At 40.2% G+C, this 71183-nt stretch overlaps 5 protein-coding genes across 7 annotated transcripts; 2 read left to right on the top strand and 3 right to left on the bottom strand.

The window, feature by feature from the left end:
- Positions 1-30191: 30191 nt before the first annotated feature.
- LOC128856624 (FAM172 family protein homolog CG10038) lies at positions 30192-32751 on the bottom strand. Of its 2 annotated transcripts, none has more exons than XM_054091937.1 (6): positions 32648-32751; positions 32251-32356; positions 32071-32186; positions 31825-32012; positions 31491-31749; positions 30192-31423 (listed from the first exon to the last, which is right to left on the bottom strand). In XM_054091937.1, the coding sequence occupies exons 1-6, from the start codon at positions 32705-32707 to the stop codon at positions 31109-31111; spliced, it is 1044 nt and encodes a 347-aa protein (XP_053947912.1). In that variant the 5' UTR covers positions 32708-32751; the 3' UTR covers positions 30192-31108. The 2 variants fall into 2 exon arrangements, with proteins under 2 accessions (XP_053947912.1, XP_053947920.1); XM_054091945.1 differs by having other exon boundaries at positions 32579-32666.
- A 4510-nt stretch (positions 32752-37261) lies between these two features.
- On the bottom strand, positions 37262-43937 carry LOC128856616 (uncharacterized). Its single transcript, XM_054091927.1, has 2 exons — positions 43733-43937; positions 37262-38290 (listed from the first exon to the last, which is right to left on the bottom strand). Exons 1-2 carry the CDS (start codon positions 43787-43789, stop codon positions 37511-37513), a joined length of 837 nt encoding a protein of 278 aa, XP_053947902.1. The 5' UTR covers positions 43790-43937; the 3' UTR covers positions 37262-37510.
- Positions 43938-44424: 487 nt separating this feature from the next.
- LOC128864302 (uncharacterized) lies at positions 44425-50233 on the top strand. Of its 2 annotated transcripts, XM_054103904.1 has the most exons (7): positions 44438-44564; positions 44653-44788; positions 44861-48628; positions 48713-48979; positions 49044-49165; positions 49245-49903; positions 49972-50233. In XM_054103904.1, exons 1-7 carry the CDS (start codon positions 44529-44531, stop codon positions 50168-50170), a joined length of 5187 nt encoding a protein of 1728 aa, XP_053959879.1. In that variant the 5' UTR covers positions 44438-44528; the 3' UTR covers positions 50171-50233. The 2 variants fall into 2 exon arrangements, with proteins under 2 accessions (XP_053959887.1, XP_053959879.1); XM_054103912.1 differs by lacking the exons at positions 49245-49903; positions 49972-50233 and having other exon boundaries at positions 44425-44564; positions 49028-49159.
- A 1941-nt stretch (positions 50234-52174) lies between these two features.
- On the top strand, positions 52175-56595 carry LOC128864292 (uncharacterized). Its single transcript, XM_054103892.1, has 6 exons — positions 52175-52364; positions 52428-52569; positions 52630-53008; positions 53073-53264; positions 53329-53500; positions 55873-56595. Exons 1-6 carry the CDS (start codon positions 52299-52301, stop codon positions 56566-56568), a joined length of 1647 nt encoding a protein of 548 aa, XP_053959867.1. The 5' UTR covers positions 52175-52298; the 3' UTR covers positions 56569-56595.
- Positions 56596-59434: 2839 nt separating this feature from the next.
- LOC128858450 (uncharacterized) lies at positions 59435-67727 on the bottom strand. Its single transcript, XM_054095147.1, has 4 exons — positions 66550-67727; positions 66286-66483; positions 60915-62033; positions 59435-60827 (listed from the first exon to the last, which is right to left on the bottom strand). The coding sequence occupies exons 1-4, from the start codon at positions 67622-67624 to the stop codon at positions 60628-60630; spliced, it is 2592 nt and encodes an 863-aa protein (XP_053951122.1). The 5' UTR covers positions 67625-67727; the 3' UTR covers positions 59435-60627.
- Positions 67728-71183: the final 3456 nt, after the last annotated feature.

Below are 71183 nucleotides of genomic sequence, written 5' to 3'. Positions count from 1 at the left end.
TGGGGACATTCGCCACGAGTGAGTGAGTGGCAGCTCATTGATATTCAGGTCGCATTATTGGATGGCAAAGGGCCGCCGATTGACTTTGGCTTTATTAGGCATAGAATTTTCATTCGCTATCAAGCGAATGCAGTCAATCTGCTCTTGGAGACTTTTGTCCAAACAGGGCCAACAAAGTGTAATAGAATTCTTCAATTGTCAAAATATTAAATCCACTTGCGGGGGAATTCAAAAATGCTTCCAACTTCAAGGCAAACCATATTTGCTTTGCTATCAGGACGTTAATAAATTATTTGCGAATTATTTTCCGATTACAGAGTCCGGCACTCGAAGTGCCACGGACTGCAGCTGTCTGTTTAATTGGCTACCTGACAGTCCAGAGTATTGTTTACAAGCGCACGGAAGCTTTTTGTCGAGAGTAAACGCGAAAAAAGAAAATCAGTAATGGAGTTCAAATTTAATAGTGGGATTGCATCATATTTGGCTGAAAAATCACAACCAGCGATTGTTCGTGAGCTCGAGCACCTCAAAGTACATGAAGTTTTTGTTTATCACACCATTACTCGTTACAATGACGCTGGTAGCATCGCGAAACGTCATGTAGGTGGTGATCAAAACACTGCAACGTCTCGTGAAATGTTTGAAAAAGTGAAGAAGCGACTTGAGCGGAATCCCCGACGAACGTAACATCCGCCGCATACTGGAAAATGATCTCAAAGTGAAGCCTTACAAGATCCAAAAGGCGCATGATCGCACACCAAGGCAGCAAGAAGAAGAAGTCAGACTTGAGAGAGCGAAAGAGTTGCTTCGGTGGGCCGAAAGCGGTCAATTTCCGAACATTGCGTTTTCTGCCGAGACAATTTTTCAAATTGAGCAATTCCTAAGCTCCCAAAACGGTAGAGTTTATTTGACCGACCTTTCATACGAGAATTTGGGCCACCGCTTGGCCAGCACACGCCACAGGCAATGGTTTGGGCCGCTGTAACCGGAGATGTGCGGCCTCCAAACGTTTTCATCGAGCCTGGCGTCAAGACAAATATAATATTGTCAGGAAAGTTTTCTGGAGGTTACTTCGAAGCCGTGGGCAGACAAACATTTTGTTGGCAGACCATGGACGTTTCAACAGAACTCGGCACCGACTCACAAAGCTCGAGTGAACCAAAAATAACTAAAAAACAACGTTCCGAACTTCATAACGTTCACACAATCTCTCTCAAATTCACCAGACGTGAATCCTTTTGGGCCATTTTGGAGAGCAAAGTTCGAACTAAAAGATTCACCAGCCTCGCGGAACTGAAAAAAGCCATTGTTCATTGTTAAAAAACACCAGACGCCAGTTGGAAACACCAAGGGCGATCAGATCTTCGTCGACTTAACCTTTCCAACGTCCAATGAGGACGTCCTTTTTTGCGAGTTCTACGAGCACATTTCGAAAAGAGCACCTTCTTTTCTGGAGCACAGCCGCTAAATTTTAATGCGCTTCACTACGTCGATGGCATACGGCGTACAGCTCGTGGCTCTACCTTATTCGGTATGAATCATACACGCAAATTGGACCACAGATTTTGCGAAGAATTTTTCTCTCAAAAGCTCCTACAATAAGACCGGCAAGGGAAGGGGTCCATTGCAGCAGCCTCTGTTTGGCGATGTTGTCGTCACTCTTTCTCAGGATGTGGTCGATCCATTGCCATTTCCTTCTGCGGATATCAGTCGCCGCATCGGACTAATTGGCTCTCCTCGTTAATTCGGTGTTAGATATAATTCGAAGCCAGAAAATTCTCATTCTACGGCACAAGCAGCGATTAATGATCGTTTGGAGACGACTTGTAAACATTGCGGTGGCCTTCCACGTTGAACAGCCGTATAGCAGGACGGACTTGATGCGTTGAATATTCGCAGTTTAGATGAATGTCGGCAAAATAGAAGAAAGTATACTTTGTGAACTCCTGTTATCAAATTTATGAAGGGACTGAAATTGGAAACGTTCGAGCAAAGGAGCATCAACAGATTTGGTGGCTCCTAAAATACTCAGACTAAAACGCCCATTGCCTTTAGAGCTCTGGAAAGAGGGTAGATAGTCAAGGAGGGAAGGAGAAAAGTATCAGAGAAAGAGATAGGAAAGAAAAGAGAAACAGAGTTAGAGATAGTTAGTCCTGTGAGAACTTTCCTTTGGTAAATTTGTAAATATCCTTCAGTTTTGGAGAACGAATATTACTCATTCTCACGACATCGGAACGCAGAACTCCTGGTCTTGCTCTAGCAAAGGCAGGACACTCACAGAGAAAGTGCTCAGTACTATCCGCCTCCTCCAAGCAAGGCAGGCACATTGGTTCCTCAATGATTCCAATTGTGGTCATATGCTGACCCCGTGGGTTGTGTTCTGTAATGATACTGACCATCAACCGAACGTCTTTTCTACCAAGTTTTAGAAGAAAGTTCGGCGGTTCTATGTTCGGACTTGTCACAAAACACTTTGTAGTTCTGCAGCGTTCTAGACCGGACCTTCGCTCTTTATGTGAATTGCATAGATAATCGCTGATCCAATTCATGATTCCTGCGGAACTAATTCCGATTATTGGCTCTGACCCGTGTGAGAGAACCGCTGACCCACGATTGGCCAATTCATCGGCAATGAAAGGACTAGTAAACATTTTACTCATTTTATAACCTGGATTATGAATCAGTTGGAATTAAAGAACATTAGGGGTAATATGCGGCTCTGAAAAGCCCAAAAAAAAGTGACTCCTCCATTTTTTATACCCAGTTGAGCCGGTCAACACCAAATTTTTGTATCTTTTTATTGCTTTCTACTCGCATAAGATGCAATCCAAAATCGGGCAGAACAAATGAGGAAGCATATTTGCAAATTATTAATAAAATTAGATTAGGTTGAAGCGGTTGTCCACTGTGGGACACACTCAGGCTCATGGCCCATTGTGATGCCGCGTGGGGAATTAGCCCTTATCCCTTCTAAAACCAATGTACTTTTCATAAATTTTGTATGATCCTTAACTTCGACAGAGCCGATATCTTCCAATTCATTAAAGGGTTGTCCACCCAAAATGGCGAGTCTACCTCTAGATAGAGCTGGACAGTGACACAGAAGGTGGGGGTCGTCCCTTCCTCGTCTAAACAACTTCTGCGAAGTCATGTGTTTGCACACCCACATTCTCTAGGTGTGCCTACCGATTAGGCAGCGCCCCGTTATAACTGAAATCAGACTGTGCTTATCTCTTCTTAGTAGAAGTTCTGTGCGTTTAGCATTGAGAGTCGGTCACAGCTGTCGGACGATTTTGCAAGTGGCTTCGTTACGCCATCTTTCATTCGCTATTCTTATAATTTCTTCATGAATAAGAAGTTTACATATTTGCAAGGGTGTACCTATATCATTATCTATGTACTCATCAGTCAACTTAGTACCGATTTTCGCTAGTTCATCGGCTCTGCAGTTCCCCTCAATGTCGCAATGGCTGGGAACTCATGCTATCATTAGGTGAAATGACACAGCCATCTCGTTAGGAGATACGCGATATTTCATGGCTACCTTGGAGGTTGGATAAATTATTAATTAATTTAATTTAAAAAAATTGTTATCGCTCTTTATTAGCTCTAGTGTTTTGCATAGTGAGTGTCATGATTATCCTGCAGTTTGTATTAAAATTCGTTTATCAAGTAGCCATAATTTTAATGCCTGAAGAAACCCACATTATTATAGTGAAATGCTCGTACAATTGCCCAATTTTCCAACTCCGTACAACATAAAACACGTCGAAGTAAGTACACGAAATAATTGCTTTCTGCACTTAAGATAATGGACCGAGTGACGACGCCCAGCTGTGCCAGGCAACACACGAGAATTGACACATTGTATGCGGCTTTGCGTTGCAACTTTTTGGCAATTAACTTTGTACAGCAGCGGTTGGAGCTGGTTGATGCGCAGCAGCTGATCATCGGTCTGGTGGAGCGTAACGCAAGGCAAGAAGTCGCCTCAAAACAGGTAATTAATATTTTTGAACTTTCGGAATTAAAAAAAGTGCTTGCATTATTCCAAACAGAAATACATGCATGCAAGGCATATGAAATGAGTAGTTACTAGTACACACACACACACACGCACATGTATATATGTATGTACGTTTGGCTCATTCATTGCTGCTGCTTTGAATTGCATTCCTACGCTTATTTAATCATTGTTTATGGCTCGGTAATGGCTTATCTAGGAATTTGATAGGAGTGGCCATTCTCGCATTCCCTACAGATTTGAGTGCAATATTATCACGCTTAAGATGTATGCACGCCTTAGTAAAAACGAAGCTAAACGATAGAGATTTATGCACTCCGGCGGGCGTTCACCAGCGTAAACCCACCAATTCGGCGTAAACCCACGAGATGGCCCATAAAAAATAAGAACTTATCGAAAAGTACTGTTATAAATCTGATATCCATGCGTTTGGCTATTAATGTATACATTTTTTATTAAGTGTTTAATGCCAGCGATACAAATGCCACGAGAAAAAATATGAACGCACACACACACAAATATGCACTGACTTACCACATCGAGTACAACGCAACGGAAGTAAAAAAAATCGCCCTCAATAAGTAAAAATCACTATAAAACAATGTGTATATAAATATATGTATTGTACATGTGTGTGTGTGTGTGTGTACGTGCATGTGTGCTTAAAAAATAGCCAAACAAATATTTCCTACTACAACTAGTGTTTCCGGTGCAGAGGGGTTGATGTTGATGTGTTTGTGGTTGTAGGTGTTCGGTGTTCGGTGGTGTGTTGCTTCCACCCGCAGGACATCGCATATCTTCCTCGCCTGTCTCGAGGACACAAGTAAATAATTTGCGGTAATAAATCATTTTCAGTACGCACAAGCATGAAATATGCGCTATTGATCCTTAGCGGTAAGATGGAGACTTCAGAAATATTTCCTTCTTGCACTGCATGCGAGCAAAGCTTCGTTTTAATTACTTTAATAATTTTATAAGCTTTAAAGGCACATAAGGCGCATAAATTCATCAAAAGAAAGCAAGCGTTGCCTTAGATTTATAAAACTACACTTTGTGGCAAGCACATGTGCTGTGGCAAAGTAATAAATTAGCCAATTTGTTGGAAGGGATTAAAATTTTCAAAATGCTTCGGTACAATTGTGCTTTTATATGTCCGCGTGTACAATTGTATGAATGTAATGAATATGTAAATATGTACCCTATGATCAGAAAGTACCCGGAATGTTTAAATAAAACAAAGCAGAGTTAAATTTCAGGCAAATTTAGTTTATCTCCTTCAAAATATGATCCGTCGAAAGCAAAACACACATGAGCCAGTCCTCCATGCACTCCTGGTAGGCCGGCGAAGTGATGGCCTTCAGCTCCTTCGTTGCATTCTTGTGATCTACTCTACCGACGGAAATCTCTCTCCACGAAGTGATAACTTCAACTTAGGAAACAAAAAGAAGTCACATGGAGCCATATCAGGTGAATACGGTGCTTGCACGATGGTATTTAAAACTTGGTGTTTGGTCAAATAATCCAGCACAATTTAAGCTCGGTGCGATGGCGCGTTATCATCATGCAAAATCCAAGATTTATTTGCCCACATTTCCGGCCGTTTGCGAAGTACAGCATCTCTCAAACGCTTCAAAAGGGATAAATAATATTCTTTGTTGACTGTCTGGGCCGATGGAAGGTACTCATGGTGCACTACGCCTTGGCAATCGAAGAAAACAGTCAACATCACCTTCCCGGTACTTTTTGATCATAGGGTATACCTGACTTGCCATGCGTGTTTGTGACACTTCAAAGCGGTTCCTAGGCCCAGGCAACCATGTCTTTTCAGAGTTCCCAAAAAAAAATTATGCTGTGGATGAGTTGGCGAGTTGGCACGTACTTTCACTTACGGAAATCCACACCTTTGCGTTTATAAATAATTTTTGCTTTAGAAAGAATATTTGTGGGCACATTTTTGGTGCTATGCAGGGTGCGCCATCTTTTATGTCGGTATGTAAACGCTGAATAACTTTGTCATTCACTCATTCACCAACCGATCGACTTCAACATCCATCTTTTCGATACGTCAATTCAGTACAAGTTCAACTATGGATCGCTTTACACCGAAGCAACGCGCTGAAATAGTGACGCTATACATCGAAAATAGTCGTTCTATTGTTCTAACTCAACGCGCATATCGCAAAAAGTATCGCCGCAAGCAGGCACCGTCTGACAATACTATTCGCCGTTGGGTGTCAAATTTTTTCGAGCACGGGACTGTAGGAGATCGTCAACATGCCGTTCATCAACGACCAAGACATTCCAATGAACTTGAAGCAGTTGTTGAAGCAGTGAGGGGGAGCGTTGCCCAGGAGCCAACAGTGTCGCATTGTCGTCGCGCTCAGCATTTTGGCGTCAGTCAAACAACAATGCGGCGCATTTTAAAGGATGATTTAAATTTGTTTCCGTATAAAGTGCAATTGACACAAAGAATATTGCCGACAGACCCTTCGCGTCGCTTGGAATACGGCCAAACAGTCGCTCGAATGGGTGACACTGAACTTAATTTTGGAAGCAAATTTTAATGACTGAAGAGGCACATTTTAACTTCTCTGGCAACGTGAATAAAAAAAAATTGCCGCCTTTGGGGAACTGAGAATCCACACGAGGTCCATGAAACGCCATTGCATGACCGGAAAGTAACTGTTTGGGCCGGTATTTGCACCAAAACCATTATTGGGTCACAATTTTATAGAGAAAACGAAGCGGTTGATGGAAACCGATATCGATGGATGTTGGCTCATTATGTCTGCCCGCAAATGCGCGAGAAAGGCTTAGACTGTTACTGGTTTCAACAAGACGGTGCGCCATGCCACACTGCAAATGTAACAATTGAACAACGAAAATTCCCGAGACGTCAAAAAAGAGGCGACATCGACTGGAACCCCAAATTACCTGACTTAGCCCCCCGGACGTATTTTTGTGGGATTATCTGAAAAGTAAGGTTCCCGCCAACAAGCCGCAGACTATTGATCAGCTTAAGGCAAACATTCGTGCTGAAACATTCGGTCGACGCTATAAAACCCGAAATGCTTGAGATGGTGATGACAAACGCAGAAAAAAGATCGCAGTTCGCGATTGCTAATAAAGGTGGCCATTTAATTGATATTGTATTCAAAAAATTGTTTTAATAAATTGTAAATAACCAAACCAAATAGAAATACCTCACTAATACAAATCAGTTGTGTTTTTTTTTTCAAAGTTATGCAATGTTTTCATACCGACATAAAAGATGGCGCATCCTTTATAGGGATAGAAATACCAGCTTTTTGCAGTAAGAGTCGCTTCACGGCGCACAATTGAAAACTCCGATTTTATTTCTACTTTTCTTAAAACAGCGTCCGTCATACGAACGCAGCACGCGTTTATACGAGAAGCGCCGCCTAGGCCTGCCAAAGTTGCTAGAACTTGTTTTTATTTAACCGTAGATAGATGAAATGGTTGAAGTACCACTCTGATACTCCCCAAGTAGCACTAAAGCGCCGTTTTGATACCATTTTGAGACATCCAACGGGCAGATATCTACAGCCCGCCAGAGCTGTTGATATAATGCATAAGACTGATGGGATTTAGGTTGACGCCTCAGGCTATCGACTAAAAGAGTACTCAGTGACTTAATCGTCTAGCTGCTTAACCTGGACATTTACAGAGAAAATGCTCAACAGTCTCCTTTTCTGAACGGTCCCGCTTCTGCAATGGGGGCTAAATGGTAAAGCTAGTTTTTCTGCTTTTCGTCCAATAACCAAAAAAGAGAGTTTGAATATCGAATGGCGTGGAGTCCTGCGTCTTTTGAACTGGGACCAAAGGATATTCGAAATAGCACATGGAGAAATTGAGCTCCATCTCTTCTGCGCTTTGCTCAGAAATAATTTGTGCAATGTTCCTTTAACACAGTCAGATCGATGCCGATGAATACCCGCCATCCCACACAAGATTCGTCCAGGATATGTGCTCGACCATCACTAAATGGAACGCCGCAAAAACGTTCGCGGCTACAGTCGTGACGAGGCTCAACCGCATTGACTGGGAAAGGAAAACCCTGAAGCGTTTGTGAGTATCGGACTATTGCATATTCTCCGTTGTTTCATTCCACCCACAACCGCTTTCGAAGACAGTGGGAGGAGTGAATACTATCGATAGCGTAAAATCTCCATACGCCCACAGGAGTGGAACCTGGACGCAGGAACCTGTTGTGTCAATAAACATAAATGCGGCTCCACCTTGAAGAAATGCTAACGCGGTTCCAGGGTGGAAATCAGCCGAGGAGGCGGAATGTTATAGTGTTAGTGGGAGCATGCCTCACATACCATTGGTGTGACGGCACCTGTGATGCTGTTTCAGACATTCAGACATTGATTTACACCTCCTGACTAAAAAAAAAACAAAAAAAGGGGTACTTTGAAGCACCTACCTTGCCACTGCCCTGCTCTTTGTAGGACTCGACAACTATTTATGTTTATGATCAACAAAGGATGAAAACCTTGACGGATATGGCTGACAAAAAGTTGAGCGGCTTGTTAAAACTTGCGAAGACGTGCGTAATGAATTATATAATAAAATATCTGCGACTCCAAATACATAGCACTGGTAGCGGAATAGACCCTAGAGGTGTGTGTGAGATCTTTTCACAGATCAGGCAGCATTACCTAACTTAACCGTAGTCACAAAACCTATTCCTACGCACTTTTCCGACGCTCTTAATTTCTCTTTAGAAACTTCGCCGGCATACAAAAGAAATAATAATTCGAATCAAGAAGATGTTGGTGGTCAGCAAAATAGCTAAAACTTGTATCTTTTGGGATTTTTTTCTAACTCATATTGAGACTTCCGCCCTTGAGGTTCTAAAAGACTTACGTCATCTGTGGCCATTCTTTATTTCAGCAACAAAGACAAGTTCAATCAAAGCTGCGACCCAAAAGCAAGAAATTACCAGCAGCTCCTTCCGCCTTTTCGACCGCATTTGTGATTATGAAAATGCACAAAAGTCAAGTTGACAACAGTATGCTCATCAAGGACAACAAAAGCAGCCAAACAGGAGCACGGCGTGGGGAAATGAAATCGTACGGAAATCGTACGCCGAACAGCAGCCGTGGCAACAACAATGCGGTGGCCATATTTACTTTCGCATTTGAATATGACATTTAGTTGACAGCTGTGGTCGTCGTAGACATTAACTCTGTCGACCGCTTGTTATTGTAGTTGTTATGTATACTTGTACTGGTGTGGGTGGTGTTCTGCATGTGTGCGCGTGCCATTGTTATGCCATTTGACGTTTGGTTTATTAATCAGTTTGGCCTGCGGGAGCATCGCCACCCACCCACCGTCTAAAACGGCCAACCTCAAAACGAATTGTGATTTTCAGCAAGCGATTTTTCTGCACTGCGCTGCAAGTGTATGTGTGTCGATAGTTGGGCGTGCGGAAGTGCACATGAAATGGTGTCCTTTGACGACTTTTTCCACCACTTCTTATTTTTAATTTTTAATTTTGGCCTTTTGCGCCCTTTCGCACACTCCGCCGGCAGCCGGTGGCAACCAGATGGGCACAACTCTGCTTACTCGCTGTTACATGCGGACTTTTTTACAATTCGCGTTTTGAGTTGATGCAACAAACAAAAAAGTCAACCAAATGTCAGTCGCGTGTTAATCAAGTGTGAATAAATGGCGCAAAGATTAGAGCTGCCGACAACGATGAAAAAATAAAAAACAAATGAGGATGCTCGTGAAAAACGAAAAGTGAAACGTGCAAACGTCCATTAAAAAAGCGAAAGTAAGAACAAACTGAAATCAAAAAACAAGAACGCGAAGAGCGCGAACTTCACGGCTCGGTGAAGGGTAAATGTTTTGGTGGCAGGATAACAGGTTGAATGTGCGTTAAAATGGAAAAAAGGACTTTTCTCACTGAAAATGCAAATGAAAAACGCATAATGGGCATTTAAGCGATTTTTAAAAGCGTTTCTTAAGCGTTGACGCTACAAACTAGTGCGTATTGCCCACTTTTATGTGTGTGAAAGTGCTTTATTTCAAAATATTCCAGGGAATATAATACGTTTTTAGTAAAACCTTTTATATTTAAAGTCTCCTTCAAGCTCCAAACCTCGCTCCCTTCACTACCGCACATTCTACAAAAGTTTGGCCGTAACATCCAGGCAAATTAAACAAAATTATGTTATCACGATGCTGATGTTGTTATTCGACTGATCCTTCCCCCACCCCCACCCATCACACTTAATGTTATTGTTTTGACTCAGCTGCGACCGCAACGACACCAGCCTAGGAACGCCTTCAAGTGTTGTACATAACTTTAAAATGTCTTAAGCTGCGCAGGTGGGGGTGCAAAGAAATCGAAAACAAAACATTGTCCTTTTGTAGCAAATCTCAATTCAACAATCTGTAAACAGCAAAGCCTTAGGGTGGCCACACCACTCGCCATTGGCATTGATGATGCGCTATTATCTTGTGCCATCATCACGCAGTGTTTGTTGTTTTTTAGCACTGCGTGTATTCCACAACAATAGTCATCGGCAACGGCAGTCAAGGCACAAGCTGTCAACGACTTCGGCTAACCCAAAAAAATTGCCAATTTTCAAAAATTTACACCGAGTTGTCGAAACGCCTGTGGGCAGTGTCAGTGGGTGGAAACGTTTTATTGGCTTCAAGGCCCGCACACGCATTCGCCATTCGAAGGAGTATAAAAGCAGCAACGCAAAATGCGCAAGTTTTGATAGATATGGAAATCAAATGGAAAATGAGAAAAACCTTAAAGAATCACGCGTTAAATAATCCTCTTGCAAAGAACCACTAGGGGTGGCGAGTGGACAGGTATGCGGGATTGCACAGTGTGACAAAAAGGACTCGTGATTTGAAAACAGCAAATTATGTACGTATCTATGTGTGTATGTATATAATGATCTGCTTAATATAAGAATTTTAACAATCATTCTTGGCCCGGAGCCCGTGCTGCCACTCCCTTCTACAGCCATCAAAGCCAAGGTCAGCAAACGGGTTACTCTAACCCACAAGCGAGCTTGGCAGGCTAAGAGAGGCTGCAGATGGACAAAACTGACGTTACCTGTCATGTCCGTCTAGTCGGAGATCCTCCTGTCACTAAGCATAAGGAACTGCAGACAGCTGGTTGGACTGATGACGGGCCACTTTCTGTGGGCAAAGTACATAGAAAAGGTAAGCATCTCAGATAATGTACTCAGCCCAGCTTGTGAAGAGGAGGATGAGACGGTGGACCACTTTCTGTGTGTTTGCCCCGCCTTCGCTGGAATCAGGCTTGAGGTCTTTGACACTGATGTGTTATGAAGCGACCACCTTGGCTCCTTGGCACCACAAGATCTACTCAGATTTCTTCGGAGGTCGGGTAGGTTTAAAGAAGATTAAAAAGAGAATCCATTTAATTATGTCTGAGTGCTGTACTTGCTAGTCTGTCCCGACAAAAAAAAAATTATACGAAATGCCATAAAACTAAAGCTGAAGGATAATCCTTATTTACCTAATGAAGAAGTCAAACTGAAAACCCCTAATTATTATGTCAATGCTCTGTCCTCTGAAAGAACTGCAATTTCCTAAGACTTAAAACAGTTCATCAATCCCATGTGGAAAATAAATTGAAGGCGAACTAGTCCTGGTTCTAGGTACATAGGTAGAAGTGAAGTCGGTCTCTAAACCAACTCACTAGACCGTTGTCGATCCATTGTAGTACCACAGTAGCTGTTTATCTGCTACTCCTCGCCAAACCATTTTATTTTAAGAGCAAACCCATTGATCCCTAAGGTCATCGGTATCATTCAAGAACGACGAGCTAAAATATCAAAACCTAGTGGCATGCGGCTTCGTTGACTGGATCGTGCCGTCCGCATGGAAACTCTGATGCGGTACCAGCTTGTGATAGCAGAGGAAAAGGATGACCTCCTCTGCGTTGGAAAAATCCGGTGGAGAAGTACTTGCCTTCACTTGATGTTTCCAACTGGCGCCGGTTAGCACGAGAAAGAAACGACGGACGCACTTTTTTAAACTCGGTCAAAATCGCTTAAGCGGTTATAGCGCCAATCAAAGAAAAGTGGCATGCCACGCGGGACAGTGCTAGAGAAGATGTCTGACAGACTCTTCCTCCTTACTACTCTTGCTGCTTTTGCAGTAGTTGAAATGTGGTACGCTCTCTTTGAGCATGTCGACCTTGGAGGCAGTGGCCTGTGACCAAAACAACTAAGACAGAGAAATTTTTCCTTGACCGATTAAGTAGCGCCTTTGAACAAAATCCTTTTGTAGCATTACACGTTAAACTATCAACCCATCTTCGTATCTTACTTTTGGCTTCTTACAGTAGACGCCAAAGCCAACTTTATCATCAAGCTTTGAGTCATCAGTAAAGCAGAGTCAGCAGAATTTCCGAACAGGTATATTGACAAGCCACTCATGGTTATAATTTCGCCGTAAATCCAACAAATCTGTAACAATGCAGACAGGACTGTAGGGCAGATCAAATAAAAGTAATCACTAAGAAACCGCGTCTGCTTGGGGAATGTATAATTTTTACTTAGCTTGTGTACTGGGTTTGTACCAAAGAACGTATGAAATTTGTTGAAATAACTTTTTTTTATTTTATGTTTTCTAGCCTATCTGTAAAATGCCCACCACAACTCCACTAGCGACACAGGAAGTGCATAACAAAACTTTCTATGAATTTTTAGCTTACTTCGGGTTCTAATATATATAATTTATAACGCATTTCATTTCGTTCTTTAGCTCTGGAATCATTTCAGGCTTATGGGCTTAGACCATATTTTTCTCTTAGCCGCAGAGAAAGAAGTCCAACGGTGTATGTTCGAAAGATCTCGGCGGTAATTTGACATCGTGGTTTCATAACAAAATGCGCCCTAGAAGCTTCGCTAAGAATAGCGCCATAATTTCAGACGATGTGTAGTAAGTTGCACCATCCGATTGAAACCATATATTTTACAGTCTATGTTATCTAGCTCAGGTCTTGAAAGTTTGTAACCGTGACTTGGTAGCCTTCACCGTAAGAGCATTACCGGCATCATCTTCGAATAAGTATAGTCCGATGGCTTCCCCAGCCCAAAAACTACACCACTCGCCGTGGGTGCATAGCTTTTTGTTGAATGTAAATTTTTAGTAGCACCAGTTTTGATGGTTGTTGACACTTCTTGCAGAACGACAATTTTTAGATCACTTTTTCATGTAGTTCAACGACTATTTTTAGATCACTTTCAGCGCCGAGTATCGCTCCATGACTAAGTTTGCCAAAGCCAGTAGCACCAATTGTCTGCAAAAATTAACAAAACGAAAGTAGTAAAAATAAGTGCTCCCAAAGGTCTGTATCCTACTTAAATCGCCCTATATGAAGTCCTGAAGCTGTAGCCTCGAAAGTTGCATCACACAAAAAAAAAAACATTTTAAACAATGAGAATCAATTTTGAACCAATTATAGATATCTGGTCTAAAGTAAAAACTTTCTAAATTGGCTTAAGAAAGAATTCCAAAGAGCACCAAGAGATTTGTTGGTTCTAAAACAATCAGGCTAAAAAGTCCATTGTATTTAGAGCTCTGGAAAGAGGGTAGATAGTCAAGGAGGAAAGGAGAAAAGTATCAGAGAAAGAGATAGAGATAGTTAGTCATGTAAGAATTTTCTAGATTTTTTGGCAAATCTGAAAATATCCTACAGTTTGAGAGAAGGAATATTACTCGATCTCATGACATCGGAAACCAAAATTCGTAGCCTTGCTCTAGCAAAAACAGGACACTCACAGAGCAAATTCTCAGTGTTCTCCGACAGTTTGACAGTTCCCTGTTCGGGCTTGCCACAAAACACTTTGCAGTTCTGCAATCTTCGAGGTTTGCTTCGCGCTTTCCAGGGCCTTCAGTGCAGGCGGACTGTCACTGAAAGCTCCAATCTGTTTCCCGCTCCATCTCCTCTCGTTTTTCCATTCGGCTACTTTCAGGATGGTAAAAATTTCCGTTTGGAAAACAATTGTCATTCCCCCATAGCATAGTGATACTTATTATTATCGTATCGCATTCTGGATTGCTCAGTTGCTCACGCAATGGAAATCTGGCATCAAATGTCCTTCCAAATGAAACTGTGGGTATCAGGTCGTCTTTAGGTGCTAAAAACAGTGGATACCGCTCAGATAGCAACTTAAAGATTTCCTCCTTAGGGATTTATCCGATGCAGATATCGTCCGCATATGCTTGGACATGAAAACCTAGTTCCTGCATCTCCGCTAGTAGAGAGTCTACCACCAAGCACCACAGCAGCGGAGAAAGAACACCCCGTTGTGGACATTCTTGCTTGGCACTGACAGTGATTAGTTCGTCACCGTTCTCACCAGCGGTTAACAGCCTCTCAGAGAGCATGGAATATAGCCATTTTACAATGGTTTGATTAACTCCGTGTCGTTCGGCAGAAGAACATATCGAGCCGAAAGTGGCATTATCAAAAGCCCCCTCAATGTCCACGAACACGACCATCGTGTATTCGTCAGCTTCCAGCCCGGCTTCAATCCTGCTAACAAGATCGTGTAAGGCTGATTCACTTGATTTTCCACTCTGGTAAGCGTGTTGATTTCTACTAAGTGGACTTCTCGGCAATACCTCTTGCATCGCTTACCTTCAGGAAGAATAGCTCGTGTATGAAGTTTTCAGAAAATAAGTTTGAATACTTTTACAGATTTCATAGGTAATGTAATTTGGTCCAAGTTCTCTAATTTTAATGAAAACTTTCTTCGAAACTTTGCTTAATGCTTGAGCCTTAAAGAAGTTCTCTTACTCACAGAGACTTTCCAAAGCCCACTTTTAGACAATTTCCACCCAGTATTGCATAATTATTAAGAAAATCTGAACACAACTACGTGCAAGTATCACTCCGACCGGCTAAGCTCATTTTAGTATAACATTTTTGTCCTACTGTCCATCGTTTAATGCTATTTAAAAGGGTGAAAATGGTGCTACTTCTCAGTAGCGCCTGAAGTTTTCCATTTCACGCGATGTTTTTGTACGTTTTTTTTTCTTGACGTAGAAGGGCGTGGAATGGCGGAGTTCTTATCTAATCTCATTAGGTATTATTTTTACGTTAAACTTGCATTTCAGCACTTTTTCCGGCATTGTCAGTAATGGGAGGCATCTTATTTATTGTTGCTGGTTTTCAACTTGGTGAAACCAATAAAAACCGAATGGATAGAAAGTGGACAAAATGTGATGCTAATTTGATGTTGTTTATGCAACGGAAATTGCGGCGGAACAGTGATTTTGGCTGATTCAATTCGGAAAATTATTTTTACATACAAATCTACAAATTTAAAATGTCGAAAATTATGTTATAAATAATAATTGTGCGGCAATTTCGTGTGGTCAACGTCGAGAGGGTCAATCGTTTTTCAAATATAAAAATTCGTCACGCTCTTATTTTATTGGGATACTCAAAAAATGTTTAATGGTTTTCGCGATGACCTCGTTAATGTTGGACACCCCCAAAAGACTTCTGACTGGCCACCAGAGTGGGAACAGTATCAACACGGTTCTTTTTTCTTATTTCCAAAGAGCGCAGTTGCGCGTGTTGTGGTGGATGGGTGTGCGCTGCTTGATGGCTATGAATTTCGGTGATTGTGCGTCCGTCCATACGTGAACGTTTATTGGCAAACATTATTATTTATGACTATTGCACGGCGCCACCACTTGAACTCGAGCGCAGAATTCACGCAGTCGACACACAACTTACGACAGGCCGACAATGTGAAAGGACATTTTAAAATTGCCATATTTCAAGCATTGGATGTGGTGTAGCATTTGCGGAGAGAATTTTGATTTATGCTATTTTGCAAAATTAAATAAATTCCTTCATAGTTTCAAAGTGAAAGTTTGCTTGTTGTTGAAAATTCACCGAACTCGCAAAAATACACAGAACTTGCGTTGTTTAGAATGATAAGCATGGAATATACAATAACATTTGTGCGTACGTACAGGGTGTCCGGTGGCAGAAGGAGGAATTAAAAGCTAAATTACAAACTGATGATGAAAGCTTATTGCAATATATACTACAAAATTTATTTTATTTATTAGAATTTATTTTTTTTGTTTTAATTTTTTCCCCTCTAAATGTTGGCCGTTACTTCGGAAACACTCTTGGGATCTGACTTTCGTACTCCTAGCCACTCGCTGGTGAACTGATATCGGTACGCCATTAACCTCGCGAAAGATATTTGCTTTAGAGCTGAGTTGGCCGCTGGGTTTGTTTTATAGACTTTACTTTTGAGGTTCACCCACAAAAAAAGTTCATAGGGATAAGATCGGTTGAACTGGGTAGCCAGAATACCGCCACCGAAACGGCTTATCAGTTTGTTAAGGGAGACTCACGCAGTATCGTTATGGTATCTCTGGCCATGTGCGGGGTGGCGCCATCTTGTGAAGCGCTTGCACGAATTTTTCTAAAAATTTTGAGAAGGTGAAGTCCCAGGCAGCCGCTAACTTTCGCACGGACTAACGCGGACTATCGTGCAAACTTCCAGCGACGAGTTCAATAACGAAGCGAACGCGGTGAGGAGGGGGCGTCATACGCTCAGCGATTAGAGAGAAACTTTAAATCGAAAACCTAATTCCACCAGCGAAAACCCTGTACATGTGTACAAGGAAATTTATACTAACAAATTACTGCACTTCCCACATGGAACAATAAAAGGATTCCTTATGCATGAGCAAAATTTATATTTAATCTAATTTAGTTTATCACAAATACGGCACCAGAAATATGTGTTTAAGGTGTATGGAAACCTTAGAGTAAACCGCACTATCACTCAAGTAGTGTGCAAACTAGTTTCTTTTGGCACGGTATTAGTCCTTGAACTACTCTCACTAAATATTAAAAATATTGAAGTTGTGTGTGGCAGTTTTGCTTATGGTTGTTTTTTCGCTATTTGCACTCTCCAGATCAGACGCTGCGAAACCAGGGTGAGTCCAAGGGCAGAGTGTGTCCGCCGCACTTAATAATTGCAGCAATATTGCGACCCTGCGAAATTTCCTATGGCTCGTTGCTGATGCTCAGCTGATTAGCTGCCGCAATATAGCGGAAGCTATTTCGCGGCAATCTACAGAAATGTATGAAAATTTAAGACGCAAGACGGAGAAACTACATAGGAAAAAAAGAGAGTTTTTAATAAGGAAAAGATTGAAAAACTGGAAACAAACTTCAACTGCCATAATTCACGAAGATTTTTTAAAAATGTGAACGAACAAAGACGCGAGTTTAACCCAAGGACATAGTGCTGTAAAAATGAAGATGGTTCACTCTCAACGGAAAAAGCCAAATCCTCGAAGGTGGGCAACATATATTGATAAACTTCTTAACAGAAACATTACAGGTAATTATTTAACCCGAACATCCACAGTTAAAATCTTCAAGAATGGTGGAAGAACTTACCTTCGAGGAGTCCATGTTGGTTATTAAAGCCCAAAAAACCAACAAATCCTTTAGGTTTGACGAGATCCCAGCAGAGCTCTTTAAACACATGAGTAATGAAAACCTCCTTACAATATATCAGTTGGTTTGCAAAATCTGGAATGATGAACGCATGCCAAAGATTTGGGAAATTGGAATAATTTGCCCTCTACATAAAAAAGGAGACCTGTTGATCTGTGAAAATTACCGGCCCATAACTCTTTTGTACAGCATCTACAAAATATTTTCAAATATTCTAAATGCTATACTTAAACCGCATGCTAAACGCATCATTGATAGCTACCAAGCTGGTTTTCAGAATGTAAAAAACGTAGTAAGAGTTCAGAACAATCCGTCGCGAGAGGCTCTCATGTCTTCTCTTTAATATTGGTCTTGAAAAGGTTATCAAGGACTCTGCCGTAAACACAAAGAGAACTATTTTGTTTAAATCGGTTCAATTGCTGGCTTACGCGGACGACACCGACATAATCGGCTCGAAAGAAACCTTCGCAAATATTGAAAGATCAGCAAAATGAATGGGTTTAGAAATAAACGAAGCCAAAACTAAAGCGCTAGTTTCAATTACATCGGACTTTATCAGACTCAATGTGGGTCAAATACTAAAAATCGGTGACTGTGGTTTCAAAGAAGAGAAGGAATTTAAATACCTTGGAGTAATCATTAAACATGACAACAAAATTTCTACAGAAATGGGCTACTGAATCCTTATGGCCAACCGCTGCTATTTTTCACTGTGTCAATACCTAAAGAGTCGCCTTCTAGGCAGAAAAACAAAGATTTCACTGTATTTCTGTATTATTATTTCCATCTTGCTATACGATAGTGAAACGTGGACACTCAGAGATGCGGATAAACAGAAGCTGCTGATTTTCAAGAAGAGAGTTCTGCGAAAATTTTTTGCCGCGATATGTCAAAACGGCGAGTGACGGAAACGCTACAATCATGAACTCGAAAAACTGTATGCGCACCCATCTGTGATAAGCACAATCATGATCAACAGATTGAGATGGGCAGGTCACATATTGCGGGCTAACACGGATTACCCGGAATACTCTTCGGTGAATGCCACAGACAGAGACAGCCGCTTGGATGGATTGACGGTGTAGAAGAAGACGCAGGTTTATTAGGATTGCGGACATGGAGGACACAGGTATGAAACCGAGACTATTGGAGGCATATGCTACAGCAGGCGAAGACCCTACCAGGGTTGCCCAGCTATCAATGATGATGATGACATCTCATAAAAAGTAACACCGCCGCAACTATTACAGGTCAAACACTCGAAGCTTCATCAGAGAATGTCTTTTTTCATATTGGCGCGAGTTTAATACCTAATCCTAAGAATATTGACAGAGAAAAATAAGGAATGCAATCCAGTCGTGAAATAGTCCTGCTGCATTGGAACGGTAAATAAGGTTTAATTAGCTGTTATACTATTAAGAGTTTTGTTCTATATAAAGAACATTTACGGAATATATGTACATTTGTAAGCATGGAAGAAAATTATCGGCATCATAGGTAAAAAAAATTGTCAAAAACCAACGAGTATTTTGGGCTACTTGGACACTTGGGCACTTTGTTGGACTAAAATTTAATGGGCTACAAAACTGCATAACCAGAATTGTTCTTAAGACTCTTAATAAAATGTTGGAAATTTTGATATATATAATACATACATACACATATACAGTGCCGGACAAAAGTATAGGCACAATAAGCTTTCCTCATTCATTTAAGGAATTACAACGATTGTGTAATGTTCTCCGTTTTCGTTTAAATTTCATGTTATTCATCCTTTAATTCAATTTTTAAACCTAGTTTTATATTTATTATATTTTTGTTACGAGAAAGGTGATAGAGTCTAAAATGTAAAAAATGTGAGTTTTCAGGGGGACGAAAGTATAGTATTCGTGTGCAAGAGTGAAAATTAGTGCGTTGTGGTGACCACTATATCTCTGAACTGGATCCTCTGAAATTAAAAAACCAAACAGATTTCGTTAAAGTAATATTAAATTTAGTAATGGTTAAATCTAAATTGATCACCTTTTATTAAATTTTGGATTTCTCCGTAGACGAAACTAATATCTCTATATAAACTATCACTATTTGTTTATTGTTTGCCGCTAAGCGGTCAACTGAAATTTAAAACAAATTCTTTTCCTGAGCGGCAACGTTCTGTCTCACACTCAAAAGTCGCGCATTGTCTGACCCCCTTCCAATTTGGTAAATGTCTCTTGATGAAGTCCAGAGGTATGCCATTGCTTTTTGAGTTGTGACCCACCAAATGCTAGCTTCGCTAAAGACTCATTAGCTGCTACTTAGAATAAATATTTGAGCGGCTTTGTTGGAAACTTTAGTTTTTGGATGGTATATGAAGAAACATTCAAATTATTAGAACTGGTGAAATTATTTCGCCCTGTTGGTAAACTGTTTGCGGCAGAAGTAAGAATCGAGCCACTGTTTGCAAACAAAAACCCAAAAACATAAATTTAGTATTTTATTTATATATTTCGCCCTAGCCACGTATTTTAATAAACCTTTCGTTTCATTTTGTCCGATATCCATCCGTTTTGAACCAGACAGCAACAGCTACAAAGTGGCAAAAATGGAACTACTCATTTTATGAAACTCTTCCCAATTTTACTGCAAAGTATTAATGCACACATGAAGACATTCACGAATACCATCACAACTGTATGTATGTAAGGATACCAAGATTTTATCGAATTTCAACAAGAAAAAGGATTATTTCAAGTAATTGCCGCCCATTGTTGATCTGGTGCAAACATTGCAAATACATTCGCTGCATATTTGACGCTCTTAGTGCTTGAACAAACAGAGAAGGAGTGCTTGAGCCATTAAAGATTTTCGGGAAAACATCTTAACGCGTCTTTAAGACGTCAAAAATAGTTTGAGGTTTAAAAGGCAAAGTAAGCCCGGAAAGCAGAAGAAATTTAATACTTTTGATTTGGGTACAAGCAGCGGTGGAACAACTAACAGGTATTTAATTTTGGTAGTAGCAAAGAAATGTGTATTTTATGTTGGCTGGTGAAGCAAAACCATTTCTCTTTCGACGGTGTGAGCACATCGGTTTACGTCATAATTGTGAGGTGAAGTACAGTACACTAGACAGGGCTAGTGTACTAGAGCGGCAAAAACCCTTGGTCGGGGAAAACCCGAATCATTCCGTAGAATCGACTGCCATAATTGTCGCACTCCAAGCTGATGTAAAATTCTGTGTGAAAAACCTAAATTCCGTGTTATACCTAAATTTACATACATTTACAGTTTTTTAGAAGTACAAGGTGAAGTACAAAATAAACAAGACTGAGCTAAAATTGAAACGGCAGGTGCTTTGTTCTGATAACGTGTTCTGAAAGAGTGCTTCAGGTCATTGACCTGATTATCCTTCAGGATGTCGGTACAAGCGTCTTGAATGGCCTCTGCGGACGCAAAATGTTTTCCTTTTATAAAATAAAATAAATAAATAATTGGCGCGTACACTTCTGTTAGGTGTTTGGCCGAGCTCCTCCTCCTATTTGTGGTGTGCGTCTTCATGTTGTTCCACAAATGGAGGGACCTACAGTTTCAAGCCTACTCCGAACGGCAGATATTTTTATCCTCTCATAACCAAATGCAATTTTCCGAATAGGTAGAAGTCACAGGAAGCTATACGAGTATCAGACGAATACAGTGAGTGATTGATGGTTAAAATGCGATTTCTAGTTAAAAAATCAGTCACAGGAGTGGATCGATGAGATGGTGCATTCTCATGCAATAAGCGGCAGCTTCCTACTTCGCGGTTTTCAGGGCGAATTCAACGAATACGATGCAACAAGCGCTTCAAAATGCTAAGATATAAAAGTGATTTTAAGGGTTGGACCCGTTGGCACGAACTCTTTGTGGACGATTCCCTTGAAATCGTAAAAACAAATGAGCGTCGACTTGACTTTTAACTTCTTCAAACGCGATTTTTTGGGTGGTGGCTCGTCTGGGGCCTCCATTCGACACTATGACACTTAGTTTCAGGTTCATGTTAGAAACACCACGTTTCGTCACCAATTACAATGTTGCAAAGGAAGTTCTCGTCTTTTTAATGAGGTTAATGAGGTCTTTCGAATGTTGAATTCTGAGCAATTTTTGGTCCTCAGTTAACTCGTGCGGAATGAAACGTGCACAGACCTTTCGTAAGCCCAAATGATCAGTTAAAATGCGATAAATCGCTGTTTTGGAGATATTCAACTCCGATTCCATGAATTTCAACTATATGATTTCGGTTCACTTTTGATAAATTTACGAACAATTTCGATGGAGTTTTCGGTGATTACTGATTTACAAACTGACACTTTAGACGCAACAACTTCACTTCCACTGAACCGAATATCGCCAAGCTTTCACTGGAAGTCAGCTAGGGATGTAACCAAGGTGGATTTAACAAGCTGGACTGTTCGTCTCGTGTCATATAAAACCGTATTAATAATTGTTGCGGTGGAGGGCTGTGCCGCAAAATACTCTGCAAGTTGGGCTGTCAGGCTCTGAAATTAGCACAGCACAATAAATTTTGCAATGTGTTGCACAATTTGTGTGTTATCGTAGAACCAGCTCATCAATAAATGATTATCCATACATTGAATATACAGAACCGTCGAACATGACTCGAAGTTTGCTGACAAAAATCACGCAATAGTTGCTCAGTATAAGATTTTACAGGTGGTCGAAGAGAAAACTACACGGTCGATAAGCGAATGCAATTGAATTTGAAGTGCGCTTCGCAACAACTTTCTTTATCTTCGACCTCGGTATCCTTCGGAATGAAATACATAAATAAATGAAAGTAACAAAAAATAAGCAATAATTCTTCTATGTAGTTTGATCTAAGCTGTGGGCATACAATATCTTAAGAGCGAAGTGCAAATCTCCTTTTCATTCATCTGCTACCAATGCCAATCGGATGTGAGGAAGTGTCTCTATTTTCGGGTATAACTGTTTTTTTATTTTTCAGAATAGCGAGTGATTTTTGAGTTTTTTCTCACATTTATGATATTGTGTCATTGATACTATGACAATCAACGGGCTATATAGAGAAAATAAAGAAAATCTACCCATAAAACCAACCTCCTAAAGCGAAGACACCTAAAACTGAAGTACCGGTTTGTGTGAGGTAGAGAGGAGAGAAAGGGATGGACTGCAAAGAAACATGCGATATTAGACCGCTCGCTTTCCATGATTCGAAACTTACTTATAAAGTTATAAACATGGCGCTCGCGCCTTGGCAGGCAACAACAAACCTTCGAGTACATTTATAAGCCGAGTACAGGAAAAAGCCATGGTCCGTTAATTTTTTGCACTTTGACAGCTAAAATAACATCGAGGACGTATCAGTAACTAAGTTTATGGTTAGACATTTACAGAATGCTTCGTTTTATGCTTGAAGAAAATTGAGAAACATTAAAAACGAAAATCAAGTAATCAGCCGAAATAAATGTGTCAGGCGGATGTGTGTAATAAATTCGCCTTGAATGTAACTTCCAACGCGCAATAACTCATTAAAAACGTTTTTATGATGGTATTCTTTTTTATTTTGGACTTCACCTTGTAAAGGGCGTCAGTTCTTCAGTACTTACCATTTAATTGAGAAATATTTTTCGTGTACTAAAAATGGCCACTTTGAGACTTCTGCTTTTTTGAATTGTTTCGCTTCATTTGTTGCTATTTAACGTAGGCGTAGGCTCCTTGATTTTGAAACATGCATCTTTTTCTTTGCCACAGTTTGAGCCAAATGAAAGACATGACATTTACCCACATACACACACACAAAGACGAATTATTCTACGAGACTTCCGCGTGATTTAACATTTATCACACCGTTGCATATCCTTGTTTTGCGTGCCGATGTAGCATACGAAGTAGAGAAAAAAATTATTTCGACTAGCAAAAAATGACGAGACAAGCGGCATATCGTGCAAAGTGCCAAAGGAATGTCATTCTGTTGACATTTCTTATTTTGATTTTACTCTTGGGAAATACAACCCCAACCGCAATCTGTCCAACCGCAAACCATGACGTGATGGCAGTTTTGGCTTTTTTCTGCTCGGAGCTGTTGATTTGACATTTCTTAAGTAAAAAAAAAACAAATCAGTTGCTTATAATGTACGCACTAGCCTAACGGCATTTCGGTTTCCTTGTACATTTCACACATAGAAAGGGGAAGCAACTCATAGAGAGTGGAATTCTCAGCAGCTTAAAGAGACTTGAAACTGAGGAAGCGAATTTTAAAAAGTACAAGCAAATACAATACGGGCACTTGGGTATATAGAACCTCGATGTTCTATATTTTGTTTATTTAACACTAAACCTACCGACAATTCTTGTATTCCTACCGCTAATTCGATTTCTTTTGCATGACCACTGCGTGCACGTTTTACGAAGTCCAATCGTTGAACCCAATTTTCGACCACTCTTTTGCATAAATCGGCCGAAATTCCAGCAATTTCGCGTTCAATATTGGCTCTGAGCTCACAAATCGTCGCCGGCTTGTTACTGTAGACCAATGACTTCACATAACCCCAAAACGGGACGGCTTGTTAAATGGACCGTAAAATGGCCGTAATGCTCTTAAAGTAACAGCAACAGAACGATTATTTTCATAAAAAATTTGCACGATTTGCAATCGTTGCTCAAGTGTGTAGCGTTCCATGATGAAATGTATACTAATGAAGTTTACAAATGACAAGCGAAAAATAAAAAATATTGCGTCGTTCGCCCTCCCTATCGGAAAAAAGTTGAAGCGCACTTATTGAACAACCCTATAATTTCTAAAAATCTTTATAAAAAATCAAACAAAAATTTAAGTTTTATACAGAATGTTATGCATACATAATATACAGGGTGAGCCATATAGCGTTTGCTTTTTGAACCACCTATTTTTTTGAGAATGGTAACACAAATGACATGTCAAATATATTCATAATTTACTTAAAGGTTTGACATTTACGAAATGGGACGCTATACGCTTGAACAAAGTTGGGAAATATTGAAAACCTATTTCCAAAGTGGTGAGTCTTCTTCTTCTTTTCTGATTTTCACATCGGTGGCTACGTCAATAAGCAAAATTGTCGGATTTTGGGCTCAGAAAATCCACACGTTGCTATAGAGAAGCAAATGCATCCACAACGAGTCACTGTTTGGTGCGGTTTTTGGTCTGGCGGCATCATCGGACCATTTTTTTTCGAAAATGAGCGAGGAGCTGCGGTTACACTAAATGGCGAGCGCTACCGTGACATGCTCAACGAGTTGTTTCCAAGAATTGAAGAGGATGACATGGACGACATTTGGTTTCAACAGGACGGTGCAACTTATCACACTGCCAAAGTTACATTCGAACTTTTGGCTACCGTTTTTGAAAACCGAATAATCAGCCGAAATTCCGATATGAATTGGCTGCCTAGGAGCTGTGATTTATGCCCGTTGGACTATTTTTTGTGGGGAGCCGTTAAGGACAAATGCTATGCGAACCATCCAGAGACGATTGATGCTTTAAAACACGAAATCGAAGTTGCCATTCATGAAATTGGAGCCCAAACAATCGAAAATGTGCTTAAAAACTGGGCCAACTGTAAAGCCAGTCATGGCAGTCATTTGAACGATATTCTTTTTCATTCATAAATGACAATGTTCAATCTTCAAAATAAAAAAAAAAGTTTGAAAAAATATTGTTTAGGTTTTTTTTTTTTATAACCGATTCAAAACGCAAATTTTACATAGCCCACCCTATACTTTATTCGGCTTCCTCACATTGCTTATAAATTATTTTAGTCTGAAATGTGCATTTTCCGCAAACATATTTTTCGCACTTCGCACAGATTTTTGTTGTTTTATAACCTTTACAAAATTTAATCCGAGTACGACAAGTTTTTCGTACGCTCAAATCGGAACTTGTGGACGGTGTTGGTAAAATCTTTTGTTCTTGAAATATTGTATATGCATCGTCAAGTTCTGAAGCTAACTGGAACAAAAATTCCTGCCTGGAAATATTTTCACCTGTCGTGTTTCTTTATACAAAATCCAGGCATCTATTCCAGCTAGGTCCGAAATGTTGAAAAATACCTGAAGTGGCCACCTACAACTTTTCGACTTCGCGCTGTATTTCCTTGCCATCTGGTCTGCCACATCTACACCAAATTTTGTACTATTATAAAATCTAATAGTTTCCGGTATACATTTGCTGTTTTTTTCTATTTCTATTGAGCTATGTTTGGAACTTAGGACAAGCACTTTTTTTCGGCTTACTTTTATATACTGTAAGAGTAATGTAATTTGATTTATACAATTTGCTTGAAAATCTATCCATTTTATCTTTTCTTTCTTTGGCGAAATTTGGCAACTCTCTTTTGTTTCCACGAATTGTTCCAACAATTGTAGTTTTTTTTTGCAAGTAATTTCTTGGCTAATGAAACACTCGTGAAAAAATCATCTGTTGTTACATGCCTTCCGCATCCTGTAAAAGGATCCATCAGCTTTAGAACTACGAACTCCCCAAGTGGAATTGAACAATCTCTACTTTCATCCTTTCCCAAATAGGGAAACAAATTTATTATATACTTACGATTGAAGTCACACGCCAACCAGAACTTTATTCCAAATTTGTCTGGTTTGTTTGGCATATATTGTGTAAACCCACACCTAGCCTTCTACGGAAACAATTGCTCATCAACAGTAATATATGCACCAGGTTTATAACAATTTTGTGAACTTTCAATAAATCGATCCCATATTGTAGGTATCATAGAAAGAAAAAGCTGGCTTCTTTCGCTCTTCTTATCAAATCGTATGTACCTCATAATTTCAGTAAAGTCGTTTCGGCTAATTGTTTTCGAAAAAAAGCGGGTCCCCAATTTCTATTCCACAAGTATGAGATATCCACATTTTTTGCCTCTTATGCGCCGCGAGCATATAGCAAAGAAATAAATGCGTCTATTTTTTTTTCATTTAGCTCCCACTTAGTCCCCAACACCCTAAATGCTTCCTCTTCTGTACATTTTATAATATGATGCATTATGCTTTGATCAATGATAAGAGTAAATGCCGTCTTCATTTGTCCTTTCATTATATGTCGTTTAGTGTGTCCTGTTGGTCCTGACATATCCTTAAAAATATTATGCAATGGTAACCTGCCAAGTTTGGGTCTTCCGTTTATTTCTTCCCAGACTGTTCCATCAGCAGCAGTTTCGATGCGTTGAACCTCTAAATCTGTCTCACTTTCGGATGTCAATGAAACCCTCTTTCTTTTCTGCTTTAAACGCTTATTTATAATATTCTCCTCTTCACTATCGTTTTCTGATTCCAATTCACTTGTGAATAGCTCTTGATCTATTTCTATGTTTTTTTTTCAATTCCAGAGGTTTCTTATTCGTCATATTCTGAAAATTCTTCTTCCATGTCCATTATATTTCTTAGGTAACTTGTAATTTTCAAATGTTTTGACATTTTTAGGGTAATTATTATTACACTATTGTAAGGAATAAAAAATGTACATCCATGTTTTGATACTTTACCTTCTCTCCTTCAAATAAACTATTGTAAAAAAAAATCATGTGCAGCATCGTACACATGGTAGAAGTGAAACTTCTGTGTGTGAATGAGTGTGAATAAGAGAGAGAGAGAGAGAGAGAGAGAGAGAGAAAGAGCGAGAGAGGAAGGGAAAGAGACAGGGATAATTTCAAAAGAAATACAACAGTATAAAATTTGTGTAACCAAAATTCGATTTTATTTACTATATATGCATTATGCTATCATCTGTTGGTGGTTCAATTGGTAATACTGATATAATTGGTTTGTGATAGCTGAAATATGAAATATATGTACGTGATTCAATATTTTCTAGATAACGTGTGAAAATTGCATCTAGTGTAGTTCCGGATTTTGTTGTTGATTCTTTAGGGTTATTGTTTATCTGCAAACCGAATGTTTCTCGAAGAAATTGAATCAACGGCAAAGAATCATTGGATCCGAAATTTACGTTGAAATCTCCCCCGAGAATCAATGGAATTTTCTCTTCGCCTCTTCCAAGTGCATTTGCACCTGCTTGGCTATAAACCAGTAGTGAGCGGTGAATGAAATATATTATGTCATCAAGATTTTGGTTCGGTGAGATATAGATGGCGGCTATGACAATAGTTTTTCCATTCAGCGTTTGACATTCTGCAATGCAAACATCGCCAACTGGTGTGACTGTTGATGAATATGACTGAGACTGCCTTGCAGTCATTTCCATGTTTGGTGTGATGATATTTATGCTATCATCTTGATTGTGGTAGATTGCCACACCGCCAGCTCTAACATTTAGCCACTTATATTTGATGACGCAAATGGAATTTGGTATACTAATATCCTCGTTATCGTTTAACCAAGTTTCGGACAAAAGTACTATACTCGATTTGCGGATGACAGAGTCTGTTAAATCTGCGGAATGTGCTCATAGGCTCTGACAATTAAGAGTATATACAGATAGCCCTCTTCTCTGAGTCATGAAATCGATTATTTGTTTATCCACAGTTCCCAGTCTATTTAACGATAGTCTCCGGAATTCATGTTGTAAATGAGACATACTGACTGATGCTCGTCGACCATGGTAGAATCTAAAATCATTTCCGTTCGTTATAATCCACAAGCCCTCAATGCAAGTGACTCGTGATAAAGCAACGTAAACTAATGATTGCGAATGTTTTTTATCATATTCGTAAACAACTTCAGAATACGTGCTTCCCTGAGACTTGTGAATGGTCGTCGCACAAGCACAAACTAATGGTAAATGTGATCGTTTAGCGTTAATCGTTTTGTTGTTGTTAAGCGAGATTGGTGATGTGCGTCGTCCGATTGATACCGCTGTTTTACTGATATTATGCGCTGCAACATGACCAGCAACATTATGATGTAAGAGAGCTATACATCTCTTTCTCTCTATGTTATATATCTGTATACTCTGTCTTACAACGAAGCCTATGTCTTAGGTATAGAAAATGTATAGCTCTCTTTCTCCTTCTCTCTACGTTGTATCTTTTTTTCTCTCTCGCGTAACGAAATCTCTAAACGTTACATTTTTTCCAATTCACTCTCCATTCTCGCTCAAATATCAGACCGCCGCTAAAGAAGTTTCACTTCAAAAAATTGCATAGGAAAATCTTTAGAAGTGCACTACTCTTTTCAATTGAAAGCGACTCTGAAATAACTGTAAGATAACTGTATAAAATTTTTTCCCCACCGGTCATATTGACCGACCGCGGTAGTTAGGCCACATAACAAATTTTTCTTGGAAAATAGAAAAAATAACTAAAAGCAAAGAGTGAAGAAAATATTATATGCATGTTCCAAGAATTGTCATATAGTTGGATAACGTTTAAAAATGTGTAAGTTTTACAAAAAGTTTGAAAACGGTCAATTTGACCGGCAGTGGTAGGTTTAGTGTTAAATCAAAGTAATTATAAAAAGATAAATGTTTTTTGCGTACTCTCGTGAGTTTTTACATTGAATAATTCGTCAATTGCAATTCAATTTTCTTCAGCGAACTTGGCTACGGTTGCTAATAATTAGCCGTTTCACTGTTGCCACCTCATGTTATACTTGTAAAGGGTGATTTTTTAAGAGCTATAGGAAAGTTTTTAATTTTCAGTTTATTTAAATCGATAGTACAGTCCACATAATTTAATGTTTGAAGATTATTTCGTGCAAATGTTGACCGCGACTGCGCTTCAAATGGTCCATCCGCTTATTCCAATTTTGGCATACCCTTTCCAATGTTTCGGCCGGTATCTCACATATAAATGCTTTAATGTTGTCTTCCAATGTGTTAATTGAAGCAGGCTTGTCTGAATAGACATGAGCTTTAACATAGCCCCACAAAAAGTAATCCAAAGGCGTTATATAGCACGATCTGGGTGGCCAATTGACAGGTCCCGAACGTGAAATAAAATGTTCACCGAACTCGCCTCTCAACAAGTCCATTGTTACGCGTGATGTGGGGCATGTGGCACCGTTTTGCTGAAACCACAAGTCGAGCTCTTGCATTTTGGGCAAAAAAAAAGTAGGATATCATTTCTCGGTAGCGCTCACCATTCACAGTTACGTTACGATTCGCAGCATCTTTGAAGAAGTAAGGTTCAGTGATACCTCCAGCAAATAAACCGCACCAAACTGTGACCTTTTCTGGATACATTGGTAGCTCTTGCAGTTCTTCTGGCTGATTTTCACTCCAAAATCGACAATTCTGCTTATTTACGTACCGATTGCTCCAAAAATGAGCTTCTTCGCTGAACACAATTTTTCGACTTTAAACTTTCTTAACAGAACACGTATTTTTATAATAAAATTCAATGATTTGCAAGCGTTGTTCGTTTGTAAGGCGATTCATGGTTAAATTATAGACCAAACTGAAGATGTTTGACAGTGAAACAAAATACGAAACGTGCGTCAGCTGTTTAAACCAACTGTTTAAAAAGATAATAGCTAAAAAATCACCCTTTAGTTAGGGTATTCCACACAGGTATGAAAATAGTTGAGCAAACGGTATTTTGATAATTAAAAATGCAATGCGGCGTTATTTTTTCACACAAAAACTTTGTTAATTGTTACATACAAACATTTCATACAAAAATACACAGGTTACAGGAATGTGTACACATTTCTTATTGGGAATGCATTACATTTAAATACAAAAATTACAAATATTTTTAAAAGTACAAAAAAAACGTATTTTCACTGCACTTAGATATGTCATATTTGCGTTTCCTTAACTCATCCATGTGATTTTTAACATATCCGCTCCAAGGACTGTCAGCGTTCCCCAAAAATGTATGTAGAATTCAGTGCTGTTGCAAAAACCACTGCACCGCAACACCCCCACCACACTAAATTGTGCCGGCATCGCACTCCCAAATCTCGTGTTGTTTTTTTATGAGCCTTATGCTTATGTAATGTGATAAGTAACACCCGCCTATGATATTAACAGTGACAGCAAGTCAAATGCGGGGATGGCTTGTCAGCACACTGACCGGAGTACAGAAAAACCACCCCTAACAAAACCTAATTTTTTACACATATTTTCAGTTTTTTGAATTTTTTATACGCGCTTTCACCGAAAGTGTTTGCAAACTGACCGCTATCACTCACAGTAATCGATCTGTGTGCGTACATAGTCAATGAGTATTTGGGTTTTAAGGGTTTTGTTTTATTGTCGCATACATCAAAATGACGAAATGAAGTTTCCCGAAGTGCGCCTAAGTGGTGGAAATCAAATTAAATAAATTGATATAAGTGATAATGACAAGTAAAAATGTGTAAATGCAGAAAAAATGTTAAAGCCTAAAGACGATATCCGTTTCTGTGTGGCAGTTAGTCACAAACAATCAACACATATCGGGAAAATTGGGCGAAAAGCTTTTTCATGGAATGTCTCATTAAAAAGTCTTTACATTGTGATATCGAAAATAACTTTTAAATCTATACTATCGATAGCAGATCCACTACATGTATGAACTCATTGGATGCATTTTATAATGTACTCCACATAGAATAAACCATTAAACTTCCGTTTTTGCCTTTTTACTTCCCGTGCGCAGCGCATTGAAACGTTCATATTTCTCTTCTAAGAATTTGAAAACTGATTCAAAAGCCGAATACGATGTCCACTCATGTTTCGAATGTCCAGCAGATACACTATGCATTTCACCCTCCCCGGTATAAATTTCCGCGTCGAGATTTGTTGCATGCGATACCCAATTGCATGCGATATCCAATACAATTTTCTTAGATGCAGTTGGTATTTGATAATGAGCCGAGTCGGTGAGTGCAATTGCAAACACTTTCTCTTCGAAAAATTTGGTGAAACGATTCGACTGAAAAAATAAATAAACCATTAATTAGCACTAATTGGTAAGCAGTTTTGTAAATCACTAAAATTACCAAATCCATTGCAATAGCGCCACCGTAGCTGTGCGCTACGATAGCCACGCTCTCTGGATTGCATGCCATCACATACTTTTCCCAAACATATCTGGCGTGTGCGGCAGCAAACCCAAGACGCGGTATCGGGCGACTCTCGCCGTTGATTATGCGGTAATTGTCATTTGTATTGGTCACCACTATATCATAGCCAAGTGATTCTGCGCGTTTTATATATGGTATCTGTGTGCCGTGGTCGAGTGAATTGTTGATGATGAGGCTACAGCACAAATATATACATACATACAGAAATAGTTTAAAAACGTATCCGGATATATTGCACTGAGTGAGTTACCTTCTAGCCCATTGGCCCGCTCGCACATAGCCACTGCCATGAATAAGAACAATTAGTTTCTTCGGTTCTAAAAGCTTTTCGGGCTTTGTGAAAATGAATGTTGCCTGCTCCTGTGGTACATCATCGGGAACATAAATCCGACTCAATCCATTTTGCTCTAGTAGATCATACACAATTTCAGGGATAAGCTATAAAAGAATATTTTTACATTTGCAACAAATATAAGTGAAGCACTCCTTGACTTACATCAGCCAGTTGTTCGTAATGTGCCTGATTTTTGGCGTGATCGTCAGATATCGTAAATTTGAATGGCTCCTCACCTGGCTCGCCAGTGGCTTCATCAATCTTTCGCAGTTGTCCAGCTAGCACAGAAACGTTACGCTTAAATGTCTTTTTACATATTTACGTGTTTTTGTTATATTTTACCTGCATTAAAGGCATAGCCGAATTCACGTAACTTCTTTAACGCCAGACCACTTTTCTCAGCTGAAGACATATTTTTGCACTCACTCCCACTCACCGGCTGCGCTGCCTTCAAAACACAAACAAAATTAGCTAACAACAGACTTTTTTCATTTGTTTTGATTACAAACAATGAACTTTTTGTGAACTTTAATAGCTTCAAGCTTTGTTTTTATTGGTTTAAAAATTATTGGAATCCCACAGCACTGCACACACACATACAATCGCACGAAGGTTAACTCTTGCATCACAACTAAATGCACGCATTAGCTCAAGGTCAATTAAAACTTACAAAATCTTGTATCTTCTTCCCTGAGGGACTTTAATTGATATGTTTGCAATGCGGAAGATGTTTGTTTACCTTTCGTACGTTGCGCCAAAAACGAGCGGCGGACCAAAATCGGCGCACAAAATTTGACATTTTCGGTTTATAGTAACAGCTGAGAGTGGTGCCACTTGTTGCAAAATATTCAAAACTAACATCAACCAACACCACTAAGTTGCTGTAGATGTCGCCGTGAACAGTTGTCACATATCCATAGCCCTCTGATATAGGAATTTCTTTGTAACGCTTGTAGGTAGGCAAATTGATATTGTATTAACAGGCTTATTCTGGTTGTTAACGAAAATTATATTACCAACAAATTTGGTACAGAAAATAGTTACCACTTCTATTAACCACAATTCTGGTGCACTGATAATTCTGTCAAAAGCATAAAACCCACCCTAACCGATTTGGTTCTGCGTGGTGAATAGGTGAACAAACATTTATGGGCAAGTCAATATAGAAATATATGTATACGATTCGCCACTTCCGTGTTCACTTTGTTTTTGGCTCTGTTCGCTAAACGAAAGCAACAACAAAACTTGTATAACTCACTAAATTCAATGTTGTCAACTATGTTTTCTGATATTAAGGAGTTAGGAGTAGTCAAAATTAAAAAAAAATTGGATGTTTTTTTGCATTTTCTTCAAGAATATCTTTAAAATATTGGGTGAAAATTTGATGTGAATCCGACAAATACATACTTTTCGAGTTATTCAACATCTAACAAAGGGCGCTCGGGCGCTCCGAAGTGGCAGATAAGCGCGTTAACGATAACGCTCGAGAAGGTAGAATGCTACGTAGGCAAGAGCAAATCTATTTTTTGGAAGCTGCTATGACGGCTGAAGATCTATTGTATGGCCCAGGAATAGACGACACAGTGTAAGTAATTAAATAATTTACATAACTCTACATAAATCAATCATGATCGAAGAATTTTTTTTTCAAAATTTCGATTTTTTCCAACAATTAATTATCGGTTTTTTCTCGAAGATCTGAAAAATAATTCCTGAGGCCGCCATATTGTAATTTTGAAAAAAGAACTCCGATCAGGCACAAGATTATCTTTTAATAAAACTAATTTCTCTTGCCCGATTGATTTCAGATGAATCTCCAAGGACTTGTGATGATCACCGCCAGGAACTTCCGAGGAAACGAGCTCCACACAAACAGCGATAACTTTTACAATTATTAATTTTTTTTTTTGAAATTTTGCCAAAGTCAAGCCGAAACATGTTGTATTAATGCTATGTTTTTATTTTTGTAAAATAAAGCAATTGACTAGCAAAAAAAAATTATTGAAAACCATTATTTTTTCGAGCCCCTGACTACCCCTAACCCCTTAAGCCAGTCTCAATAGACTGTGTTCAGATACGGCGACTTTTGTTGTGGCAACTCGTAACTTTTGATAAAGTATATTAGTAGACGGGAATATTATTTATTTATTATCATAATAGATATGAAGATATATAAACTTAAAGAAATTCTTGTTTTGAATTGTTTTTATCAAAATGCCTTTTATTTCCAGCCGAAAGTGCTGGTCACAAACTTTGCTGGTACCAATGATGAGCAGAATACACAAAGAGTGTAAAAGTTGGCAGCATATTAAGCGCCTTCTACTGAGTTTTCTAACCAGCTTGGACGCATCCTTATACACATTAATTTGTTCATTACTGTAGCGAGGCTTAGCCTATTAGTCTTTTCGGGAAGATACTATTACCATTGGCACTAATCAACTATTTTCTGGCAAGTTGATTGTAGTCAGCACTGGCAGTTTCATTAAGTCTGATCTTTCATCTCATATCGTTAATATGGGTTCCAGCCTTTGCTGCAGGCCTGGAATTGAGATCGTTTCAAGTATATACATATTTGGTCTTATAAGGCGTGGTAAATTTCAAGGGCCGATGTTGAATGTGAACCACACCTAAACGTCAACGACACCGTAGGACTTCTTTCTTCGGGGTTATTTGAAAGAAAAGGTATACGTCGATAAGCCAGCAACAATTCAAGAGCTAAAGGATGAGATAATTCGGCACATTAACGGCATAGAACCTCAATTATGCCTCAGCGTCATCGAAAATTTGGACCATTGGATGGAGGTGTGCCGCCGAGGCCGCGGCGGCCATTTGGCCGATATTTTGTCACATACGTAATTGAGCCATGCCAATATTATCATAGTAAAGAGAAATGACAATAATTTTCTAAAAAAATGTATTTTATTCAAAATCAACACCGGCCCTTAAAACTTAACCACCCTTTAGTAGCTGGAGTTTTTACAAATTGCTATTATTTTGCTAACAGCAGAAGCCTGTCTGCCGGTCTGTAATCACAAACCTCTGTTATAACATGATTTTCCACAACTTCTCACAGAAATTATCTGCGATTCTATCCAATTTGTGTAGACCAACATCGACACGTACACCAGTACCTCTCGGCTTTTTTTAATTTTGAGTTCTAGTTCTATTTTGAGTTTAATAGAACTGAAATCATTTTCACTTATAATATTTACTTCTTATAAAGCCTAAACCTTTCCTAATTATTATTAATAAATTTATTTATTTTTATTCAAAACTTTTCCAAAGCATTCAGTATTTTTATTGTCATTTTGCGCAAATGGTTCAAAACTGTTTTATGGTCGATCTTTAGCTCTTGGGCGATGCTACGACTACTCATATGCCGGTCAACTTCGATTATTTCTGTGATTTTATGAAGACTTTCGATGATGGACCTGCTGTAATGCCTGTGCCTGCGCACGTTTTCAGCTATTACAGTATCGGCGCCATAAACACCATTCATAATTTCAGCGGCCGATCGCGAGAGATATTGCGAAGATTCCAAAGATTTTTAATTTTCTAATAAAACACAGAAAAAATAAAAGTGTTCGTTGCAACTACATCGATTGAAAAACCTTTCCATTGCTTAAAAACTTTAAACGGCTCAGAAAAAGTGGTACGCAAGCAGTTGCATGGCATCGGCAGTTGGCATTGCCGGATGAAATGAAATAGGTAGTCATGTGGTAAACTGGGATAAGAAATAACTAAGTCTGGAGCAATCAGGAAAAGAAAAGACTGACTCCTCCATTGTTCTAAAGTAATTAATGTTAGCTATAACTCGTTTTTCGAAATCTCTTAAGGTTAGGTTAGGTTATGGTGGTAGTCGGTCTGCACTTCCAACTCACTTAGAACTTACAGGCCCGTTGTGCTACCACTGTGCTGCACGGGAACCCTATTTATGATACTTTCCTTCGTGGAACCATTTTGTGGCACTTATGAAACGTTGATTTTATCCCAACCCCACGCCAGACAGCTCTGTAAGAGAATTGAAAAAGTATTTACCTAGACAACCTGCTCTGATTTTAGCTAAGGCTGGACAATTGCAAAGGAAGTGTTCAACTGTTTCTTCCTTTTACTCATGTCTACAACTTCTGCAATATTCATGGGAGAAAACTCCTAGTCTCGAGAAATGCCTGCCAAATAGCCAATGACCGGTTATACAAGCCACGACCTTCGAGATATCATCTCTTTAGAGACTAAGCAATTCCTTTGTCCTTTTCTTGTTTATTTGCGACCATAGTAGCCTAGCTGTTACACATGTATCTACATCTCTCCATGGCCTATTGGCTTCTTGGAATTTTTTTATTTTTATTATTACTCGTGGCCATGGGTATTCCAATGATACTTTTATCACTGAGCACTACCTTTTCTGGGTAGCTCATCAGCTTTACAATTTCCCTCAATATCTCTGTGCCCCGGAACCCAAATATGGCTGGTCTTGAATACGCCACTAATATCATTTACGGCTGCCCGACATTCCTGTGCACCCTTCCATCTTACTATAGCCGCATTCATTGATTTGATGACCGCCTGGCTATCCGAGAGTTATTTATAGTCGTTTTTGTTAAGGCATGCGTATTTAGGTATGTAGCCCCTTCTTTTATAGCTAGAATCTCCGCCTGATAGACTCTGCAGTAGTCTGGCAGTCGAACGGATAGTTCCAGTCCTAATTCCATCTGTATAAACATTTAAATAAATAGGAGGAGGAGCTCGGCCAAACACCCAAAAATGGAGTACGCGCCAATTATATATACATATTCTCCCTGGCCTTGGTGTCTGCCACTCCCTTCTGCACGGTATACTCGTCTTGAAGAGCTTGTCGAAGGTGAGTCTAGAAATAGAGTAGTCTATACCTATATTTCTTGTTTGTGACTATTCAGAGAGTGCAAAATAGCAGCGTGGCCAAGCCACCGGTCTTTCCATAGCGCCACACTTTTGAGTCTGAGCGCCGAGGTGGCGGTCACGTGTTTTCCTACCAAATGTAGTGCAGGTAAATTGATTAGCACTTCCAGCGCTTTGCTTGGGGTAGTCCTTAAAGCGCCAGAGATGCGTAGAAAAGCTATTATTTGGACCTTACTCATGAGTTTAGCGTAACTCGCCTTTTGGCAGAGGCCTAAGGTCTCTCAGAAGAAAGTAATTTATGAGAAATTGGGTTCTGGAATTACTCGTCAATTTCTTGAAGGGACGCAACGCTCGCATACATATACACCACGCGTGCGCATGTAACAAATCGTTGCATATTTTACTGGGCAATGACGCAAGCAAACAAATTCAAACGAAAGACTGATGACACGAACTGAAAAACGTAAGCAAACATTTTAAATATTTTGAGTTTTATTCGCTTGCTCTGCATTGTAACGAAAAATGTATTAATTGTGTAAGCATTTATTTCAATATTGAATAAATTAAAATACATTTTCAATTTAAGTAAGCTCACATACACTAGTACACACACATACATATTTGCTGGTTAATCACAGTTAAATCAACTCCAATACTAACACTAGTACCCATATTTATGGCTGCGTACATGTGCATATATATATACACATACCAACCTACCGACCTACTGGCCGCCCGATGAAGATGCAAAAGCATTGCCACTGCTAGCCGCAAAGATGCGCTGCAGATTTCCAATGAAACTCCACAGCATGCTAACAAAGCTGCCTGCAAAGTCAAGCAATTTGAACTCGGTACTCTCGTTAGCCGTTTCGCGATCCTCCTCTGTCTCAATGGCCGACGACTCGTTGCCGGACATATGCTCGCCTAAACCGCCTTTCATTGCGGCTAACAACTGATGATGCTGCCTTGCCGCATGCACAGTCTGATTGTGTTGATCGCGCACCGTATTTAGAAGGTGGCGCACAGGCTCCAGCACCGGTATGCTCTGCTTCATACGATGCCACATCAAGCCCCCCGGTCCTTGTAGGTGGCTATTATCCTTCACGGTTGTGGCGGACTCGTGCTGTTCATTGCGACCAAAGAAGTCATCAGCGTCCTCCAAAGTATTTCGATGTGTGACTAACAGGTCATCAGTTCGATTGACCGATGTTGGTGGAGAAGTGCCAACCAATGAAGTGGTGTTAGAACTAGGCACACTATTGCCCAGACTCATATCTAATTGTTCTACAAATGCACCGTACAACTGTGACAATGGTGTGGGCGCCTCAGTGGAGAGTAGAGCTGCGCTGCGTCCACTAGCGCCACTTTGAACGCTCTCGTAATCGAATTCGCTTATTTCGCCCCACCGGGCATTGGCTCTTCCCTGGCTCACATAGCTGACGATGTGTGTGGTGTGAGGGGCAGATGTTGACGCCGGCAACGCACCAACCTCCGAAAGCGTCATCTAAAAATCGAAAAGTGCAGCATTTAGTAGTCATGAAAAATGTCAAGAAAAACTTCATTATTGGCTCGTGTTAATGCAAACTTTTAAATGCAACGCATGCGTGAAATGCTAGGCACGGGGTGGCAATTGATTGAATAGACGTACAAAAATGGTCCCTAGCTCGCTAGTCTATTGTGCACAAATAACTAAATGGCGTTCATAGCAATATTTGACATTTGCATGCTAATGTGCAGACGCACAAACGCAACTACATACGCACATATGGGCATACAAAATATGATTGCTTGAGCCGTTGGCACTACAGCGCATTTGTATTCAAGGCCTCAAAGTATTTTACGCGTGAATTTGTACAATTCGGTATAGACACGTAAGCGCAAGGCAGTTATCATTAGTAGCGAGCCATTTTAAGCCCACTGTATTTACTGCGTTATGGAGCACTCGCAATTTCAAAAGATTTATTGAGGATTATATTCTCACTTTGTGAACACTTTGTGCTTTTGGGAAGTTTTCATTGTTCAAAAAAAAAAAAACAAAAAATTAGAAAAAAAATAACGGAGCTTTCTACTAACAGTATCTCATTAGAAGAAAACGTCTGTTTTCTTTTTACTTAGTGAAGGTTCAAATTCAGGTTACCGGACCACTGTAGTGTGTTCCAGGCAGAGGTAGCCGCAATCAAGGAGGCAGCTGATTGGCTGCTCACATGCGTACTAACAGTCAGGAAAGTAAATATTTACTCCGACAGCCAAGCGGCAATAAGGGCCCTCGGGTCAGTGACGGTGCATTCGAAACTGGTCAGGGAAGAATGCCTGACCTCACTTTTGACTGCGTCCGTATTCTTTGACATTGGCCTCATCTGGGTTCCTGGCCACAACGACATTGCGGGAAACTACGAGGCGGATGAGCTGGCCAGACAAGGGACATGTGAGGTGATGTCCCGCGAAAAAAGAGAATTGGGATCCCCTTGACTACCTGCGGTCTGCTCCTGGAAAGATGGGAATCGCACCAACTCAGCGAGTGTTGGGCAAGTACACAAACTTGTAAGGTCGCTTAATCCTTCTGGCCACATGTGGACCGGGAGCGCTCGGGCGAGCTTCTGAGGTTGACAAAATGTCAGCTCTCGAATCTCGTGGGTTTTCTCACAGTAATTACCTCAAGTCCCTTTTGCGATGGATATATGGAGGATGAGGTGGAATCATCTCAGCACCTACTCCTTAGCTGCCCTGCTCTGGCGGGGCTAAGATCCAGGCATCTTGGCTCTTACTTCTTTTCTGCGCCTGCTGGTATAGCAGGCGTTGACATTAAAAATCTGATGAATTTCATCAGTAGCACAAACGCAAACGCAGCACAGTCATCGTTCGTAATCCACACACTCTAACCCACCTACCTAACCATCCCAGCACCACCTCTCACCGCATCCCACCGGTCTTCCTCTCTCACCTCACCTCCTTCATAATGGTACCACAAAGGACGAAACCGTTTTTTCCTCGTCCAAGTGTGCTCATTCCTTGGGCAACCATACCAACCTAACCTAACCTAGTGAGGGTTGTTAGTAAATCAAAAACTGTGAAGCTGGTTGCCAAAAAAAATTTTTTTTAACAGACGTTCGCACAGAAAACGCGTGTTACACATACATATGTTGGACCCTATGTAATGTGTGTATGTGTATGTATGTAGATGTATGATTAATGCGTGCATCCTTAATTAGGTATTGGACCAAGCATCTCCTCCAATATGTGATATACCTACAGTCTGTGTCAGAAGAAAAGAACCGGCTTTTTTCTTGTAACTTCAAGATATATTTTGTTCTTCTTTTTGCCGCGGAATAGTCCCACTCAAGAACTACGACGCCAGTGCCAACTCAGGTTAGTGTTGTTCGAAACTTTCCCGAAAACGCAACCAAACAAAAATGTGTGAGAAGTACGCGAAGCGTTTCGAAGCGGTATTTTTATGCACGCATTCGAAAGGGCTGAAATTATCTTATGCCGCTTTGCAAAAGTAATTAAAAAATCAAAAAAATGTGTTGTGTTGTAGAATCAGCGGTATAAGGTATATAAAAATCTTGATGACTTTTCCGAGCGCGGCTTGAAACGAGTGACGACACAAAAGCAAGATAAAGTGATCTTCCAAGCGGGACTCTTCTTTCCGACTAAGCGAGACTCTTGTTTCCAACTACGCCAAGCACGATCAGTTCTTGCTAAAAAGGGAATAAATGTGAGTATCAACACCATCGAACGTCGACTGAAGGAGGCGAACATATCCTACCGCCCCATATCATCAAAAAACACTGCTCTCAGAAAAACACATTGGCCTTCCCAGTCCCCAGACGCCAACCCCATTGAAAATGTGTGGGGAACTATGAAAACTCATCTTGCCGGAGGGCCAGTCCATGATTTAAAGCAACTCGTAAGTTCGCAAAATCTAGTCCTGCTTGTTGACGAGCTACGCAGGAAAGCTGGTTCAAAGCATGCCGAGAAGATGCCAGGCTATACTCGACAACGATGAAGACTTCACGGCTTATTAAGTAATTGCGACTCGTTGTTTTTTACATACTTTCATGTAAAAAAATTTAAATATATGTGACCTGGTCTATGAAAAGGTACCTTACGTGTCAAAAAATCATTTTTCACTTTTTTGTTGATTCGAATAGTGTGTGAAAGGCACTTTAAAATGGTGAAAACCAGAAAGTCATAATTTGTTTAAAAGTTTGTTAAAAGTAAAAAAAAGAAAAGTACAAATACGAAAAAGACTGAAAAGTTTAAACTTTAACTGCTGTTTTCTCGAAAACTTGTTTTCGCACGTAAGGTACCTTTTCGTAGACCAGGTCACATATATCTTTTATGCTGCATGAATAATCACGATTCCTTTTTTTTTATACAAACTCTAAGTCTTGTTTTTGTCCCACAAATGTACCGGCCCACAGTTGTCTGCCGCCCCCCAATGCCACATAGTTTGCATGACAACCCTTTTCATGGCAGAAATCCAATTGGAGAATTGCCATTGCCGGCTCCGAAAGGCGACCTCTATTACAATAAACTTTTCCATATTATAATATTTCATGTCCACAGTGGCGGTCGCCGTAACCGAATGAATTGATGCGTGTCTACTATTCGGGAGTGCGTAGAATCGAGTCTCCGTGAACCACCAAAATGAAGAAAAATTGTTTTCCAATAGTGGTCGCCCCTTGGCAGGCAATGGCTTCTCATTAAAACTATTTGCCGTTTGGAGTCGGTTTAAGGGGTTAGGAAAAGTCAGAATTTTCAAAAAATTGAATTTTTTTTTTTGCATTTTCTTAAAGTATAATAACTTAAAAACGTTGTGTGAAAATTTGAAGTGAATCCGACAAATATTAGGTGCACAACTAAGTTCTCGCTGTTTTTTTTTTATGAAAATACAAGTTTTTTCTGAAAAAATGGTTACAAGTGAATCATTGAAAATATTGCCCATCGCTGGATATTACTTTTTCTGGTAGATCTCGTATACCGTCGCCGAAAAACTGTTCATTTTTTGTGGCCATCCATGGATCAAGCCATTTTTTGAAGTCTTCATACGAATGGAACTGCTGGTCAGCTAGACCATGTGCCATCGATCGGAACAGGTGATAATCGGACAGCGCAATATCTGGATAATATAGCGGGTGGGGTAGAATTTCCCATTTCAGTGTTTCGAGGTAGGTTTTAGCGGGTTTGGCAACGTGAGGCCGAGCGTTGTCATGCTATAGGATCACTTTTCATGCCTCTCCGCCGCTTCTCGCATCAATTGAAGTCGATACCGATCCCCAGTGATGGTTTCGCTTGGTTTTAACAGTTCATAATAAATAACACCAACTTTGTCCCACCAAATACATAGCATAATCTGCGCTGCGGGAATATTCGGCGGAGGTGACGACGTAAAAGCATGACCGGGCAGTCCCCATGACTTTCTTTTCTTTGGATTGCTGTAATGAATCCATTTTTCCATTTTTCATCACCCGTTACAATGCGATGAAGAAAACTTTTCCTTTTTTGCCGCTGGATCAGTTGTTCACAGGCGAAAAAACGACGTTCAACATCCCTTGGTATTAACTCATAAGGAACCGAAGTCCCCTGCTTGAGAATCATTCCCAAAGTAGGCAACTGCTTGGAAATGGATTGGCGGGTAACTTCTAATACTGAAGCAAGCTCTTCTTGCGTTTGACACGGATCCTTATTGCGCAATGCCTCCAGCCTCCAACTCAGCGTCTTCGAAGGTTTTTGGCCTTCCTTCACGCGGACGGTCGTCCACATTTAAATCACCGTCTTTGAAGCGACGGAACTAATCTCGGCACGTTGTTTCACTTAAAGCAGTATCTCCATAAACTTCTTGTAGCTCTCGATGTGCTTCAGCCGCCGTTTTTTTCGAATGAAAGAGGAGAATCAACACTTCCCGCAAATGACGATTACTCGGCACAAAATCAGACATCTTCACAAAACCAAAGGTATGATACCAAAACAAAATCACTAATGTGTCGAAGCAGTTTGTTTACCATATGTCCAAGCTTGGTTTATGACGTTTAGGTTATGTTAGAATCGACTAGCACACACTGCTGGCGGCATCTATTGACAAACAGCGGGAACTTAGTTGCGCACTTTTCGAGTTATTCAACAAAGGGTGCTCGGGCGCTCCGGAGCTCGATAGCATAACTTTAAATGCGTTTTTTCTCAAAACTGTGTTTTTATCAATTGGTGATCACTGTAACTTAAAAATCGCTTGGTAGAATTCAATAAAATTTATACTGCTTTTGAAAAACATAAAAAACTCGTGCCTGATCGAAGGATTTTTTTTCAAAAATTTCGATTTTTTTAAGAATTAATTGTCGGTTTTTTCTCGAAAATCTGAAAAATATTTTCTATTTATAAAACTAATTTCACTTGCCTCAAGATTATCTATTAAAACTAATTTCTCTTGTTCGATTGATTTTAGATGTTAACTCCAAGGACTTGTAATGATCACCGCAAAGAACTTCTGGAGAAACGGGCTCCACACAAACAGCGATAACTTTTACAATTATTAATTTTTTTTTTGAAATTTTGCTAAAGTCAAGTCGAAACATGATGTATTAATGCTATGCTTTTATTTTTGTAAAATAAAGCAATTGACTAACAAAAAAAAAATTATTGAAAATCATCATTTTTTCGGGCCTCTGACTACCCCTAACCCCTTAGAACTGTAGGTCCCTCCACTTGTGGAACAGCAGTAAGACGCACACCAAAAATAGGCGGAGGAGCTCGGCCAAACACCTAACAGAAGTGTACGCGCCAATTATTTATTTTATTTCTATGTCCACATTGGGCTTCCAAGTCCAACCATGCCCAGCTCACTTGGCGCTACGGCCGGCACTTGATCACTTGTCACATTATCCTTTTTTTTGTTGTTTCCGCTTATATGGACAAACTTCCTTATTGCTAATTGCAAATATTCACTTACAGTCGAAAACACAACAGCCCACAGAGTCGGCCACAGAAGCCGATGCGCTTCAAACATTCTGCTAAATTTACGTTTTACAACCAAAATAACGCCAAAGTCAAACGTAATGCAATGTTCTTAATCGCGCAAGAGACTCTATTGCCTGGAATATAGTACGCTTACACACCACAACCGCACAACAGTTGGGCTCGCACTGACCGTTGCGGGCAACGCCAATTAACCGAAAGTATGAACAGGCACAAAATATCCAATAAATCCATCAACCAACAAATCTAATCATTAATATGCAGAATGCGTTTGCCTACTATTTATTTTATTTCATTGCATTACACAGTGGCACTACATACGTGTGTGTGAAGGTGTATGTATGTATGTATGTATGTACTTATGTATATGGAATCAGTGTTGTTTGTGTTGTGTTTGGTTTTTTGTGTTTGCCTCGCATTGCTGACAACATTTAGAACACCTTCGTCGTGATGCCAATAACACTGGCTTACTCACTGCTGCGTACCAACAAAGGTCACCTGGTGCACAGTTACAAAGATCTAATGGCCCTTGATATGGAATGGAATTACATCCATTTTCCTGATGCCAATTGCCACTGCGCACTGTAGAACGGTACCCTCTAATAAAAACACCTTACTATAGTTTTTGTTTTTTAGTAACCTACCGACTTCAGAGTTTTAATTCAGAAAATTTTCAATGAAAATTAAAAAAAAAAAACACGAAAAAATTGTGTCTTCTCTTCTGGTTTTTATCAAAATTTCTTGTGCAAGCAAAATTTTTAATAATAATTATGAGAATATTTGGAAAAGTCCTACAGACTTTGCGAGTAAGTTGTCATTTTTTGCGCCTTCCTCACATTCACACTTTTCTTCAATCCCCCTTGCCTACCCTACTTAATATCCAATCCTTCTTAGCTGCCTAGACGACAATCGAACTTTAAACCGCGTCGCTGTTCCTCATTTCTTTGCTATTATATCCCTACCCGTCGTTCTACTCTCAATAATCGCATCACAAAAAATGTTTCCATCCGTTCAAAGGCTTCTAACACAGGTAAGTATTGGTTGGAATTTATGCGACAAGCAACTATGAATACACAAATTGTGACTTTTTGTGGCGTTGTAGGCTCATCTAATAAGGGAAGCAGCATCGGTGGATCCAACTTAGCCAACATACTGCCAGTGGCTTTGATACATGCGAAAAGCCCCACCACTTCGACCAAAATCATGCTGATTCCACTCAATTTGTTCGACGAGGATGATGACGCCAATAATAAGACTATGAAAACGCTGTCGGTTATTCGAGAACATGCGAGACAAATTGAGGCATTCACAGAAAATCTAATGAACACAACAGAGTCAACACATGACGGCGTACCACTTCCATCTAGCAAGGGAAACGCATTGCAGGATGACGTGACATTATTCATCCCTAACGAAAAAGCTCCAAATACGCCAAATTCGCAAACTTTGCAATCTTCCGAGGAGAGTCTTAAAAGCAGCAGGGTTTCGCTTTATGAAAATCTTGAACGCGCTGTGGCCGAGCAAGAAATGAATCGCATCGAAACACACGACTGCTTCGATGTGGCGGCTTGGAATAGCTCCAAGCAGGATTTGGTTGTGTATGTGCCCGAAAATCTGGAAGAGAAACTACAACAAATGGCAATATCATCCATGCAGTTGGCCTTCGAAATGGACATGAGTAATATTCGCGATGCAATTTTTAGAACGGCTGCTTTTGAGAAGATCAACATGTTTAAGCCGCCCACACCAAAGTCATTGAAAGATCCCACACTGACGATGAAGGCCAACTTGGATCTGGAAAAAGCTGATAATAAAGACACAATTCCACTGGACTTTAATGCTTTGATTCAGGGTACTGTAGAAATCGATCCATCCAAATACACCCCAAGCGATCTGGGAGAAATCAGAGTGCCTGAATTTAATGACTGTGTTACTGCTATAGCAGCGAATATATGCAGCACAGCTTTGCAGAAGGGCTTTCCTGCAGACATTCATCGAATGGCATATTCCACGAACTCTCCGAAGAATAAAGAAACTCCACCTACTAATCCACATATTGTTTGTGTTCGTGAGGGTTCAAAAGGTTGCATTTCCCCTGGCAATGCAGAATACCCGAAATTCGTCCCTCATCCCAGCCCCGAAACGGTGTCGAACTCAAAGGAAGCTGTCAAATCAGAGAAGGCGAGTAGAGCTAATATATCTTCAGAAATTTCGTTACTCTCTTCGGAAATAATTGGTTACAATTCACGTGGTCTAATGGGTTGTAAGGCGTATGCCCTAGCTTTAGCTGAAGCAACGAAGCGCCGTGCAGATATTGATAAGAAGAACGATGAAATAAAAAATCCAAAGAAGGAAGCGACAAGAAAAAAGGATAAATGCGGTGACCCCAAAAACAACCCTTGTACGAAACCTTTGTTAGATGAATGTGGAAAGGAGTTGAAAAAAGATTGCCCAACTAGAAAAACGGACGATAAGAAGAAGAAGAAAGATCCTTGCAAGGATGACCCTTGTAAAAAAGCAGCTGGAAAAGACACTTGTGGTGGTAAAAAGAAGAAAGACAAGCCTAAGGGCAAAGATATATGTGGGAATTTAGAAAAAGGAAACCGATGTGACAGCGAGACAGATGCATGCCGAGTTGAAGAAGTTCCATGTTCGAAACCGAAGAAGAAAAAATGCATTTTAGATGATCCGTGTAAAGACCCTTGTGAAAAGGAAAAGGTAAAGAAGGAAACTCCTAACAAAAAGAAATGCTCTTCCGCTACGCCCCTTTTATATAGCGCAAAATGTCCGCTTCCGAAAAAACAGGAGCCCGGAGCTTCTGGTACAGAAAATAAGTGTAAACAGGCGAAGAGCCTTTGCGATATGAAAAAACAGGAGCCCGAAACTTCTGGAAAAGAAAATAAGTGTAAACCGGTGAAGAGCCTTTGCGATATGAAGAACCAGGAGCCCGGAGCTTCTGGAAAAGAAAATAAGTGTAAGCCGGTGAAAAGCCTTTGCGATATGAAGAAACAGGACTCTGGAACATCTGGGGGAAAAAATAAGTGTAAGCCGGTGAAAAGCCTTTGCGATATGAAGAAACAGGAGCCCGGAGCTTCTGGGAAAGAAAATAAGTGTAAACCGGTGAAGAGCCTTTGCGATATGAAGAAACAGGAGGCTGGAACATCTGGGGCGAAAAATAAGTGTAAGCCGGTGAAAAGCCTTTGCGATATGAAAAAATCAAAACCGTTGATTTCGCTATGTGAAACGTCAGCAAAAAAAGCTAAGAGTTGTGGTGATCTAAAGAAGTCAGACAATAAATGCAAATCAAACGAGGCAAAGAAAGATAAATCGGCATCATCTGGTTCGCCTGAAAGTAAATGTAAGCCATTTAAAAGTGTTTCTATGAAAGAAAGTAAATGTGGGCCACCTAAAAAGACTGCTTCCGATTCAAAGTGTGGGTCGCCTAAAAAATCAGATTCTGACTTAAAATGTGGACAACCTAAAAAATCTGCTTCCAACTCAAAATGTGGAACACCTAAAAAATCAGATTCCGACTCAAAGTGTGGGTCGTCGAAAAAATCAGATTCTGACTCAAAGTGTGGACAACCTAAAAAATCTGCTTCGAAATCAAAATGTGGACCACCTAAAAAATCTGATTCCGATTTGAAGTGTGGACAACCTAAAAAATCTGCTTCCAACTCAAAATGTGGAACACCTAAAAAATCAGATTCCGACTCAAAGTGTGGGACACCGAAAAAATCAGACTCTGGCTCAAAGTGTGGACCTAAAAAATCTGCTTCCGATTCAAAGTGTGGACCTAAAAAATCTGCTTCCGATTCAAAGTGTGGGTCACCTAAAAAATCAGATTCCGACTTAAAGTGTGGTCAACCAAAAAAATCTGCTTCCAACTCAAAATGTGGAACACCTAAAAAATCAGATTCCGAATCAAAGTGTGGGTCACCGAAAAAATCAGAATCTGACTCAAAGTGTGGACCTAAAAAATCTGCTTCGAAATCAAAATGTGGACCACCTAAAAAATCAGATTCTGACTTAAAATGTGGACAACCTAAAAAATCTGCTTCCGATTCGAAATGCGGGTCACCTAAAAAATCAGATTCTGACTCAAAATGTGGCCAACTTAAAAAATCTACTTCCGAGTCAAAATGTGGTTCACCTAAAAAATCTGCTTCCGACTCAAAATGTGGGCCACCTAAAAAATCTGCTTCCGACTCAAAGGGAGATAGCAAATGCAAATCAGGAAAAAGTAATGATGGAAAATCAGGAGAGTGTAAACGGTACGAAGGTTTCTGTAAGAGCGATAAATCCAAGAACTCTTGTTCAAAAGATAAAAAAAAGGATAGCAAATGCAAGCCTATCAAAAAACTGTGTGATGACAAAAAATCGTCTGAAGCTTCTTGTAAATCTAAAAAGTCTTCTTCGAAGTCTGAAGTTGAGTCAAAGAAAGATTCGAAATCCCAGTGCCATAAGGACAAAAAATCAACAGCTCCCAACTGCAAAACCAAACCTGGTTCTGGTTCGAGTTCAAGTTCGGGCCAAGGCTGTAAGAAATACAGCACGTTGGTTAACCCCAAGCCAGTTTTTGACGTTTTACCCGCTAAGCGCTTTTTCAGTGTCCTTCCGTCGTACAATGTTTCTCATAGCTTAATTCTCTGGAGACAGTTCAGCTCAAAGAAAAATTCAAAGGGAAAGAAAAAGAACAACCAAAACGCCGCATTCTGCCAGAAGCTTCAATCGAAGCCAAAATCTAAACGTATTGACAAACCAGAACGGAAAAAAGCAAAAACAGACTGTTATGCTGACTCTAACGGGGAGTGCCAAGAGCGTTCGTGCAAGGATCCTAAAAAATCCGACTGCTCTAAATTCCACAAGGGTAAGTGACCAAATCTACGAAAAATGTGTGTGTTTTTTTTTACAAAACCATCCAACTGAAAATTTGATTATTATAATAAGGCAGAAAATGAGAACCTCTCGTCTCTAAGCCTACGAACATGCTTACATGTTGTTGGCCCATTTTCTTCCCTAAAACGAAGATATTTCGGAACGGACACTCAGACAACAACAAATGAAGAATGTGAAAATGAAAATAAGAATGACGATTGTGATGCTCAAGAAGAATGTGATTCAAATCTAACAAACGGAACAAGAAATGAAGTGATCAGGATACTGGAGCCGTGTACAGTTGAAAGATGCTTGGAAGCCATACCGAATTTCAGTGAATATGGTAAGACGAAATTTTCATTTTTGTAAATATCTGCAAATTTCTTTATAGAAGAAATCCACTGCAGATGTTCTTGTGCGCACTGAGGCTGTGGCGCTCTCTGGCTCAGATCTGCATTACTACGAAACCGGGGGCAGGTTCTACCCCGGCATGACGCTAGGCCACGACGCAACTGGTGTGGTAGCAGAAGTGCGTATTCGATCGGTATTATATAAGTACACTACGCTATATTGACACTTCTCTGTCCCGCGGTTGACGCTTTCAACAGGTTGGTTGTTCAATTAAGAAAATACGTCCGGGTGACCCCGTTGTTGTGGAATCGGGATTAGCTTGTGGCATATGTGACTACTGCAAGAAGGGATGCTACAACATCTGCAACCAATTAATTTTCAATGGTTTTCTTCGCAAATACCAAGTACACCCTGCTGACCTCTGCCACAAAATACCAACCGACGTCAACATAATCGAAGCGACTTTGACTCAAACATTGGCGCTTGGATGTCAGGCGTGCTTCAAAGCGCAAGTGCTACCCACTACAAATGTTCTCATTATCGGCGCGAGTCCCACAGCCATATCGGCGGCACTATGTGCGCGTGCCATTGGTGCTGGCAACATCTGTGTGGCGTCCACAATGAAAGACTCTCTTCAGGTAATTGAGAAAACGTTTCACTTCGACTGTATGTACTACGAACCCGACATGCAGTACCGCATGATATTGGAATGCTTGTTTAGCGTGCTGCACGCCTGGCCCGATGCCGTCATAAATTGCGCCATCTCGGAGAAGACCATGAATTTGGCAGTGATGGCGCTAAAGCCATGTGGCGTATGCGTTTTAGCAGAGTGTGATACGGAGTGCGCGTGTTTCAATGCGATGGACGTGCTTATGAAAAACCTGAAGTTGCTCCCCAGCTTTCGATCCATTAATATGTGAGTTCTTAGTGCTGTGTTCCATACAGGAACTGCTGCTTATTTATTTAATTAAATGTCAAATTCAGGTTTCCGACTGCTTTGAAATTGATCGAGGGTGGCAAGGCGCCTATTGGTCGACTGGTTTCAAAGGTGTTTGAATGGCAGGAGGTCGATCAGGCTTTCCGGAAAGCACTACACGAATCGAACGTTGGTAATAAAAAAGTAATAGTAAGATGTGCGGAAGAAGAAGAAGATACGTACAAGAAGGAAGATTGCAAAACTTAGTAAACCTGGTGTAATATTCAAAATTTTTATAAATAAAGAAAATTGTGATTTGTGCTAACTTTTTTTACTCGTTTTTCAAAAAGCAAAATTGATATTTTTTATAAAAACTAAGAAGATATAACAAGTCTGAATACAGATATGCATGACCTCGAATACCGTATACACCCTGTATTTCTTAAAGTCCCCAATAACATACGAATGAACAAAAAAAAGAAAAAAAGTAAAGTGAAAAATATTTATTTCTTGGATTGGAGATAAAATATGGGGTAGGGATGTTTTTTGGTAATGTTATTTGGCGAGCTCCGGGGAGCTGTGGAGGTTTCAGTTGGGGTGCTTAAAGAAGGTTAAGTCTCATTGCGCGAAGTGGAGGCCGTGAACCGTAGTCGAATGCATACACCGTGTGGTCTGCTCGCTATGTGTCTTAAGGTCTGAGCAGGTATTAAGGAGGCGCTACTCGCTGCACTGGTTGCAACTAACCGAAGTTGAGTTCGGGTTGACCTTTTTTGGCAAACGGAGCAGAAATAGACGTCAGATCCAGGGTTAAGCCCGATCCCAGCCCGGAACAGAAGTGTTTATAGTAACCGCATATTGCTGCTACAAAGGCGATAGACGAGGGATGGAGTTCAGCACACAAAACAGGGTTACTTCACCAGAGACCTGAGTCGAAAAAATCCCCAAGTAATTGCGGTAGAATGCGCTGTCATAGGAATGCCAGCTTCGTGGTTTATGTTTGCACATATTTTATAAATGGTGGAACCGAAACTAGGGAACCTTGATTTACTCGTTCCCACGACAGTTGGTTCTACGTAGCCAGAACAAACCGGATTTATATCCGGCCAAGGACTGATACTTCAGCAGCAATCCCAGTATTTGTATGGGATTGTTAATGCTGTTACAACAACAACAACAACAACCTTGATTTACTCAACATCAATTGGTCAACGTTCTCTTTTATTACACGTACCTGTCATGGTGAAAAAATTCAGAAGGTGTGGCAAATATCAGACCGTTGATCGGCTCTCAGCGAATTTGAAAGAATCAGCTGTTTGGATGACATAAACTCGGCCCTGACAGCGGTTTGTCTACGAAAAAAACTGAGACTGTGCTGGTCACATACGAATAAAATTAAAATAGTACCACTCGCGCTGCTTCTGCCGGCTCATTTCACACTTCTTCACTCCCTCGTCCAATCAGTCGAGGTTCAGAAGGCTGTGTTGATGTTTTTCGTATATCACTCACACAGTCTTAGTTTTTTCGTAAACAAATCGTCTCATAACCCTTGCTACGACAGCCCATTAGCTGATCCTGTGAAATTCGTTGAGAGCCGCTTGACGGTTTGATATTGGCCGCACCTGTATAAATCTTTTCACCATGAGTCTCCAATGACGTTCCAGCCGAAGTTACTTGCTGAATTTCGTTTTTCACCATAACTGAAAGCCAAATCTGGTATCATCCCATGGTGAAAAGATTTAATGGTGTGGTCGATACCAGACTGTTATTCGGCTCTCAGCGAATTTGATAGAATCGGCCGTTGGGGTGACGCAGCAGGAGCCGTGAATCGGTTTGTGTGCGAGAAAACTAAGAATGCGTTAGTGATATACGAGAAAAATCAACACAGTGTCACTTCGTCGCCGTCTGCACAACTACTGATTGGATGAGTGTGTGTAATGATATACGATTGTGTTACTGATATAAAAAAAACCAACACTTCCTTCACTCATATTGCCTTGTTGGTATCTGAACAACGACTGATTGAACCAGTGTGTGAATACATGTGAAATGATCGTGCAGAATTCGGCTAGCGAGTCATTCCCGTGACGTGGCATCCGAAGTTCCCTTCAATTTTTTTTTTCAACATTGTTATTGGCCAAGCCTAGTAACCTATCATCCTTAGTGTCATGCACGCGTTTCTATTGAAAAAAGTACGGACAGGTGGCGCTGTATACGTTAAGCTGTATTTTCTACAGCTGATTTAATCTCTAATGCAACTCTGTATAAAAGATGGACAATTTTCGAGTTTGTTTTCTTTTGGGCGCAACGTGTTTCTTAATTTCACACTCAAAGTTTTTGTGATTTTCTATTGGGCAGTTAAATAATAAATTTCTGTTTGTGAAGCACTGAAACCAAGATGGGAAAGCTTAATGTTACAATACTTCGTTATTTAACAAAGGAGGATTTTCGAGTGCTCACTGCGGTTTGTATCGGATAGCTATTTAGTTGTGCATTGCAATTTAGAGTAAATGAAAATATCCTACAGATCGAAATGGGCATGAAGAACCACGAGCTTGTACCCGGCCAGTTGGCTGCTTCTATTGCCAATCTAAAGTCCGGCGGAGTGCATAAACTGCTGCGCGAGCTATGCAAACACAAACTGGTTTCCTATGAGCGTGGAAAGAAATGTAAGATTTCGGTTTGATTAGGCCGTGCAAGCACTAAATACATTTCTTCATTTTCTACAGTTGATGGATATCGCCTTACAAATACAGGATACGACTATTTGGCTTTGAAATCGCTGACATTGCGCGGCTCTGTAGCTTCGTTCGGCAACCAAATTGGTGTAGGCAAAGAATCCAATATATATGTCGTTGCGGACGAGGATGATCAACCAATATGTTTGAAGTTGCACAGACTGGGGCGCACCTGTTTTCGTAACATAAAGGCAAAGCGAGATTACCATGGGCGACGGCACAAGGCTTCGTGGCTGTATTTATCGCGCATATCGGCCACTCGCGAATTTGCCTACATGAGCGCATTATATGATCGTGGCTTTCCAGTACCCAAACCCATCGACTTTAATCGTCATTGCGTCTTAATGGAGCTAGTCAATGGCTGGCCAATGTAAGCTATAAAAAATGATATAAACATAAAATTGTCAGTAAACATCACCGCTTCCTTATAATAGGACACAAGTACAAGAGTTGACTGACGTTGAACAGGTATATGATGACCTAATGAACTTGATTGTGCGTCTGGGCAACGCTGGAGTTATTCATGGCGACTTCAATGAGTTCAATTTAATGGTCACTGATGATGGAAAACCCATTCTAATTGATTTTCCGCAAATGATGTCTACCTCACATGAAAACGCTGAATTGTGAGAAAAAGTTTCTGCGCTATTGTTAATTATTACATATTTAATAATTATATTTGGTGTTTAGTTTCTTCGAGCGTGATGTAAATTGCGTACGCGAAATGTTCCGCAGAAAATTTGGCTACGAAAGTGAAGATTATCCAAAATTCACAGACTTGAAACGTGAAGACGACTTGGACGCTGAAGTGCATTGCACTGGATACGGGTTCACCAAAGAAATGGAGAGAGACCTTTTGCAGGTATAACTTTGTTTCATATATATTTTATTTTGTAAACAAGTTGTGTCCCGTAGATACAAACTCGCATAACGCAAAGATTTTTGAAGTTTATTGGCATTCGTTCATACGCATTACACCTAATTATCTTTTTACACGATAGATATATATAAATTTGACCGAGCTCCTCCTCCTATTTGTGGTGTGCGTCTTAATGTTGTTCCACAAATGGAGGGACCTACAGTTTCAAGCCGACTCCGAACGGCAGACATTTTTATGAGGAGCTTTTTCGTGGCAGAAATACACTCGGAGGTTTGCCATTCCCTGCCGAGGGGCGACCGCTATTAGAAAAATGTTTTTATTAATTTTGCTTTCAGCGAGATTCGAACCAACGTTCTCTCTGCGAATTCCGAATGGTAATCACGCACAAACCCATTCGGCTACGGCGGCCGCCGTATTTATTAAGAGATTTAGACATAAACGAATCTTGATACAATTAGAGATCTGAGAAAGAATGTAGAACAATAGACATTAAAAGGCATCTGATACATTTTGAACGCTAACTGTTCACATTAATAAGTAAAATTTTGTTGGCCTATAAAACAGTCCCCCTCACATTCTCTAGAAAGAGTTTATAGTGGTACTAAAGGGTTTTCTAATAAGAGGTGTTGTATTGATATTCAAAGAAAAATTTTATTTTGTAATATAAATGAGCGGCTGTTTATTTGACTAAAAAGAGGAAGGTATGCCGTTGGTTGGTTGGTTAGAGTGGTGATTCATCCAGAATCCAAATAGCGCTTCCGCACCATTTTGTTGTCACATCCTCGTTACCAAATTGTTTAACAGTTATTTACAGCAGGACTATATCCAGTCTGTGCGGTTTGGGAACGTTATTAGGTTGTTGACGTCTAAGCCAGACAGTTGCTCGAGACTCTCGAACAGCGGTTTGCCCAGGGTTAACATTCTGTCCTTCCATAGGGCAGGGCATTCACAGAGGAAATGGAAGATTGTTTCTTTTTTCTCCGGTTGTTTACAACTATGACAGTATGTGTTGTGAGGGATGCCCATTTTGGCGGCTTGCTCTCCGATAGACCAGAAGCCAGTTATGACTGCCGTAAGTCTACAGGTGTCCCATCGTTTCATGTTTATTAATGTCGACGATTGCTTGAGGTTGTAGGTGGGCCATAACGTTCTGCTGATTTTGCATTTCGTCTGGTCTCTCCATCTACAATCTGCAACTCGAAGGTATTTTAGGGAAATTGCATTCTTGACCGCACCTAGTGGAGTAAATACTGGTACTGCAAGAGCGCTATTCATGGCAGATCCCCCTCTTGCCAGTTCATCAGCTTATTCGTTACCTTCTATGTTCCGGTGTCCCGGGACCCAAATAAAGGTTACTCTATGGTTTTCACTCAAGTTGGTGAGGCTATTCCTACTTTGCTCCACCACTTTAGAGGTTGTTATAGTCGCGTCCAGCGCCTGGATTGCAGCTTGGCTATCCGAAAGAATAGCGATATTGCCCTTAAAAGAAAAATCTGCGATTAGTAACCTACAGGCTTCCCCAATTGCTAGTACTTCCGCTTGGAAGACGATGCTGGTATTAGGGAGACGCACAGATTTTTCAATTCCAAGTCTATGAGAATATATACCAGCTCCAACACCACAATCCATTTTACTGCCATCTGTATAGACTGTGGTATCGAAGTTGTTTAGAGAGAATCCCTTCTTCCATTCTTTTTTAGATGGAAAGAGTGTGGCAAAATTCCTATTGAACGTTACCATCGGGACGATGTAGTCAGTCCTCACCGAGGTTAACTGAGTTTGTCGCAATAATAGACTAGCGTGACCATAAGTTTTTTCTTTCCAGCGACCCGCTTCATTTAACCTAAATGCACTCATGGTTGCCGTCTTCTTTATATACATAAGGTATGCCGTTAATACTACAAAATAATATCAGGCAAATGACCATGCAATTTTCCATAACCGAATTGCAAAGTGGCTGCCCTATGTCCTCGATAGCCTCACGAATTCCATCTTTGAGGTCTTGAATCGACCCTGAACTGTTGGCGTAGACGCTCTCTTTCACGATGCCCCAAAGAAAAAAGTCACAAGGAGTTAAATCACAAGATCTTGGTGGCCAATTGTGATCACCTCGTCGAGGATAACACGGTCCGGAAACTTTTCCCGTAAAAGATCAATGGTTTTGTTACTTGTGTGGCACGTAGCGCCGTCTTGTTGAAATTAAACGTTGTCCAGATCAATACCATCCAATTCCGGCCATAAAAAATCGTTAATCATCTCTCGATAGCGCAATCCATTGATTCATAACACCTGTTATTGGAAAACCCTTTACAACTGTTTTTTTTAACATTTTTTCATTGCGACTGATTTTTCAGGAATATGGCATGATTGAAGACGATGAGGATGAGGAATTTAATGATTGCGAGGGCGCAGATATTGACGAAACGCCCAGTGGGAAATGCGCGGACGAAGACCTCAAAGCATATCGGCGACAGCTTGAAAATGAGGTTAGTTTCAGCGAAATGAAAACTACGAAGACCGCTGACGATTCCATTCGTCGTTACATTGAATCGTGTTCACAATATTTGGCAAACATAAACCTAAATCAAGAAGCTGAACTGCCAGGTGAACTGCCGCAAACACATATCGCCAACAGTTTGGAAGCCACAGGTGTGCAGCCAAATAACATTTCAACCGAAGCAGTGATAGATAACGAATCTGAAGTCGTCAGCGACGATAATCACGACATCGATGCTGTATCGTTGAGTTCTAACGATTTGGAAACTGATAATGTTCCGGAGCTGAATAACATGGATCCCAACTCACGCATGTATCGCTTAAAAATGGTTGAGAAGCTCTTGAACGACACACGCAGTCAACGTTCATACTCAACTAATGCAAGCACAATAGCGCCGTCCGTAGTGACAGATCGCATTCGAAAGAATTTTGGCGCCAAAGAAAGGCGAGAAATGCGCAAACATTGTGTGGCCAAAGGCGAAGCCAGCGCAGTGCACAGACATCGCAAAGAGAATAAGGACGTGGTTAAGGAATACGCTGGATGGGATTTTTAAGCTGTTAGTGCGAGAAAGAAATACGTAGTAATAAGTAAAAAAAAAAAAAAAGAATGTAACGTAACTGATCCAGCAAATTCACATTAAAATTATAAAATTGGAAAAGTTATAGACTGCTTTATATTGTTTCAGAAGAAGAAGAAGTTACTAATCAATCAAATATTTTCCTTTCCACGCAATTCTAAGTATTTTGCAAATATAAATGCACAATCAAAGTTGGAAGCCGTGGCTGGATGTATGTATGTTTGTGCTGTTGTTAATTGCATGCTTTTAATGTAGCGTAGTGGAGATAAGTGTAGCGTTACGTTTATATGTACATACAGTGGCAACACAATTTATTCGTACACTCACAGTTTATAAACAGATACACCTGATACTTAGCACGATTTATGCAAAAAAGAACAACATTTTAATATATTCCTAAAAAAAAACATTTTTATTGAATATTTAGCGAACCAAGACTTCCAAAATCATTTTTGGAATTAGAGAACTTAAGGTACTGATGAAATATGGCACAATTTTATGCAAAAACTAGTGTACCCGGCGCGCTTTACTACGCCAACAACTAAAATAGATGTAAGAAAAATAACTTTCACCAGTACACAAATATTCAATTCGTTCTAAACCATTTTATTGATTTTGTTTATTTCGAAAAAATTGTGACATTTTAAAATTTTAGTTTCAATTCGATGTTTATTGAAGTGCTGTGAGACTCACAATATTTCTTGTTTTTCCATCTGGTGCGTAGACGAATAAATCAGAAGGTTTTCCGACACGTGAGCAAGCCACATAGAGCTGTCCATGTGAGAAGCAAGGATTCTCCAAATTTAATCCCCTTGTAAGGATTGTCCTTGTGCTTTGTTAATAGTCATTGCGAAAGCGAGTCGCACCGGGAACTGTAAACGTTTGCATTCGAATAGCATATCTGTTGGCATCATTGGGATACGTGGCAATAATACGTCTTCACCTTTGAATTTTCCAATCAAAATTGTTGCCTCGATAACATTGTTCATCATTTTCTTGACTGAGAGTCTGGTTCCGTTGCAAAGTCGTGGTGGATTTATGTTTCGAAGAAGAATGATGGGTACGTCATGGCCAGTTACATGTCATATTCGTTTCCTCTGTGTAAAAAAATACATGGTCATACTAATTTTTATGACAATCGGTTGAACGGGACAGAAATTGCTACTCTGCAGCGCCACCTGGTGACGAGTGGCAGCATATTCTACAAACCTTCTCCGTGGAAAAATACATATATATACCAATTTTTATAATAATCGGTCCAAAAGTTTTTGAGTTCATCGATAACATACAGACAAACATTCATTTTTATATAAAGGATGGTTAAGTTTCAAGGGCCGGTGTTGATTTTAAATAAAATACAATTTTTTTAGGAAATTACAGCCATTTCTCTTTATTATGATAATATTGGTATGGCTCAATTACGTATGGAACAAAATATCGGTCAAATGACCGCCGCGGCCTCGGCGGCACACCTCCATCCGATGGTCCAAATTTTCGAAGACGCTGAGGCGTAATTGAGGTTCTATGCCGTTAATGTGCCGAATTATCTCATCCTTTAGCTCTTGAATTGTTGCTGGCTTATCGACGTACACCTTTTCTTTCAAATAACCCCAAAGAAAGAAGTCCAACGGTGCCAAATCACTTGATTTGGCGGCCAATTGACATCGCCGCGACGTGAGATTATTCGGCCATCAAAGCTCTTGAATTGTTGCTGGCTTATCGACGTACACCTTTTCTTTCAAATAACCCCAAAGAAAGAAGTCCAAAGGTGTCGTTGACGTTTAGGTGGGGTTCACATTCAACATCGGCCCTTGAAATTTAACCACCCTTTATAAAGATAATAGAAAAAACGAGTATTCAGTACTTTTTAATGTTCCGCCTTTAGCTTTAATAACTGCTTCCAAACGTCGATGCATACTTTACCAATACCTTGGTTTCATTAGCTGCAATTTTCTTCCACTCAACACTTAAAGCTTCCATTAAGTGCTGCCTTTGATGCTATTTTGTGCTTTCTGATTCTTCTCACGCGCAATTGGGTTCTGATCTGGCAATTGAGGTATAGTTTAAAGCTGCTTACAGTGGTAAATAAGCCATTCTTGCACGAGATAAGATGAGTGTTTTGGTTCATTGTCTTGTTGAAACAAGAACCCTTTAACATCCAGTTCAAGTTGAATGGCATTATCATCAATAAAAGCCATTTTTCGGTACCAGTGTAACTTGCCCTTACCTCTATGGAAGGACAGAATGTTAACCCTGGGCCAACCGCTGTTCGAGAGTCTCGAACAACTGTCTGGCTTATCATCGTTGAATATGGCGTTGTCCTAAAAAGGATCTGGCTCATTTATATAGCGTTTGGCGAACTCCACTCTCTTCTTTCTGTTTATATCTGCAATGTAGCGCTTGCGGCGTGCCACTCTGCTACGATAACCAGCGGGGGGCCTCTTATCAGTCGGCTTCAAAAATCGGCTTTTTTTTTACTGCAATCGATAGATATATTATAGGAGAATATGCCCTCCCTTTATAGCGGTATTCACAGCGATTTCGGAGTTACAGGCCTGTGTACCGTCCCTCGTGTGAGTATACTGTCCTTCTGAAAACTTTGAAACACGTTTTCTCAAAACCATATTTTCGTTTCAAACCGATAATCTATACAAAGATAATAAAAATGCGCAACTGTGTAATTAACTAACAAAATACAAAAAAAAATTCATTTTTTAAAGTTATTTAACACCTTTTTTGAAACAAAAATAGCGAAAAACAGCACTTTTTTTTGAATAATTAATTGTGTGTTCATTTTTTCATATTTTAATACAAGAGTCTATTATATGCGGGAAAGCCTTCTGAATAAGACAATATTTTTCTTTTGTGTTTCAGGCGGAAACTACGACCGCAATCTTACACGCGGTTTTACTAGCGCGCAACGAGAAGCTGTGCGAGATCCCTCATATCTCCGTCATTTTGTTTTTTTTATTTTTGTTACAAAATTGTTTATTACTCTTCCATCATCCCTTCAAATAAATGCAAAAGATTATTCCTGTGTGTCGCTTTTTTCGCCTCGAAAAAAAATTGAGAAAAAACACCTTTTTTAAAGCCACTGATAAGGGGGGGCTTAAGCAGGCAATTACGAACTGTTTGTGGGCTTACTTTTTTATGCAAATACTTGAATATTTCGGCATAGTATCGTGCAGGTTATTTTTGGATTTTGTGCGACTGATGCTACTATGTTGCGTTCCGCACGTGAAGTCAATATTTTCGCCTTCCTGAGTGGTGATTAGCTGCCATATTAACGTAATTAGCAATAAAACTTTGCACCGTAGAATGCGATTTGCCAATTTTTTTGTCGACTTCGCGTAGACTTGTTTTCCGCGTACAATTTAATAACAATTTTACGCATTTCTAATGGTAAATCCCTTAAATGTAGCGGCAGACTAATCACCTACCCTGTCAGAAATCAAAATACATTAACGAAACCAACGCAAAACTGAGTCTTGTCGAGGTCCTATGCTCTCGAGAGGAGTGAACAAGGAAAAAAAGGTAAATCCGCACTTCGTCCCGTTTAACCAATCTTATTTCATTTTCAGCAACAAACGATTTTACTGTTATTTTTGCGGCAACAATAACATGAGCTGATAGCGTACGAATAAATGTTTTGCCGCATTTTGCTACGTCTGCCTGCTTTCCTTAGAACCTTTCAGCGTGAGTTGAAATGGCGGGAGTTTTGTTTGTGGCAATTCATTCGGAATATAACATTCTTACAATGACCCAAAAGGGAATATATTGTCGCAGGAAATATTTTGCACAAAGCTAAAAATTTTCACGTTCTACGCAGGGTGTACGAATAAATTGTGTGACCACTGTATCCACACATTGATAAGAGTAATGGGCTTCAAATCGGTGAAGTGCCTGATTACAAGGTACGCTGATAGTAAATTTGTGTCTTTGCTCCTCGCCTATTTTATGTAATAATTAATCCATTTACTTGGTTTAGTGCTATTTCATTATCTTATTTACTTAATTATTTTATGAGTTTTTAATCTAATCAACTCTATCTAGTAGTCCTTTTCGATCGAAAAAGGGCAACAGTGTTTTCATGATATCTTGAACTCTTTTGTTACTATATAAATTTTTGTAAAAGTTCCTGGAGCGTTCGCTGATCTCGGTCAAACTTCTAAGGTCCGCGTCTTCAGTGGTTTCACTTATCGTTAAGGGATGATTTACTAGTGATGATGTAAAAGCTTAAATATATTATAAAAAAAGAGTTAATTATTTTTTAATTTTTTTCTTGTTTTTTTTAAGAAAACACTACAAAGCTACCAACATACCGTAAAATCGCCGATCTTCCAGCTGCACCGACAGTTCATGCAAAGTCGGCACATGACCGCCATAGTTGAACTTTCGCAGCGTGTCTGCCAATACTCCATGGTAATACTGTATAAGCTCGTCCTGGCGCTGTATACGCAGCTCCCTCACGAACGAAGTGTTGATTAGGTAATGCAGATCCACTGCTGGCGACGACCAATTACTGAACTGGAAATCAATTAGGCGCGCATCCTTAACGCTTCTTGTGCCATTCTTTTGGCCTTCCGTTTCAAATGACAGCATTATGTTAGTTGCCCACATGTCACTGTGTACAAGCGTCAGAAAGTGTCCTTCTTTGTGATCGAAACTTCGCACTGCATACTCAAATATGACGGGCTTCAATTTGAGCAGTTTTTCCTTGTAGTAAGCGCCCAACTCTTTGCAGCCACCAGCGAAATCAGCGCAAACCTCAGTCATGCCTTGGAAAAAAGGTTCAAAAGCGTGATTTGAGCGTCTAAGGAACCCGCCATGCAAGTTCGTTAAAACGCCCGGCATGCGTTCGTTCATCACAGCACCGGTGGCATGGAATTTGGCTAATTTCCTCAAAGCCAACTTGGCCTGTTGCTCGTCCATGCCGGCTAAGCGGTCAGCAATTGCAAAGTGTGACACTGACAAATCTTCCAAAATAATCGCCGAACGCTCAAAGTCCACATGGATTATGTCGGCAAAGAGTTTATCATCGTCTCCGATCTCCAACAATAGTTGGCTCATCTGTGGTAACACTTGATCATACATGAACATCTCTCTGTGGTAAACATCAAAATCCTTCATAATTTTTTCAATCACTGGATCACCTTCGTAACTGGTTTTTGCAATGTAAAAGCCGTATTGTGGCTCCTTGTTGTTCGACGAAAGATATTCCACTTTGACACGCGTCATAATGCTAATGTAACTGTCACCCTTCGATGTACCGGAACCGTCAATAATACTGGTGACTGTGAGATTACTATCTTTTTTGTATTTACGTAAAATTGACTCGAAGTATTGCTTCGTCAGCCATGCCGCAGCGGGCTCAGTAGTTTTAGTCATTCTGATTAGCACAAAAAATATAAATGCCGCTTTGCACAACTGAACACTCTGAGCGTGTGTCCGCAAGTATTAGAATATGTAAAAGAAGATGCTTTTATAGCTGAAGTCGGTTGTGAAATCAGTTCCAGCCAGAGGCAGCTGATAAAAATGATAATTTGTGCGGTAAGAGAGTTTTGTCTCTCATATCTACAATTTATCTCAAAGTAGTGCACCTGGAAGGTGAAACGGGTACAAATATTTATTTGCTACACACATATACTCATATGCACCTATGTGGTGTAAGGTAAGAATAATAGGCTTTGCGGATGATATAGCGATAGTGACGGTGGCTAAGCACATACAGGAAGTGGAACAGATCACGAATGGAGCGATAAAACAGGTGAAAGATTGGCTCGAACAGGCGGGACTCAAATTGGCAGAGCAAAAAACGGAGACGGTTCTGATAACAAGTCGGAAAAAAGTCGAGCAGATGAGAATCAGAGTGGGAGAGCAAATTGTTCACTCACAACCGGCTCTGAAATACCTAGGAGTTATGATAGACTGTAGGTTAAATTTTAAGGCCCATATTGACTACGCGATAGAGAAAACCGCTAGCATACAAGCGGCACTCTCAAGGATCCTACCTAACATAGGTGGTCCTAAGTCAACTAGAAGGAATTTGCTTGCAAATGTGGCCACTTCAGTCCTCCTGTATGCAGCCCCAGTTTGGGCAAATGCCGCGGAACTGAAGGATAACAAAAGGAAGCTGTTGTCTGTATATAGGCTAAGTGCCCTAAGGGCATGTTGCGGCTACAGAACAATATCGGATGACGCGGCGTTTGTCATAGCTGGTATGATACCAGCGGACATTCTCGCGAGTGAAATGAAGCGAGTCTATGACAGGTGTGCAGCGGATGCCGAAATAAATAAAAAAAACGCTGAGAGAAGAAGAGCGGCTTGTGTCACTAACAAGGTGGCAAGACCGATGGAATACCTCCAGTAAAGGGCGATGGACCTATAAACTGATTCCCGATTTGCGACCATGGCTAAATCGGAGTTTCGGAGATACAACCTACCATGTGACACAGTTCCTTTCTGGACATGGAGGCTTTAGGAAATATCTGCATAGGTTCGGGCATGATGACAGCCCCTACTGCCCTGTGTGCACCAATGTAGAAGAAGACGTGGAACATGCCAGTTTCCACTGCCCACGCTTTAGAACAGGAAGAATAATTCCAAATGCAACTGACGTAGTCGAGTTCATGTTGCAATCGGAAGAAAAGTGGGAGGAGATAGCTGCATACGCTACTAGAGTTCAAAAGGAACTCAGATACACTGAGCAAATGAGACGCATTAACCGATAGACATTGACGAAGCTATATAGCTAACCAGCCCTGCGAAGTAATACGTTGAAGCAGTCCCGCAGGGAGAGTGGTGGAGGAGACGGAGTTCAAGGGTTTAGTACGTAGGTGTACTGTTTTGCAAGTCCAGACAGTATGAAAATTACTGACTGTGCGTGGTCCCGAATGAGGTGTACCCTTAGCGAGCAGTATGAATCGTGCATGCCGTCTAAGTTGACGGTATCTATGAAAGATTCCCCCTTCGTTAACAAAAAAAAAAAATTTAATTGACCACCCATCAAAATGACAGACTGCATCATTTTGGTGTTAAAGGTTACCGCGCGAAATTGAAAGAAAAAAATACGGCTATCCATGCATTCTAATCAATAAATAAATTCCACTATCAAAAATTAGTTTGACTAATTTTAAACACACCGTGCTACAAAATCACGCCCTATGCTCCAAGAAGGAGTTCCGGATACATAAAATTACATTATTTTTGTAATTACATTATTTAAGTAAAAGTAAAGTACCAGGAAGTTCGGCGGTTTACAGAAGGTTTTAAGACCGGGGCGTTTTCCTGTAAGAACAAAGACGGTGATCTGGTGACTGACATCCAGGGCACACTTAAATCTGTTAGATAGTGACAGCTGCGCATGTCACAGAGAATGTGAAGATCCCGATACCCCAATCGTTGACGACGGAATTTACGTTCCGCTAGCCGACCATGACGAGGTGAGAATAGCGATAACGCGGCTAAAGAACAACGGACGGACTGCCGGATGAGGTATTCAAACATGGCGGTGAGAAGCTGGTAAGGTGCATGCATCAGCTTCTATGCAAAATATGGTCGGATGAAAACATGCCTGTCGATTGGAATTTAAGTGTGCTCTGCCCAATTCATAACAAGGGCGATCCTGCAATCTGTTCCAATTACCGCGGGATTAGTCTTCTAAATATCGCCTATAAGTTTCTAGCGAGCGTATTGTGGGAAAGGCTGAAGCCCACCGTCAACCAACTGATTGGACCTTATCACTGTGGCTTTAGACCTGGAAAGCCCACCATCGACCAAATATTCAGAAAACGCCAAGTCTTGGAAAATACCCTTGAAAGGAGAATCGACACACACCATCTTTAAGTCGTATGCCGCGATGTCTAAATTTGGTATCCCCGCAAAACTAATACGGCTATGCAAGATGACGTTGCTCAACACCAGCAGCGCCGTCAGAATTGGGAAGGACCTCTCCGAGCCGTTTGATACCAAACGAGGTTTCAGACAGTGATTCGCTGCCGTGTGACTTCTTTAACCTGATGTTGGAGAGGATCGTGCAAGCCGCAGAACTTAATCGCTCAGGCATAATACTTAAACGGGCGTACAATTGTTGGCGTATGGCAACGATATTGACATCAACGGCCTTAACAACCGCCAACTGCCATTTCCAAACTGGATAAAGAGGCAAAGCCAATGGGTGGTGTACTAGGACAAAACGAAGTACCTGCTGTCATCAAACAAACAGTCGGCGCACTCGCGTATCGGCACCCACGTCACTGTTGACAGTTATGATTTCGAGGTTGTAAAGGACTTCGTTTATTTAGGAATCAGCATTAACACCTGTAACAATGCCAGCCTGGAAATCCAACATAGAATCTCTCTTGCCAACCAGTGCTACTTTGGACTAAGTAGGTAATTGAGCAGTAAAGACCTCTCTCGACGAACAAAACTAACACTCTACAAGACTCTCATCATGCCCGTCCTGACGTACGGCGCAGAAGCGTGGACGATGAAGCATTTCCCTATTTAAAAAAAATAATAATTGGCGCGTACGCTTTTGTTAGGTTTTTGGCCGAGCGTCTCCTCCTATTTGTGGCGTGCGTCTTGATGCTGTTCCACGAATGTAGGGACCTACAGTTTTTATGAGGAGCTTTTCCATTTCTGTTCCTCGGTCAGATATAAGAAAAGAAAAGTTTTCTATCGTTTTGCTGTTTCATGCACGGGGATTCGAATTTACGCACTCTAAAGTGGTAGTCTCGCTCCAACCCATTCGACTACGGTAGCCGACAATTACTGGACCAGACAGTGTACAGACAGACAATAAACGACACTCATCGGGAGACCCTTATCACCCTCGTAAGTTCCCATCCCCCGAATGCCGTTATCGGTGTCCAACCACCACCCGTTGCAGGCGAAGAGCTCCAGCTACCCCGAGAATCCCGCGTAACCTTGGCACAACTACGTTCTAGGTACTGTAGCAGGTTAAATTCCCACTTATCCAGAATAGACCCCGACGTACCAAACATATGTCCGGCATGTGAAGGCATCCCGCAACACTAACCACCTTTTCACATGCCCCTATCAAACCCACTCATCTGACACCCCTCTCCCTTTATGGTAGACCCAACCTGTCGAAACCGTTAGATGAGCTAGGCGAGGACGATCTGTGGTTTGCACTACACCGACAGGGCAAAGTATACCACTACAACAATAACAGCAATTACGGTGGCCGCCGTAAAAAATTAATTAAAAGTGAAAATCAGTGGATTGTTGTAAGTAGTGAATGCATTTTTTTTAATCTTTTATTATTCCACTTAGGAACATAGGGCTTCAACAAAACATTTTAATCTTATTCTGTTAACCGCTGTTCTCTTTACGACATCCCACGTTTGGTTAACTGTTTCTAGTTCACGAAGGTTAGAACGCCTCCTCTGTGTCCTTGTGGGTTCCATTCCAATGCTGTTCTGCAAATGTTTTTCCTGTCCTTTCTGAGTGTGCCCGATCCATCGCCATTTACGACCACTTATCATCTTTTGGATTGGATCTGCCACAAGTCCGCATTTCGGATAGTATTCGGCCAACAAACTACAGGGGAATTGAATTTCCCTTAAATGAAAGAAGTTGCTAATGAATATCAGTAAACATTTATTTCTACTCAAATTTTATCGGTATTTGAATAACTGCCATTTATATATTGTAATAAAATACTCCTTTATTGAGGCGTATCCAGCAGTCCTTTGCGATCGAAGTACGGCAAGAGGCACTTAATATTCTCCTGCACTGTCTTATTGGTGTACACACTGGCCCTAAAATTAGACGCGCGTTCATCTGAACCGATAAGGTTTCTGAACTCAGCATCATCGGCCTTATCGTTTATCATCACACATTGGTTAACCACTGTAGAAGTTAGTGCTGAAAGAAATGTCAGTATTTGCTTTTAGTCTTTCTTCGCAATTCAAAAGATTTCTATCCAATTACCATAGAATCGTCCGGCTTCCATTTGCACGCAGATATCATGCAAACTGGGTATAAGCGCACTATATTTCAGCTGGCTCAATGTGTCCGCTAAGACGGTGTGATAATACCGCACCAACTCATCCTGCCGGTCTATACGCAACTCATTTGGCAGTGACGTGTTGAAGAAATAGTGAAGATCCACTGCTGGTGATGACCAACTGCTGAACTGAAAATCGATTAGAACGGCATTCTTAAGTTGCTTCAAGTTGCCCTCCACTTTGTTAGCCTCTGCGTCGACATAACGCAAAAGAATGTTATTAGTCCATAGATCACCGTGCGTGAGCGTCTGAAAATAACTCTGTGGAGGTTCATATACCCTTGCACAGTATTCCATCACATTTGGTTTCAGCTGCAGCAGCTTCCTCTCATAGTAAGGGCCCAACGATTCGCACTTGCCGGCAAAGTTGGCGCACACCTCGACAAAACCTTCAAAGTACGGTGCAAGACCCTTTGTTGAGCGATTGTGCAAACCCATATTTAGTTTGTTCAGCACTCCAGGCGTACGTTCGTTCAGCACGGCGGCGGCTGCATGCATTTTGGCTAAGCTGCTTAGAACTAATTCCACTTCTGTCTCATTCAAATACGCAATCCGATTAGCCGTACAGTAATTCAGTACTGCCAAATCTTCCAGTATGATGACTGAATGTGCGTAGTCCACATGAATGGTGTCCGCGAATGGCTTGGCACAATTGTCAATTTCTTGCAGTATTTTCAACAATTTCGGTAAAACCTTGTCGTACATAACCATCTCGGTGTTGTAGACATCATAGCCTTTGATGATTTGTGTGGAAAGAGGATCATCATCGTAACAAGCCTTGACAACGTAGGAGCCACATTCAGTGATGTTGTTGCTTAACTGAAATTTGATTTTGATGCGCGTCAAAACGCTTAAGTAATGTTCGCCTTTACTCGTGTCACATTTAATGTCCAGTTCGGTAATTCGGAGTGCGTCATCGTTTTTATATCGGCGAAATGCCGCTTCCAGATACTCTCTGGTTAACCAGGCTGGTACAGGATTACTAGGTTCGACCTTCATGTTTTTTTTTTGTTTTTTATACAGATTTGATGTTAACACCTTAATTGACCAGCTGTAACTGAAAAGATTCAATGCGAGTCCATTCTAAATACGTTACAGATCTTTGTAGGGGCGTTTGCGCTGATTTTAGATAGCACCTTTGATATTGTTTGCATAAAATGTGTCGCAAATATATAATAAATACATATAATCATCATATAATAAAAGTAATACATGCACGAGTATATGTAATTTGTATGTATGCATATCTTCATTCTTTGTACTTATATGCGTTGCATCCTAATCCTATCGTGCATTGACTGTTCATAAAATCTGACATTTACATTCTTATCTTGCTTTGTCGCATTTTATTTTTTAGAGCTTAAGAGATTCGGCTATTAATTCTAAATGGAAAATAATAATGGAAGTAAATAGGATAAATTTGCACTTCTCTCTTCAGGACATTTGCATGTTGCAGTAATCCAAAATGTCGTAACGAACTTTTAGATAAAGATAAAAAACGGTTAGGTGAAGATAAAAAACGATTAGAAAAAGATTAACGTCGATTCAGTAGTTCTTAAACTTTTTCCTTAAGTGAGATTTGCCTTCATTTATGTCCTAATTTCATGTGTACACAGCCTGAGGTGGCCTTGACGGCGAATGGGCAGTTTGAGCGGGAGAAGAGTAATGAATTGTATTCAAGGGGTTATATACAGTAAGAATTAAAAAAAAATTGACTTTTGTTTATTTTTTTTCTTAATGTACATATATTTAAGAATACACACAGAAAATTTAGTATCGTTCCGATGAATATTTTCGAAGTTACACGCAAATTTGAAAAGTTGTTTCAGAGTACTTGAAAGTACAAGGCAAACTCAAACGCGTTTTATCTGAAATGGTGTTTCCAATGTCGGTGACCAACATAACTCGAAAATGGCTAAACCTGTTAGTCTCAAATTTTAATACGAGCTTCTTAAATATATTTTTTAATAATTATATAAAGATTTTTTCTGAGCGATAAATATCTTTTTTTGATTACCAATTTCAAGCCGAAATTTTTTTCAAAAATCGATTTTGTCACATTTTGTCAAAAAAATTTATTTTGCTTATTCCTTCGATCAATTACTATATTTAACATTACTTTAACAAAATCTGCTTGGTTTTTTCATTTCAGAGTATCCAGTTCAGAGATATAGTGGTCACCGCAAGACGTCTTCTTTGAGAGGAGCTCCCGGAGATCAGCTATTGCTCCTTTCCAAATATATTTTCTACTAACACTAAGTCTTAAAATACAGTAAAAAAATAACATAATATGTGCACAAATTTTTAGATCAAATAATTTAAAAGTTTTCTCAGAAAAAATTCAGGAAAATTCGCTTTTTTCCGCCTTCTAACTGTATATAATCTCTTAATGGGTCACTGCCGGTCTAAGAGCCTCTTTTTATATTGGGTATGGGAGTGAGTTTCCGCCCTCGTAAAAGAGCTGTCGCTGCTAATACCTTTTTTGTGTTCGCTGTAGTGATATACTGGTGATGTGAAAGTGTATATGTGAGGTCTCGATCGCAGTAGTTGACATTTGTTTGAAGCGTAAAGATCCTTTTTTATCTGACGTCAAAAATGTCTACGTTCCTTTCGAAAAAATAGCATTTGCGGGAAGTCATGCTTCATTATTACCTTCTAAAGAAAAATGCAGCTGAAACGTGTTGGTCGTGTATTGACGAATATTTACGTTAATCACGCTCCATCAGGTACAACTTGTAAAGAGTGGTTTCTGGTTTCGACGCTTCCAAAGTGGTGATTTCGTCATGAGTGATAAAGATCGCGAAGGTGCACTGAAAAAATTCTAAGATACTCAACTACAACAATTATTGGATGAAGACGCATATCGAACCTCTGATGATATGTCTAAAGAGGTGAACGGAATAGTCCAGAAAGCAAGTAACTGAGTGCCGCATCAATTAAAGCAGATATCGAGAAACGTTTGGTGACGTGTGAGATGCTGCTTGAAAGGCAGAAAAAAAACGGTTAGACGCGATAGAAGTGAAACCTTCCGTAAAACAAACTGAGAGAGAATGAGACGAAAGCAGCATTAGGAGCGGGGTAATTATAGGTTCATTATAATATTGCTATAAAGTTCATATTTTATTTTCTTAATTTTATTATTATTCATCCTCAATGTTTTCAATTTCAACAAATGATACGAGTGGCTTATGATAGCTAAAATATGATACAAATGCTTTGGTTTCGATGTTGTCAACATGGCTTTGAAATACCGCGTCAATGGTTGTTTTTGATCGTGTTGTCGATTCAGTGCGATTGTTACACATTTTTAAATTGAATGTTGTATTGAGAACGTCAATTAAAGGAACCGCTGTGTCCAATGCAAAATTTACGTTAAAATCGCCACTTAAAATCATTGGAACTTTATTGTAATCTTTTCTAAGTATCCGCGATACTTCTGGTGTATACTTTATTAAATTTTCGTGAATGAATTCCGTGATGCTATTTATTGATTTTTTTTTCTGTCGATATTCACGACACTTTTCTGCATTATTTTTCGGCATAATTGCGGTAAATATTTAAAAATGAAAATATTTACGAATATAAAAATACACACGCGGTTGCTATTATGAGCGTCCCCAGCAAAACCTGCGTGACCGAAACTCTAACACAATTACATTTTTTTGAATGTTACAAACACATATGCACGCAGGTTTTGCTGGGGCGTGACCGAAACTCTAACACAATTACACATATGCACTCGTATTTGTTTGAAAATCGACTTTTTTTTTTTTGGTTCTCCGTCATCTTTGGAAAATGTGTAAACAGTAAGCAAACTTTATTCATATATTTTTCCTCATTTTTGCATCAGTAAAATTAAACAAACGCCGTAGCCGAATGGGTTGGTGCGTGACTACTATTCAGAATTCACAGAGAGAACGTCAGTTCGAATCTCGGTGAAAGCAAAATTAATAAAAACATTTTTCTAATAGCGGTCGCCCATCAGCAGGCAATGGCAAAACACCGAGTGTATTTCTGCCATGAAAAAATTCTCCTCATAAACATATCATAAAACAAAATAAAATAACTGTATAAAAAAAATTTTTTTCTTGAGATTCGAACCAAGGATTTTGGATCGGAAGCTCACATTGCTAGCCGCTCGGCTATCGCGCCATGCTGTCGGCGCTGGCCTAAAAGTTATTTAGTTCGTCGCTACGTGTATATGTAATATTCGTAGCCAAGAGTGTCGCTTTTTTCGTTTCACTTTTTCTCAAATCACTCCCAACGATTCTAAAGAAGTTTTCACTTCAAAAAGGTTTTCTGCATCGCATCGTCACTGGCGTTGAAAAAGTGGATCTATTATGAAAACCCTAAGCTTCGAAAATGTTGGAGCCTGCCTGGTGGAACAGGTCTATCGACAGCGAAAAAAAAATCATGCTTCAAAGGTTATGTTGCGCATCTGGTGGGATCAGAAGTGTACCATCTATTATAAACTCCTTAAACCATCTGAAATCATCACTGGCGATCGTTACTGACTGCAGCTAATGCGTTTGAAACGAGCTCTCAAAGGCCAGAATGG

The sequence above is a fragment of the Anastrepha ludens genome, chromosome 2, assembly GCF_028408465.1.
Source record: "Anastrepha ludens isolate Willacy chromosome 2, idAnaLude1.1, whole genome shotgun sequence".
Lineage (NCBI taxonomy): Eukaryota > Metazoa > Arthropoda > Insecta > Diptera > Tephritidae > Anastrepha > Anastrepha ludens.
The sequence above is the reverse complement of the archived record's forward strand: the minus strand, read 5'-3'. Positions and strand labels throughout refer to the sequence as shown.

Bases quoted from the DNA above. Each gene is read 5' to 3' on its own strand.
- LOC128856624 (XM_054091937.1), bottom strand. From the start codon at position 32,707: ATGTCAAATTTTGTGCGCCGATTTTGGTCCGCCGCTCGTTTTTGGCGC. The intron at 32,187-32,250 runs GTAAAATATAAC...TTTCTGTGCTAG, and splicing joins CGGCTATGCCTTTAATGCAG to CTGGACAACTGCGAAAGATT. The intron at 31,750-31,824 runs GTAACTCACTCA...TTTGTGCTGTAG, and splicing joins GCGGGCCAATGGGCTAGAAG to CCTCATCATCAACAATTCAC.
- LOC128856616 (XM_054091927.1), bottom strand. From the start codon at position 43,789: ATGTTTGAAGCGCATCGGCTTCTGTGGCCGACTCTGTGGGCTGTTGTG. The intron at 38,291-43,732 runs GTAAGTGAATAT...TTCGATTTTTAG, and splicing joins GGGCTGTTGTGTTTTCGACT to ATGACGCTTTCGGAGGTTGG.
- LOC128864302 (XM_054103904.1), top strand. From the start codon at position 44,529: ATGAGAATATTTGGAAAAGTCCTACAGACTTTGCGA. The intron at 44,789-44,860 runs GTAAGTATTGGT...GTGGCGTTGTAG, and splicing joins TTCAAAGGCTTCTAACACAG to GCTCATCTAATAAGGGAAGC. The intron at 48,629-48,712 runs GTAAGTGACCAA...ATAATAAGGCAG, and splicing joins CTGCTCTAAATTCCACAAGG to AAAATGAGAACCTCTCGTCT.
- LOC128864292 (XM_054103892.1), top strand. From the start codon at position 52,299: ATGGGAAAGCTTAATGTTACAATACTTCGTTATTTAACAAAGGAGGAT. The intron at 53,009-53,072 runs GTAAGCTATAAA...TCCTTATAATAG, and splicing joins CTAGTCAATGGCTGGCCAAT to GACACAAGTACAAGAGTTGA. The intron at 53,265-53,328 runs GTGAGAAAAAGT...TTTGGTGTTTAG, and splicing joins TCACATGAAAACGCTGAATT to TTTCTTCGAGCGTGATGTAA.
- LOC128858450 (XM_054095147.1), bottom strand. From the start codon at position 67,624: ATGAAGGTCGAACCTAGTAATCCTGTACCAGCCTGGTTAACCAGAGAG. The intron at 62,034-66,285 runs AAAGGAGTATTT...TGCGGACACACG, and splicing joins ACTGCTGGATACGCCTCAAT to CTCAGAGTGTTCAGTTGTGC. The intron at 60,828-60,914 runs GTATGTTGGTAG...AATATATTTAAG, and splicing joins GGAAGATCGGCGATTTTACG to CTTTTACATCATCACTAGTA.